The 72,089-nt window shown below is 37.1% G+C and overlaps 3 protein-coding genes across 3 annotated transcripts; all 3 read right to left on the bottom strand.

Moving 5' to 3' along the window:
• Positions 1–23,640: 23,640 nt before the first annotated feature.
• LOC140004831 (uncharacterized) lies at positions 23,641–24,240 on the bottom strand. Its single transcript, XM_072044983.1, has 2 exons — positions 23,872–24,240; positions 23,641–23,781 (listed from the first exon to the last, which is right to left on the bottom strand). Exons 1-2 carry the CDS (start codon positions 24,238–24,240, stop codon positions 23,641–23,643), a joined length of 510 nt encoding a protein of 169 aa, XP_071901084.1.
• Positions 24,241–27,749: 3,509 nt separating this feature from the next.
• On the bottom strand, positions 27,750–28,670 carry LOC113739236 (uncharacterized). The gene is made up of 2 exons (XM_027266467.1): positions 28,380–28,670; positions 27,750–28,292 (listed from the first exon to the last, which is right to left on the bottom strand). The coding sequence occupies exons 1-2, from the start codon at positions 28,668–28,670 to the stop codon at positions 27,750–27,752; spliced, it is 834 nt and encodes a 277-aa protein (XP_027122268.1).
• A 3,181-nt stretch (positions 28,671–31,851) lies between these two features.
• Positions 31,852–33,601, bottom strand: LOC113738369 (GDSL esterase/lipase At5g22810-like). The gene is made up of 5 exons (XM_027265543.2): positions 33,307–33,601; positions 33,068–33,201; positions 32,739–32,972; positions 32,333–32,588; positions 31,852–32,171 (listed from the first exon to the last, which is right to left on the bottom strand). The coding sequence occupies exons 1-5, from the start codon at positions 33,542–33,544 to the stop codon at positions 31,981–31,983; spliced, it is 1,053 nt and encodes a 350-aa protein (XP_027121344.1). The 5' UTR covers positions 33,545–33,601; the 3' UTR covers positions 31,852–31,980.
• Between the last annotated feature and the right edge of the window lie 38,488 nt (positions 33,602–72,089).

Raw genomic sequence — 72,089 nt, forward strand, 5'->3', positions numbered from 1 at the left:
AAATTTAGTGCCATTCCGAGTCCGTTTCGATGTTCAACCAAAGTCCGAATGTTCGTGAATTAAATCTGGAATTTGGCCTAATGGTCTCACTTTTTCAGTAACTTTGAGCCGCCATATCTTGGTGCTCAAAACTCCAATTCTTGTTCTAATTTTTGTGTTAAAAACATTGATTATAACTCTAATTGAGTTCCAAATTTCAGAGGTTAGTTCGCATTGTGTGAATTTTTTCGAATTTCCAAACTTTGCCGAAAATCAACCAAAATCTGTCTTGGCATTCCAAAACAGCCACTTTGAGCCAAATTTTGAATATTTTCCATTTGGAATCATGGAAGTGTCTTCTAGAAACTTTTAGTACTTTGGAAGTAGTTTCCAACGGTACCAAGTTTTCAAAATTTGGACTTGTAGAGAGTGAGATACGATTTTTCAAAATATGTGTAACAAATCTGAAAATTCTTAACTTAAAGGAAATGGAGTTTTTCAAACTCATCTTTTTCCTTCGATATCACTTGATCGTTTTACACTTGATTTCAAAGATGAAAATCAGATTTTGCTTGTGTTTTAAAACCCCTCTTTTGAGTCTTGATTTACGAGTAATTCAGGCTCATTTTTGTGAAATTTTCTTAGATTGTATAAGTGTGCAATCTCCCTTGATAATTGGGGTTTATAAGTGATATTTCATTATCAATTATTCAGGCACCCAAGAGGACCTTCAAGAGGATCCCATGGTGAACGTTTGAACCTTCAAGTGGACACACTAATTTGACATTTTTGTTGCCAATGCATTAGCCTATGAATCTTCTACAATCAAGATTTTGGCTTTGATTCATTTATTGTCCCAATAATGAAGAGTCATTCATGAATTTATTCAATTTAAGGTCCTTTATGCAAAAAATTTACCATTTTGATAAAATGGGCCAAAAAAATGAGTATTAGAGGCTCATATTCTAATGCACAAAAGATCGCTCTATAAAAGTGATTGGATCCTACCTTACCTTGTGCACTATCCCGCCGGATGTTATAAGAATGTAAACGTGCAAGTCTCCTTGGATTACATATCCGAGACACAAGGCGGCTTATTCCTATTGTGGGATTCCCTAAATGGCATTCTCTCTAAGATTTATGCATGATACCAATTTATCAAAATAATTAAATATGCAATTTGAAATAAAAATATGACCTAAAGGAATCCTTTGTATGCCAGAGTGAGTCTAAAATAATGTGCAATTATTGATCTATAAATGCAATTCATTGGAATTTAAACGTGCAATAACCTATCTAGAAAGGTAAGTTCTAAAAGAGTATCATGCCAGATCTCTTATTTCCTAACATTTGTGAATGCAAAAGACAAGAAAACAAGAAAATATTAGTTCAACAATTAATCACATAACATGTTGAACAATTTAGATGATACAAGAAACAAAAAGATAAATAAGGAAAGAGGGGTGAAATCCCTCCCTTTGTGCCTAGTGTTCTTAATTGGGGTAAGATCGACTCTATCTTATGCAATTTCTAACATGGATGCATGAGGTTGGGTTCACTAGTGCACCTAGACTTTAACGAGGTTTTAAGACTTCCAAACTTTCAGAACAAAGGCAAAGGGTCATCAATTCCAATGTCCAAGAGTCGGGGGTTCGGGTGATCCCTCGGACATTGCTACATGTACGTCGTGCCACGGCCACATGTCCAAGTGGATCGATTTAATCCTAATAAGGGAAGAGTGGTATGACAACCACTAAAAGTAAAAAGAAATAAGGGATATAAAATAAAATGTATGCACGTATGAAGTGCCCCTATCGAAGGGAAGGATCAAATACTATCAAACGCGGGTGAAGGTTCTAAGGTGGCTACCCCCCACCCAAAAAAATGCACTCGCGATACAAATAAAAGCAAAGAAACAATCCATTCATCACATGCATATTGTGCAAGGAGTGATTCGATTACGAACTTCGTAAATGCAAAAATCCCTAAAAGGAGAAAAGGAAAAGGAAAAAGGAAAATGCAATCTAAAACCTCCAAGTGTGATATATAAGAAGGTTAGAAAAAGAAAAAGATTGGCTAAATCAAATGCTTGGACTCTCTAAGTCCCCAGTAGAGTCGCCAAGCTGTCGCGCCTCATTTTTAAAAATAAAATCAATTACGAGTTTATTCAGTGAAAAATGAACTTTGATTTAAAAATGAATAACAAAATGGATTTTTGATTGAAAAAAATGAATTCTGATTTTTAGAAAATAAGTAAAGAAAATAGGCCTAAATGGGACTAAAAATGCGATGATTCGGGCCCAGATTATAGTTTAAAAAAGATTTTTGAATAAAACATCGGAGTCGCCACTTGACATTGAGTTAAGGTGTACCAAGGCTAGTTACGTGATTTAGTCAAAGATTTTCTTATTTTAATCTAAAGATTTATCACATTTGGATGTACTATATGAATGCAAACCCTAGACCTAAGAGGGTATCGGGGGGCAAAATATCTCTTCAAAACTTAATTGGTGCCAATCACATTAATTGTAATACCCAATAGCGACTTTTTGAAGAGATCACGAATAACGCAAAAATATGAGACTCTAAGAAAAAAAAAAAGGAAAATAATAATATACAAGTATACATAATCTAAAGGGATGCATCATAATGGATATGGGGAGCTAATGTTCGTGACTTAATTTTTCCTTTCATAGAGGGAATATGAATGTGCTAAAACTAGAAAGCCAAACTCGTCCATATCCCATACTCAAGGGATTTTTCCTATCTAATCATGCAAATGTACTAGCCTAGTTCTAATTCTTAAATGGGAATGCAAGTCTAATGTCATGTTTTCATACAAAGGGGTAAGGAATATACATATAATGGAAAATACAGAATAGGGAATATAAATAGAAGGGAATATGGGATAAAAGATGTACATATAGAAGAAAAGTGTCATGCAACATGGTAAAAATCCTAAAAAGTGAAAAACATGCATGAGATGAAGTGACTTTATCACACAATCATGATCTAACAGGTGAATGATTCCTAAGAATCTAGCATTGGACTAGCCCATATTTATGAATTCTCACTAGCGTTGGACTAGTGAAAAGAGTTAGAGTGAAAGACCACAACTAGCATTGGACTAGTGTGGAGACGGGAAAAGGGGCTACAACTAGCGTTGGACTAGTGTGGTGACGTCACACATTAATTATAACTAAACAAATAATATAAAACATAATAAAACAAGTAAACACATAAGATCACATAAACACATAACACATAATCATGACATCTAGATGCAAGACCCTAAGAACTTAGATCACATAATCATGATATCTAGAAACAAGACTCTAAGAACTTAGAACACATAATGATGTGATAGGGTATCATTTGTTAGTAATTTTATTATTAATTTGCTCTTTTATCCCTGCCAAATATTGTGTTAATTGTTGATATCTATTTATATTTGGTATCTGGAATTAATTTCAGGGAATGAAGCAAAATTTACAAAAAATGAGAGACTTTCTGGAGAAAATGAAGACTTCTAAGGGCTCCAATCCTTGGGCCCTTGAAATTGGCGGGGTCCACAAAGCTAGTGAGAAGCATTTAGTCATCTGGGTTCTTCAAAGGAAGGAACGTACAGAAACTTGAAACAAGAAGTAATTTGGAGGCTTGTTCCAAATTTGTGGGGACCACCGGAGATAGCTTTTAATCATATTTCTTTTGGCTTTTTAAGGAAAAAAAACGTACAGAAGGAGGACGGCTCTAGTTTAGCTTTTAGGATAGTTTTAGTTTTCCTTTCTTCTGACTGGCTTTTAACACACGCCAGGTGTTCGACAATATTTCCCAACGGAAAAAACATCTTTTATTCCATGCTTTCTAGTAAAAATGCAATGCCTTTGCAATCAATTAATTCATGTGGTGATTTAATTATGCGGCGTGGCTAAGCCTTCCATCTAGTCAAGAGTCAACTCGACGGCGCAGTCTCGAAAATCTGTGAGGTCTAATTAGTTTTCATGTGTTCCTCAATTTATTAATATTTGCACGTTGTCTGCTTGAATTTTCATGGGATTATTTTATTATTTGGATGTCAAGGGCCCGATGTTCAATGTGATTTATTAATCTCGTGTCAATTTAGTCAATTAAATCCATAATTGTTTGATTGAATAATATTAGTGGCAACTGGGGTGTTTACACATTAGAGGAACGTGCAATCTAATTTAAATAACCCTTGTAGCGTGTTATTGATTAGGGTTAGGTTTTTCTAATTATTAATGCAATTGAAAAATTAATTCCTACGGTCGTATTTAGGAGTATTTTCTGGTTAGGGATAATCAATGGTCGTATTTTGGTTATCAATAAATTAAGGAAAAATTGGTCGTTAGAATTCATCGGTGACTATAACTAGCCTATTAATAAATTAAGTGAACCTCTCTTGTATTAATGATCGGATAAATGGACTGTGTCTGAGTAGTTGTATCCTTGGCTAGAATTTATCTATTCTTGATTTAATTCCTGCTACATTCATGCTAGTTAATTATTCATTTTTAGTTTAATTGCTTAATTGTTTTTAGTTTCATTCCGACAAAATTCCCCTTTACCAATTGGAATTTAAAAGAGACAAATATCTCCAATCCCTGAGGAGACGACCCTACTTGCTACTGTCTACTATTAATAAATTTGTCAACTAATTAATTCTGATATATCGGATTAAGCAAACTCTTCGGAAATAGGGTGAATCAAGTAACCCATTGCACACCTAAAGTCTCCCTGCTTTAGTACTCAGGATTAATTATTGACTGCTTTTAGTGGTAGTTAGGTTCTAGTTTTATTATTGCACAGGTTTGACGACCTGGCAATTTTTGGCGCCATTGCCAGGGATTGGCGTTAATTATTTGTTTCTTTTCAATTTCAATTTTGTTCTAATTTTCTGATATTTTTTCTAGTTTATGCCTCGTTTTTCTCGTACAGGCGAATTAATTTTCGATTTTGAAGTAGAGAAGATCGCGTGTAGAACGAGGAAAGAAACCAGATAGTTCAGAGAGGCGCACTCCATTGCCGCATCTAAGAGACCTGAGCCAGAAGCTGAACTAGCAGATTTGTTTGGTGACACCTCGAGCAACTCGAATCAAGGGAAAACCACCATGGCAAATGCACAAATACTAAGGGAGTTGGCTGCGTCTAATTTAAATCAGCAACCTTTGTGCATTACTTTTCCAAATTTAAATGATAACACATCTTTTGAGTTGAAATCTGGTCTAATTCACCTCTTACCATCTTTTCATGGTTCACTAGGTGAGGAGCCCTATAAGCACTTGAAGGACTCCGCGAAGGACTGGCTATACTACCTACCACCAGATAGTATCACCACGTGGGACCAGTTAAAAAAGAAATTTTTAGACAAATGTTTCCCTGCGTCTTGAGCTGCAAGTCTAAGGAAAGAGATATGCGGCATCAAACAACACCCAGGCGAGTCCCTCTATGAGTACTGGGAGAGATTTAAGAAGCTGTGTATTAAATGCCCTTGGCATCAAATAAGTGAGCAACTGTTCATCCAATATTTCTATGAGGGGCTACTTTTTAGAGACAGGAGTATAATCGACGCTGCAAATGGAGGGGCGTTAGTGAACAAGACTCCTCGGGCAGCATGGAAGTTGATAGAGAGGATGGCTGAAAATTTGCAGCAGTTTGGCACTAGGGAGGATGTCCTATCACGTAAGGTAAATGAGATGGAAACATCCTCCATCCAACAACAAATTTCTGAATTGACATCCTTCGTGCGGCAGTTAGGTGTGTGGGGTATGTGCTGCTTTGGGTCATTCTACAGAGATGTGCCCACTAGTTCAAGAAGAAAATGCAGAACAGGTGAACATGGTTGGCCACACACCCACGCCAAAAAAACAGTACGACCAGTATTCAAGTACCTACAATCCTAGTTAGAGGGACCACCCTAACCTGAGTTATGGGGGAACAAGCCGTCTAATTTCATACCAAATAGACAGTAACGGCATCAACAACAATACCAGCCTCGCCCGCCACCACCTCCGTCGAACTCAAGTTCGTCTCTAGAAGAGATGATGAAGCAATTACTTGCGAATCAACAGAAGACGGATTCAGACATGAAAAATCAGTGGGGACAAGTGCAATCATTGCAAACTCAGGTAAATCAAATGGCCATCACGTTCAATCGGTTGGAGTCCCAAATGCAAGGAAAGCTGTCATCTCAATCTGAGTTGAACCCGAAGAATGTGAGCGTCATGACCTTGAGAAGCGGCAAAGGAGGTCCAAGGACCCGACCCGTTGATTCCTAAGGACAAGGACGAAGATTGAATTGAGAAAGAGTTGGAAGAGGAGAGCGGAGACAATAAAAATTTAAAGGTAATTCCGGACCCACTCATTCCAGTTAGAACCAACCCACCTCCCTTCCCAAGCAGATTGGAGAAACCAAGGAAGCAGGACAAGGAGAAAGAGGTCCTAGAGATTTTTCGCAAGGTGGAGATCAATATTCCCCTTCTAAATGCGATTAAACAGGTACCCAGATACGCAAAATTTTTGAGGGAGTTGTGTGTCAATCGAAGGTGGTTGAAGGGAGATGAGAGAATGGTAGTGGGGGAAAATGTGTCAGCAATTCTGCAACGAAAGCTTCCATCGAAATGTGGGGACCCAGGTATGTTCACTATTCCTTGTAGAATAGGCAATACCTTGATTGGAAAAGCTATGTTAGATTTAGGAGTCTCAATTAATATCATGTCGAAATCTATATATGCTTCTCTGAAATTAGGATCTCTGAAAGACACTGGAATAATAATCCAACTGGCAGACCGAACCAATGCATACTCTGACGGGTTGATTGAGGATGTTTTAGTGAAAATTAATAAATTAGTTTTTTCTGCTGATTTTTATGTACTTGATATGAATGATGAACACTCCTATGACCCGTCACCTTTATTGTTGGGCAGACCCTTTTTGAGCATAACTCGAACAAAAATTGACGTTAATAAGGGTACCCTGTCCATAGAATTTGATGGCGATATTGTTCATTTTAACATTTTTGAAACCATGAAATATCCATCAGATTCAAATGTTAGCTCCGTTTTCTCTGTAAATGTTATTGACCTTGCGGTACAGGAGGTTTTTGAAATTAAAGGCAGGGATGAGTTGGAAATTACCTTGACCAGGCACCTCGAGTCAGAAATGACCGCTGGGGTAGAATTGAGTGAAGAGTTCAAATGTGTGATTGAAGTGTTGCAAACGTTACCAACCACAAAAATAAGGTATGAGCTCGCACCCATTTTTATACCTGAATCTCATCAAAGGTTACTTCCATCCGTGGTGCAGCCGCCTGTCTTAGAGTTGAAACCGTTGCCGAAACACCTAAAGTATGTACACTTGGGTGAGGGGGAGACACTCCAAATGATCGTCTCCGCGAATTTATCAAAAGTTCAAGAGGACAAGTTGGTCCGAGTTTTGAGGGACCATAAGCAGGCAATAGGATGGACCATCGCCGATATCAAAAGAATTAGTCACGCGATATGTATGCATCGGATTCGACTCGAGAAGGGTGCTAAACCTATTCGGCAGGCTCAAAGGAGACTGAATCCCCTCATGATAGAGGTAGTGAAGAAAGAGATCCTGAAACTGCTGGATGTGGGGATAATCTTTGCTATATCAGATAGCTCTTGGGTGAGTCCGGTTCAAGTGGTCCTGAAAAAGGCAGGGATGACGGTGGAGTCAAATCGAGAGAGTGAGCTTGTACCAGTTCAAAAGCCCACCGGGTAGCGGCAGTGTATAGATTTTAGGAAGTTGAACGCCGTCACGAAAAAGAATCATTTTCCCCTTCCTTTCATTGATCAAATGGTAGAGCGATTAGTAGGTCGAGTTTACTATTATTTTTTGAATGGATTTTCAGGTTATTTCCAGATTACTATTGCACCCGAGGACCAGGAGAAGATAACCTTCACGTGCCCTTTTGGAACATTTGCATATCGAAGGATGCCATTTGGGTTATGCAATGCACCTGCTACCTTCTAACGTTTTATGGTAAGTATCTTTTGAAGTATGTTGAAAAGATTATTGAGGTTTTTATGGATAATTTCAGTGTGTATGGGGAAAGTTTCGATAACTGTCTAGATAACCTGAAATTAATTCTGGCTAGATGTATAGAAACTAATCTTGTGCTCAATTGGAAAAAATGCCATTTTATGGTCGAGCACGGGATAGTTTTGGGTCATGTGGTGTCGTCTAGGGGTATTGAGGTTGATAAAATAAAGATAGATGTTATATCTACTTTACTCTACCCTGCGAGTGTGCGGGAAGTGCGTTCTTTCTTGAGTCACGCAGGTTTCTACAGAAGGTTTATCAAAGATTTCTCGAAAATTGGAGCGCCCATGTTCCAACTTTTGCAGAAAAAGGTGCCCTTCGAGTTCGATGAAACATGTAAAAGAGCGTTCGATAGGTTGAAGGAGCTATTGATCTCTTCACCTATTATCTAACCGCCCGACTGGAACCTGCCATTCGAGATCATGTGTGACGCCAGCGATTATGCAGTGGGCACGGTGCTGGGTTAAAGAGTGGGGAAGGCAGCCCATGCTATCTACTACGCATCTCGAGTCTTGAACGGAGTTCAGTTGAACTATTCGATCACCGAAAAGGAGTTTTTAGCTGTAATTTTTGCTTTAGAGAAATTTCGGTCCTATTTACTTGGTGTTAAAGTTGTTATTTTCTCTGATCATGCAGTTTTACGGTATCTGTTGACCAAGAAAGAGGCAAAATCGCGACTTATAAGGTGGATACTGTTGCTACAGGAGTTTGACTTGGAGATCAGAAATAAGAAAGGGACAGAAAATTTGGTAGCAGATCACTTGAGTCGGGTACAAGTCACCAAGGACGACATTCCGTTGAGAGAAACTTTCCCCGATGAGCATTTATTTTTTGTTAATTTATCTTTGCCTTGGTATGCAGATATTGTTAATTTTTTAGTTACTGACAAGTTTCCTGCAGGATGGCCTAAGGCAAAAATGGACAAGTTAAGGAGTGACGCAAAGTCTTACATCTGAATTGACCCTTACCTCTGGAAGCGTGGTGCCGACCAAATCATTTGTAGATATGTAAGTGAAAATAAATTCTAATCTATTTTAGCTTATTGTCACTCTTTTGCAGTGGAGATCACTTTGGACCAAAAAGGACTGCTCGTAAGATTCTAGAGAGTGGATTCTATTGGCCGACCCTCTTTAAGGATGTCTACTTATTTTGTAAGTTATGTGATAAGTGTCAACGAATAGGTAGTATTTCTCGTAGGGATCAAATGACCCAAATCTCAATGATTTTTGTTGAAATTTTTTACGTTTGGGGTATTGACTTTATGGGCCCTTTTCCTTCGTCTTATGGTTTTCTATATATATATTGCTTGCCGTAAACTATGTTTCGAAATGGGTGGAAACAAAACTCACCCGTACTAATAATTTCAAAGTGGTTGCTGAATTTGTCAAATCTAACATTTTTGTCCGCTTTGGGATGCCGCGAGCAATTGTAAGCGATCGGGGTACCCATTTCTGCAACATAACGATTGCTGCACTTTTTAGGAGATACGGTGTCTTGCACAAAGTCTTCACTTCCTACCATCCTCAGACAAACGGTCAGGCCAAAACATCAAATCGAGAGATCAAGTCGATTTTGGAAAAGATAATTTGACCCGATAGGAAGGATTGGAGTATGAAACTTGAAAATGCCTTATGGGCATATAGAACGGCGTACAAGACGCCAATCGGCATGTCCCCTTATCGTTTGGTATTTGGAAAGTTATGTCACCTCCCCGTCGAGTTCGAGCATAGAGCATTTTGGGCGGTCAAACAATGCAACATGGATATTGAGGAGGACGGAATTCAAAAAAAGTTGCGATTACAAGAATTGGAGGAGATTCGAAACGAAACCTACGAGAATGTTGTGATTTATAAGGAGAAAATAAGATATTTCATGGTCAGCAGGTTTCTAGGAAGACGTTTGAATGTGGGCAGAAAGTTCTACTGTACCACTCGAAATTGAAGTTATTTCTAGGTAAGTTACGTTCTCGGTGGATCGGTCTCTTCTTTGTAACTAATGTCTTTGATTACGGTGCAGTGGAGATTCAGAGCTTAAGGACGGAGAAGAAATTTGTGGTGAATGGTCATCGTCTCAAGCCATATTATGATGGGGCTCCAGTTGAACAGGTGGAGACGATGCATTTGGAGGACCCGATTTGCTTAGTTTAAGCAAATTATGGGCTATGTCTAGCCAAAAACACTAAAGAAAGGCGCTCGTTTGGGAGGCAACCCGAATATTAGTTTTATTATTTTTAGTTGTTCATTTCTTTCGTTTTCTCGTTTTTCCGTTAGGTAGTATCAATATTAATATTTCCCCCACTGTGATCAGGAAGTGAAATCTTGGCATGCCCACACTGTGTTTGTGTCTCCTGAGATCAGAGGACGAAAACCAATCTTGGTGTGTCCACGCAGTGTTTGTGTCTCCTAAGGTCAGAGAATGTTTTGTAATCTTGGCATGCCCACGCGGTGTTTGACGACCCAAACCATGAGTTCAAAATAAAAAATAAAAAAAATTATTTATTATTATTATTACTTTCATTGAAAGAAAAAGAAAAGATTATTTTCTTTCTAAACCTTAAAAGAAAATTTTAAAAAAAGAAATTTCAAATTTGGACAATTTATGTTAGAATAATTTTTGAAAAGACAAAAAAAAAACATAAACAAAAAAAAACTATTTTATATTTTTTTTTCCTTTTCTCCTTTTTCTTTTTTTCTTCTTTCTTTCTTTCTTTCTCTTTTTCTTTCTTTCTTTCTTTCTTTCCTTTCTTTCTTCTTCTCCGCCCCTCCCCCTGTTTTCCCCCTGTTTTCCATTTTTTCTTTCGTTCGTCCGCTGCCCCTCCCCCACTCCGCTTCATTGCCACCCACCACCTCCACCAGCGGTCAACCTCGTGCGCCACCAGTCCTGCCGTCTCTCCCATCGTCCGTGGCCGCTGACCAGTGCACCGCAGCCAATGCGCACTACCCGCGCGCCGGCTAGGGCGGCCGCCATCTCAGCTCGTCGATGAAGGCCACAACCTCCACCAGCTCGCCGCTCTCTCTCTCCCTCTGGCTGTTGTCCGCCGCTCCCAGCCGCGCGACTGTCAATTGCTGAACGCCACCCGCAGCTCCACCCCCCCATGAGCCCACACCCGCTCTGCCTCGCTGCGCCTCCCTCCAGATCCAGCTTCGCCTCGCGGCCAGGAGCTCCCTCGCGCACCACCAAGCGCGATATCCTCACCCGCGAGCCTTTCTGTCCAGCCACGCCGTCACCACCTGTCAATTTCTGATAGGTGGAGGTATTGTAATTTTTTTTTCCCAATTAGCTTAAATTTCTAAAATTTGTGTCTAGGTTTCTTGAGGGATTAAAGAAGGTGGTGTTTTGGGCAATTTCTGAGGTTATTTTTGGGTTGAATTGAGTTAAATTGCGGTTATATTTGGGGGTGCTTTGGACGTGAGTTGCCAATTGCTTCTCGTTTTGATTTCTGCTCATATTTGGCACTACTTGGTGTGTTCTGATCTATCTTGATTCACTGGGTTGGCTCTTTGATTTAATTCTTCCCTGTTCCTGCACTAGTGGTACTGGTTGGAGTGTTTTGAATACATTCATTGATTTTATGTGGTTGCCTGTCTGATTGCTAGCTAATAACCTTGTACTTCTATTGTTGTTCGCATTTTGACCTGTGGTTGCTGAAATTGCCAATTTCTGGGGTCATTTGCTACTTTTCACAGGTTGGATTGGGTAATTGGTTGTCCAATTGGAGACAGTTGTTGAGATTTTGGTTGGAATTGTGTCCAATTGCTGAAATTTGTTATTTTGATTAGCTATAGCACCACTCTTAGTTTGTTCGACTTGTTTTGGTGCATTGTTAGAAGCTGTGCTCTGGTATTGTGGGTCCTTTCTACGTCCATTTGCTGAATTGGGTTATGAATGTGACTTTGCATTTGCTTATTGAAGTGGGTTGCCCCTAATTGCCTTGTGTGGGAGTATTTTGTCTTGTTCATTTCCATTATTTAGTTCATTGGAACACCTGCTGTGATTTTGGGTGCCTGCATTGTGCTTTCTATTGATTGGGTCACCTGCTAGCTACCATGGTAAAATTTCGGTCTTTCTCTTCTAGGTCTAGGATCCCTCAGCCCCCTCCACCCCAGCACTCCATTCCCGCCTCTGACCTCTCGCACGACCCTTCCTTCTCTGGGAGGAGGGCTCACCTTGGGCGACAAAGAGGCGTCCATATCTCTGACCTTGCACATTTTGGGGGTAATTTGGACTTCACCAGGGCAGCCGACAAGCGGCGATATGCTGCGGCTTGTGAACGGCGGATTATCCCATGCCGTTATCGGGACGTCGCCACCTTGGGCCTCCTAAATATTCGAGTTGGTTTTGACGAGTTGATTGAAGCCATTGGGTGGCTTCCCTACTCTCGTATTACTGACCGCCCAGCCTTTGTTGAGTTTGTTAGGGAGTTCTATGCCACATTTGAGTTCGACCTCCCCACGGGTTATACAGTTTCTACCCCTAATGTCATCCGCTTTCGTTTAATGGGTCAGGAGTTCCACCATTCCATAACTGACTTCAATCTGGCCCTTGGTTTTATTGATCCTACCTATGTCGAGTTTCGTGAGTATGCTGAGAGTGCTTGTGATGCTTGTGATTATATCCAGCCTTTTTTTCTTCCGCTATTGCCATATTTGGGAGGAGATGTCCGTAGACAGGGATAACTATGACCCTCGTCTATCTAAGGGTTCTTATCTGAAGGACTCGGTGTCTCGCTATATCCACCGCTTTTTGGCTTATAGTTTCTGGGATAGGCGAGATAGTTCGGGCATTCTATCTAAACCCGAATTTTTCTTTATATGATGCATGCATAACAATATTAAGGTTAACCTTGGGCGCTGGCTCGCTTCTCAGTTCAAGTCTATTTTGTCTAAAAAGAAGTGCTCCTTGATTTTTGGGTCATACATTACGCACATGGCTATTAATTTGCATGTACTTGATATTTTTAACAATGATTTGCATATAGCCTGTCAAATGGAGCCCTTGGATATCCCGTGTTTAGAGAAAATTGGCTTAGTTCAGGAGGGCGATGACGGTTGGGAGGTTGTTCCTCCGGGGCTGCTATGCGCACCCTCTCGGTCATTTTTTGCCCGAGCTTCCACGGATGGCGGCTATCCCGGCCCGTCTACCTCCGCTCCGCCCCCTCCCACCCCAACGGCCGACGATTGGACCCAACTCCGGACCACCGTTGGGAGACTGGAGACTCGCGTGACCCACATTGGCATCAACTTACATAGCATGGCGCAGAATCTGGCAGCATTTATGCAACATGCAGGAATTGCTCCTCCGTTCGCGCCCGATCCACCCCTGTTTTGACGACTTCAGGGAAGTACCGTTGCCCTTCTCCTTCCTTTTTGCTGTTACATTATCACATTGAGGGTAATGTGTGACTTAGGTGTGGGGAGGTCAGTTTTGGGTGCTAGTATTTCCAGTTTTTGATTTTTGGGTGTTTTCCCTTTGTTTTCTATTTAGGTGTTGTTCCTTTGTTCTTTTTGGGTATTTTTTTTCCTTACTATTATCTTGGTGAATATTTTGGCAGCTCACTCTTTTATTGCTAGTTGTAGTTTATTCTATGAATCGAGTTTCGGTGGCAAGTAAGAGCATACTGTCCTGGTGAATATTTTGAATTTAATGACTTGATGCAATTTATGGTTAACTTGTTTAGGCTATGTAAATATTTGGTTGGCACTGTTGTGTGGATTGGTCCCCTGTTGACCTTGATCCTCCATGTTTAGGAGATGACGTGGGCCATGATCTTTAAGTGTTTGTTATTTTGGTACTTTAGTGAGAATAATATTGGCTATACTCCGCTAGTGTCGTCACCCAGTAACTGAGAGTTTTCACCACAAGTGTCGACTCTCACATCAAAAAGTGACGATATCTATGAGTAAGTAGTCCTGGAGTTGTGAAAAGTTGAGTAATTTGGCTCTTTCATCTTAAAATGTCAGAATTCACGTCAAAAGGCTTGAATAGTTTGGGACTAAGCATTATTCGCTCAATCAAAAAAAAAAAAACAACAAACGAAAAAAAAGAAGAGAAAAAAAGAGATTAGATGTGGAAAGTATGTAAGTCTATGATCATGTTGGCCCGCCGATCCTTGGTTCTCAATGTTGAGATTTTGGTTACCAGTTGACTTAATTGCTGACTGTTGCTAGTTAATATTTGGATTTCCTATGTGAGTTAGCCATGAATTGGACGGGTCTATGAACTTAGGAGCTAACTGGAAGAGATATGACTTGACACTTAGCCACTAAATCTTGATTTTGGTATAAGCACAGCTGGCAATGATAATGTGAAAACTAGCCATTGTTGAGTTGAGTTGTCCCCATGCTTGAGGACAAGTATGATTCAGGTGTTGGGGGGATTGATAGGGTATCATTTGTTAGTAATTTTATTATTAATTTTCCCTTTTATCCCTGCCAAATATTGTGTTAATTGTTGATATCTACTTATATTTTGTATCTAGAATTAATTTTAGGGAATGAAGCAGAAATCTACCAAAAGGAGGGACTTTCTGGAGAAAATGAAGACTTCTAAGGGCTCCAATCCTTGGGCCCTTGAAATTGGCGGGGTTCACAAAGCTAGTGAGAAGCATTTAGTCATCTGGGCTCTTCAAAGGAAGGAACGTACAGAGACTTGAAACAAGAAGTAATTTGGAGGCTTGTTCCAAATTTGTGGGGACCACCGGAGATAGCTTTTAGTCATCTTTCTTTTGGCTTTTTAAGGAAAAAAAAACGTATAGAAGGAGGACGGCTCTAGTTTAGCTTTTAGGATAGTTTTAGTTTTCCTTTCTTCTGACTGGCTTTTAACACACGCCAGGTGTTCCATAAGATTCCCCAATGAAAAAAACATCTTTTATTCCTTACTTTCTAGTAAAAACGCAATGTCTTTGCAATCAATTAATTCGTGTGGTGATTTAATTATGCGGCGTGGCTAAACCTTCCATCTAGTCAAGGGTCAACTCGACGGCGCAATCCCGAAAATCTATGAGATCTAATTAGTTTTCACGTGTTCCTCAATTTATTAATATTTGCACGTTGTCTGCTTGAATTTTCATGGGATTATTTTATTATTTGGATGTCAAGGGTCCAATGTTCAATGTGATTTATTAATCTCGTGCCAATTTAGTCAATTAAATCCGTAATTGTTTGATTGAATAATATTAATGGCAACTGGGGTGTTTACACATTAAGGGAACGTGCAATCTAATTGAAATAACCCTTGTAGCGTGTTATTGATTAGGGTTAAGTTTTTCTAGTTATTAATGCAATTGAAAAATTAATTCCTACGGTCGTACGTAGGAGTATTTTCTGGTTAGGGGTAATCAATGGTCGTACCTTGGTTATCAATAAATTAAGAAAAAATTGATCGTTAGAATTCATTGGCGACTATAACTCGCCTATTAATAAATTAAATGAACCTCTCTTGCATCAATAATCGGATAAACAGACTGTGTCTGAATAGTTGTATCCTTGGTTAGAATTTATCTATTCTTGATTTAATTCCTGCTATATTCGTGCTAGTTAATTATTCATTTTTAGTTTAATTGCTTAATTATTTTTAATTTCATTCCGATAAAATCCCCCTTTACCAATTGAAATTTAAAAGAGACAAATATCTCCAGTCCCTGAGGAGACGACCCTACTTGCCACTGTCTACTATTAGTAAGTTTGTCAACTAATTAATTCTGGTATATCGGATTAAACAAACTCTTCGGGAACAGGGTAAATCAAATAACCCATTGCACACCTAGATTCCCTACTCCAGTACCCAAGATTAATTATTGACTGCTTTTAGTAGTAGTTAGGTTCTATTTTCATTATTGCACAGGTTCGACAACCTGCCATCATGATATCTAAATACAAGAGCCTAAAATCACATAAGGGTATTGTTAGAATTTAGACCAAAATCATTTGAAATTGTGGCACTGTTGAAAATAAGTATGAGACTCGAAGTGGAACAAATATTTCGGGATGGACAGAGTAGTTCTTTTTGTATCACCTCATTAAAATAATCATATTAATCTATATTTAATTTGTCATGCCCCATTTTTAAAAATAAAAATCAATTACGAGTTTATTTAGTGAAAAATGAACTTTGATTTAAAAATGAATAACAAAATGGATTTTTGATTTATTTTTTGATTGAAAAAAATGAATTCTGATTTTTAGAAAATAAGTAAAGAAAACGGGCCTAAATAGGACTAAAAATGCCACAATTTGGGCCCAAATTATAGTTTAAAAAGGGTTTTTGAATAAAATATCGGAGTCGCCACTTGGTATTGAGTTAAGGTGTACCAAGTCATCTAAAATATTTTGAAGAAAATATAGAAGAACCCTTTTTAAACGACTCCAAGTCTATGTAAATAAATAAAAAGGTTTGGGAGTCACATTTGAAGAAAGGGAAGGCAAGGATAAAAATTCGAGACACCCTTTCGACCTAGTCAAAGCTAGTTGCATGATTTAGTCAAAGATTTTCTTATTTTAACCTAAAGATTTATCACATTTGGATGTACTATATGAATGCAAACCCTAAACCTAAGAGGGTATCGAGGGGTCAAAATATCTTTTCAAAACTTAATTGGTGCCAATCACATTAATTGTGATGCCCAATAGAGACTCTTTGAAGAGGTCACGAATAATGTAAAAATATGAGACTCTAAGAAAAGAAAAGGAAAATAATAATATACAAGTATACATGACCTAAAGGGATGCATCATAACCAGTATGGGGAGCTAATGTTCGTGACTTAATTTTTCCTTTCATAGAGGGAATATGAACGTGCTAAGGTTAGAAAGCCAAACTCGTTTATATCCCATACTCAAGAGATTTTTCCTATCTAATCATGCAAATGTGCTAGTCTAGTTCTAATTCTTAAATGGGAACGCAAGTCTAATGTCATGTTTTCATACAAAGACGTAAGGAATATACATATAAGGGGAAATACGGAATAGGGAATATAAATAGAAGGGAATATGGGATAAAGGATGTACATATATAAGAAAGGTGTCATGCAACATGGTAAAAATCCTAAAAAGTGAAAAACATGCATGAGATGAAATGACTTTATCACACAATCATGATCTAACAGGTGAATGATTCTTAAAGGTCTAGCATTGGACTACCCCATATCTATGAATTCTCACTAGCGTTGGACTAGTGAGAAGAGTTAGAGCGAAGGACCACAACTAGCATTGGACTAGTGTGGAGACGGGAAAAGGGGCCACAACTAGCGTTGGACTAGTGTGTGACGTCACACATTAATTATAACTAAACAAATAATATAAAACATAATAAAGTAAGTAAACACATAAGATCACATAAACATATAACATATAATCATGATATCTAGATGCAAGACTCTAAGGAAGCGATGAACACGTAACACATAGGCATGCAAAACACACAAAACAAATAAAGCAAATAAAACCCTAACTATTACACTTGGGGCCCTAAATACAATCTAAGGGAGAAAATGAAATAAAATAAACCTAACTATTACAGACTCTATCTAAATACATATCTTGAATCCTCTAACTATTACAATTTAGCATTTAAATGCCTTTCAAATAATCAAAATTGAATTAAAACAAATATACAAAATTAAAACAACTCAATCCTAAATAAATAAATAAATGAAATGAAAACATTCAAAAGGCATGCAATTAAGCACATAAAGTCATATAGGGGCACATAGGGTCAAGTAGAAAATCAAAATAAAGGGGTAGAGTGCACCTCCCTTGAATTGGTGCCCTAATGGGATGCAATTTCTATTTTTACCTTCCAAAACAATAAAATGGTCAAGACATCACTTTAATTAACTAATAATCACAAGAAATAAAGATTAAACATGAAATGAAAATTAAATACGAAGTGAAATCAATTAAAGTATTTACATAAAACAAACCATTCATGTGCAAGAAATTAAAGCCAACAAGAACCTAATTAAAATAATTAAAAAGTTTTAAGGGTCTAAAACAAAATACTAAAATTGATGGCTTAAGATGGGATCTATCACCATCACATGCTAAAACTTCACAAAAAATGAATGGTAACCTATTTATCATAATTAAACGACAAATTATTCGAAGTTCCACTAAAACCCAAATCAAACTATAAATCTATTACCAATTGTTAAACCTTCAAAAATCATCATAAAATTCACTAAAATCAACCCAAAAGAAGTTAGATTAAATCATATCAAAGAGATTAATACTTTAAAGGGTCAAGATTGACTAAATTTCCAATTTTATGAGCCATGGTAGCATTAAAGGAAAATCAAGGGGTTACAGTGCAAAATTTGGAAATATTTCCATGCGTGCTACTTAGAAAGCTGCTGCAACATTGTTCTGCAACCAAAAACCTTTGCAATCTTCTTCTAGGTTCAAGATACAAACTTCCACTCGCATAAAGTCTCAACCAAACATCAAAAACCTTAATCTAAGCAACAAAATCACAGGACTTCAATCGTCCAAACAAGCAACAAAATATAGAAAGAAATGATGCAAATTCTTGGAAAACTTTCATGCAAAAATGGTTCGACAACCTATTATTCGACCATCTGCAACTTCGCAAAAGCTTGTGGCATAACTTTCATGGTTTCTTATCAAAGAAAATCAGCACTATCCATTTTTGTGATGACCAAATAATTCATGCATCAAATCCAATCATTCTAATGGGGTTGATGACCGAATTCAGATCACAAACCAAAAGCATGCATCTTCAACTTGAATAAAAAATAAACCCCAACCCGAAAGCATAACACAATACAAGGACAGAAAAATAAGGAAAACATCAAAACCCCCAAGACATGATTCTCATCCTTTTTAGCTTCACACATGAAAGCTAACAGCTTTGATAACAAACATGTTCATGGCACCCCAGTTAAACAACAAACAAAACAATAACGTCAAACATAGCCACAACTTCAGCAACCCAAGAAAGAAAAGGAAAAACTGATGCAACAAGCCGAAATATTCAAGCTTGTTGCAGCAAAACCCCTCAATCTAGCTCTAAGGATCCTAACAGACTTAACTCATTATCATGATGGATCTAGGGACAAGGGCAAGAGGCCATACTCACAAGAGCGACATCAACGTTAACCACAGCAAATAATACATGAGCCATCAACGATCAAAACAAAAGAAAAGTGTGAAAGATACACGAGGAAAAAAAATGCACTGGGTTTGTATTTCTGATAAGACCGATAGTGGCATCATCAGGAACCAAAAGAAATTTTCCAGTTACATCATCAAACATCCAAAATGACAGCCATAACATAGATCCACCCTTCAACCGTGTCTAATATTCTTTTAGTAAAACTTTTAGTCATTAAAAAACATATCTTTGAATAAAAAACAAACAAAAAAGGAACTAACAGATGAAATATGTATTAACCAAGAAGAACTCATGCGATGGTTCACCAAACTTCATAAAATGGACTGGGTTGGCTAAATCAAGATGCATGTGTTACCTGCAAGTAGTTACAAACCGAATCAATATAGGGGAAGCCGAGAACTTGCGTCTGAAGCGATGTAGTAAAAAATTTTCCATAGTTTCGTAAACTGGTGAAACAAACAGGCAAGGTCTTGTCCCAAGTTCCTTCCAGATTTCCAAGCCTTGAGCTTTTCTCCCTCTCAGTCTGTCTTTCTCGATATCTCCGTTGAAGTCTTCTTTTCTTAGTTAGTTTTTTTTTTTACTTCCTGCCCTTCACTTTTAGCTCTCTCTCTCTCTCGCTTTTTCCTCAGTTTTTCTTCTCAATCTGGTTTCCTCTTTTCCCTTTAGTTTTTCTCTCTAACTCAGCCGCCACCCCTTTTCCTATCTCATTTTTTTTCTTTTTCCGCCGTCACTCCTCTCTCAACCCTTGCTGCCTGATGCGACTGCCAGAAATGTGATCCGAGCTGAGATGCTGCGAGCTAGGTGAACAGAGGAAGGCCGAGCTGATAGGAGGAGATCAAACGAACTGTCCTGCAAAAAGTAAGAAACGGGGGGACTAGTTCTCCGGAATTGCTTCGACGATCAAGTCAGTAGAGCTTATAAGTAGGGAATCAACATAGAGTACTGTTGAAGGCGTACCTTGTGTCGTCTTATGGTGCTATATTTATAGGCTTGAGGGTATAAGACTACGAATCCTAGTCAAGGGGAAATCTTTCTAGGGTTTCGCCTGCTAATTCCGAAAGGCGCGAGAGGCGTGGCCCACTGCACCCGCACTGCTGAATGGCGCTGGAAACGGCCGAACTGGTGCCCATTATGTCCGAACTAATCTGCCCGAGCTGCTGCGTACGGGCTGATACATGGCGTATGTAGATTGGCCCCACTACACTAGCCCCCCTTTGAGTCTAGGGTCATCGAAAAGTCGCATGAATCTGGACCAAATTTCGAGGCAGGTCGGTTCCTTGTGGGGCCCACAATCTCATGATAGCTGCTTTTCTTCGGGTAGCTGTCACGTCTGCTGACTCAGCCATCACTTCAAGCGTCACGTCTCTCATAATGGCAGTTACCAGCTCAACCGTCATGCAACACAGCAATTTTTCGGTAATAAATTCAAATTTCAAGTTGGGACAATTCGTCTTCCCGCCCTGGTGGCCTATAAATAGGCCCCACCAGACGTCACTTTCACATTTCCTCCTCTCTCCAATTTTTAGCAGCTCGCACATCTCTCCCCTTCCAAGTTTGTCCGATCGCTTAGTGAGTTCGGCTAAGAGTCAGTTCGTGCCACCTTCTAAGCACCTCTTAGCTTTCCTTCCCTATTCGGTAGTAAGTCCTCTCTCTCTTTTATGTCTTCTTCTTCTATACTTTCCAATATAACCAGTTCGGCCCCTAGGCGTAGAGTATCCCGGCCTATTCCCATAGAAATCATTTCTTCCTCTCCCTCTTCTTCTAGTTCTTTGTTCCAAGTTCATCCGAGTCAGAGTATATTTCTTCCTCCATTCCTTCTCTTGTCCGAGCAATAGCTCAACCCAACTAGCCTGCTCAGCCTGCAGCTGGAACTGCTGACGAAGTAATTCCGCTCGAGGCAGCTCCACTCCGAATCAGGGAGGGACTCTCCAGGGGTCTTGACATTGATTTTGGAGAGGTAGACCTCATCCCCCCTATCCTAGATCAGGGGGATGTGGACAAGTTGGTGGAGAAATATGGCATTCCCTATCATTTTGAAGTCCAAGCTGCCCAATCTGGGGAGGTTGCCTGCCGACCTCCTCCTATGTTTGTGGCAATCTACAAGGACCAGTTCATAGCAGGTTTCCGCCTTCCTATTCCTCAGTTTCTCTTTCAAATTCTGATCTTTTAGGGGATCCGGGTGACCCAACTTGCTCCTAATGCAGTTCGGTCAATCTCAGGTTTCTTCATGCTCTGTAGGATCCTGGAGATTTCCTACTCCTTGGAGCTATTTAGATCCTTCTTCTAAATAAAGGTTATCGGTCAAATTCACGGTTGGTTCTACTTCGCTCGTAGGAGCGGAGCGGAGCTCCCAACCCGTGAGCTGTTCTTTGGCGCTCCTTCCTCCATCAAGGGCTGGAAGGCCCAGTTCTTCTTCGTGAAAAACACCGATTTTCCTCCCCCGACCTGGAGGGAGGATGTCCAAGTGTCCAACCCACTCCCTTCATCTCTTCCTGTTGCCGAGCTAGACCGTTTGGTCAGTTCGAACATGCGTTTAATGTGAAGGAATTTAGCAACGCCCAACTCTGGTCTGCGGGGCTGATTCGGACAGAAGTGACCGACCCTACTCCTTATCTCTGGCCACTCACTCCAAAAGAGTTGGCTGCTCGTAAATTTACTTCTTTTTTCTCTCTGTTCCTGTTTCGAGCTTCTTTTATGCCGTCTGAACTGACTTCTCTCCGCCCTTTTGCAGTGAAGAGATTCTCCCAACAGCTGAACCTTGGAGGGACCTGTAGTTCGAGCACGCCAGCTACCGTGCCCTCCTCTGCTCCAGTCGGTCCAGCTCTTCCTCCTTCCGTGTCGGCTCCCCAAGCACCAGCTTAGTTTTCACTTGCTAAGAAGCCCTGCAAGAAAAAAAGGAGGAAGTCAATAGTCAAGAGGACACGGATTGAGGTCACGTCTGCTGTCCAGGTGGAACTATCTGCTGCCACTACTACCCAACTCGGGCACTACGGGTGAACTCTGCAAAGTAGTAGGCCTCGTTAGAGTCGCCACCAACCATGTGGCGCTAGGGAAATGTGGTTCCCCTGAAGTTGCCATCCGAGCAGAGCTCCCATCCCCACATGCACTTCTGCCCGAATTGGGGGTTGTCAGTGAATGATTGGGCACAATTTTCGGAGGTAGCTCGGGAGCTCCTGAGAGGCACGGTCCTTCTCCGAGATCATCATTTTATCAAGATGGCCTCGAGTCCCGACCTGCTCGGACATTAATACCTCAGCGCGGCTCAGGTGAATCCCCAATGCTGGCCGCTAGATTCTATTCCTTCCACCTGTCCTGCTTGTCTAACTTTATGTTTGAATGTAGCTCAACGTGACGGGCACAGAGCTGATGCAGAGATACGAGAACATGGGGGTGAATCTGTCCCAAGTCAGGTTGCTAGGGACAAGCTAGCGAACCAGCTTGAAGCGGTCGACGCTAAGCTGGAAACCGTCAAGAAGCAGCTCACGGATGCCCAGTTCACCTGCGAGCTAGAGAAGAAGAGGGTGGCTGAGCTGACCTCCCAGCTGGAAATCGAGCAGAAGAAGTCCTCCGAGCTCCCCGGTCAGATCGAAGCGGCTAGAGAGAAGGGCGGTCAGCTAGGCGTCCAAGAGTTCAAGACATCAGAAGGCTTCACGAACGATCTGGCCATTCTAAATGGCCCAATCCTACAGTTCGGATATACCAAGGCCATAAACAATGTGTAGGCCATGAACTTGCCTGGTTTCGAGCAGGGAGTGTGGTCGGACTACAATTCGAGCGTAGTTGACCAGATAGATAGGCTGGTAGCAGGCTACGCATACGGTCACAAGCTTACCGACCTCGTGGCTAATCCCTCTCTACCCCCAACCTCCCCCGAGTCCGAACAGGAAAACCAATGGGAGAATTAAATAGTACTTAGTGTAGGCCTAGTCAGAGTAGGGTAGGGACCCGAACTGGCCAGTTCATTTTTGTATGGCTCTCGTTTTGTACCCTTACTTGAAAATGAATGAATTTTTCTTTGTTCAACACTTAGTCAAAATTTTATTTCATGTCTTAATATCTCAATACATATATGTGCAGATAACCCTACCAAAAATTGCGCTTAACATGTGTAAAAACAGGTCATCCAGCTCCCCGAGCTGACTTTTAACTTATCCAGACCCACGCGAATTAATCCCAGGTCACGCACTTGAATACTAGCGAAAAATCCTTAGATTGGTCCCTCCTCATTGGGGCGAGCTAACTTACAATAGCCAGATCGGTCCGCCTCTTTCACCATGTAGGGGTCTTCCCAGTTCGGGTTTAGTTTGCTCGTTCCCCCAACTCGACTTACCGAGTTCTTTCATATCACCGGATTTCCTAGTTTGAAGGAGAGGTGTCTTACCCTAATGTTGTAGTACTGTGCGACCTGCTCTTTGTACTTTGCCATTCTTATGGTTGCTTCCTCCCTCTACTGTTCTAATAGGTTTAGGTTGAGTCGTATTTTCTCCTCATTATCCTGGGCCACAAAATGCTGGACCCTGCCCAAGGGTATTCCAATTTCTGCTGGGATTACAGCCTCTGCTTCATAAGTTAAGACAAACAGAGTTTCCTGTGTAGCAGTTCGGGGCATGGTTTGATAAGCCTATAGTATGGTTTACAGCTCGTCTATCAACCTAGTTCGAGCAGATTCGATTCGCACCTTCATGCCATGCAGGATGGTCCTATTGGCATTCTCGACCTGGCTGTTAGCTCGTGGATGCCCTACGGAAGTGAAGTGTTGCTGTATTCCGAGCTCGGAACACCAGTCTTGGAGGGAACTGTCGGTGAACTGTCTGCCATTGTTTGAGATCAGGGCCCGTGGTATGCCGAACCGACAAACTATATTCTTCCAGAGGAATTTTTGAACCGACCTACTGCTGATGGTGTTGAGGGGCTCAGCTTCTACCCACTTAGTGAAGTAATCTATTATCACAACCAGATGCTCATATCCTCCAGGAGCTCGGAGTAAAGGACCAAGCAGGTCAATTCGCCACTGAAAGAATGGCCATGGGTTTTGAAGATGGACCATCTCTTGAGTCGGGGCATGATGGACCGGCGCGTGCAGTTGGCATGACTTGCATTTTGCCACCAGCTCGACCGAGTCCCGGAAGATGGTCGGCCAGTAGTATCCGAATAACATGCCCTTTTAGGCTAGAACTAGTTGATCGACATGATTTTCACATATGCCTTTATGTAGTTCGCGCAGAATGTAGCTCTCCTCCTCAGGTGTCATGCATTTCAACCATGGACGTAGATACAACTTCTTATAAAGCACTCCGTCCGCGAAAGCATACCTCTGTGACTTGAGAAGGGCCTTGCGAGCCTCTATCTTGCTCAGGGGAAGTTCTCTCTTAGTTAGGTATTGTACGATGGGATCCATCTAAGAACTCATCACTCGTACTACTACCGTGTCTAGTTGCTCATATGCATGATTTTTTACGACCTCTACCAATACTTTCCGGTTCAGCTTGCCAAAAGAAGTGGAAGCTAGTTTAGACAAAGCATCTGTTCTCTTATTGCGGCTCCTCGGGGCTCGTTCAAGGGTGAACTGCTTAAACTGGCTCCTTAGCTCAAGTATTTTAGCAACGTACTTCTTCAATGGCTCTTCTCTGACCTTGTAGTTTCTCAAGACTTGGTTTACTATCAATTGAGAGTTGTTATGGACCCTTATTAATTCAGCTCCCAATTTCCAAGTCATCTCCATCCCTGCAATTAGGGCCTCATATTCAGATTCGTTATTGGAGGTTCTGAAGTCGAATTTCAAGGCGTAAGCCAGCTCTTCCCCGGTAGAGCTGATCAGAAGGAGTCTGGCCCCGCACCATTTTTTGCTGGAGGAGCCGTCAACATATAGTGCCCAGACTGGAACAGCCTGTCCGGCAATCTCCTCAGTTTCATCGATGTCAGCCCGTACAGGGGCTTGTTCGGCCTCAGCTGATTGGATGCCAACTTCTCCGGTCGGCTTGGCCTTAGCTCGCATGGGAGCTTCTCTGGCCCGAATAGCCTCAGCTCGCATAAGAGCCTCTCCGGCATGCATGGCCTTATCTCTGGCCTGTATGGTTTCAACTCGTCCGGGAGTCTCTCCGACCTGTATGGTCTCAACTCGCAAAGGAACCTCTCCGGCCTATATGGCCTCGGCTCGCTAGAGAGTTTCTCCGGCCTGTTTGGCTTTAGCTCGCAAAGGAGCCTTTCTGGTCTGTTTGGTCTCAACTCGTAAAGGAGTCTCTCTGGCCTATATGGCCTCAGCTCGTATAGGAACTTCTCCAACCTATTTGGCCTCAACTCGGGAGAGAGTTTCTTCGGCCTATTTACCCTCAACTGGTTTGATGCCAGCCTCTTTGACCCATTCGAACTCTGGTTGCCCAAAGGAAACACCATCCGCTATGAAATCCGTCAATACTTGGGCTTTGATGGCCGTCCGGGGCTGGTACCCGAAGTCGTGCTCGGATAATTCGACAGCCCACTTGACCATCTTCCCTGACACGTCTGGTCTAGACATGATCTGTTTCAAGGGTTGGTCAGTCACTACCATAATGGGATGAGTCTAGAAGTATGGTCTGAAATTTCGCGCCGGGTGAACTAATGCCAGGAAGTAGTGGTTAATCGGCGAATACCTAGCCTCCGCCCCCTATAGAGCACGGCTGACATAGTACACCTGTCTCTGGACCTTGTTTTCTTCTCTTACTAGCACTGCGCTAACGGCCTCCTCCCCCGGCGCTAGGTAGATGAACAGAGTTTCACCTTGTACTGGAGAAGTCAAGGCAGACAGCGTGGCAAGGTGACTCTTCAGTTGATCGAATGCTTTCTGGCATTCTGAGGTCTATTCAAACTGGGGACCTTTCTTTACAGCCTTGAAGAAATTCAAGCCCCGGACTGCCAATTTGATTCAAGACTACCATCCTACCAGTTAGGCACTGCATCTCCTTAATATTTCTGGAAGAAGCCATATCCATGATAACTTTTACCTTATCCGGGTTAGCCCGTACCCTGTTTTTGGATATCATATACCCTAAGAATTTGTCCAACTTGACCCCGAAAGTGCATTTCTTGGGGTTCAGTTGCATGCGTGAGCTTCGAAGAACGTTGAAAACCTCTCTGAGGTATGTAATGAACTGCTCCTCAGTTTGACTTTTCACCAACATGTTGTCCACGTAGACCTCCATATTCCGGCCTATCTGATCTTTGAACAGTTTGTTCACCAATCTTTGGTACGTCGCGCTCGGATTTTTTAGTCCAAACAGCATGGTGACATAACAGTAGGTAGCATACTCAGTGATGAACGAGGTCTTCTCCTGATCTTTCTCGTCCATAACTATTTGGTGGTATCCCTTGAAAGCATCCAAGAAACAGAAGATTTCATACCCAGTGGTCGATTTCACAAGCAGGTCGATTCGAGAAAGAGGATAGCAGTCCTTCGAGCAAGCTTTGTTCAAATCGGTGAAGTCCACACACATTCTCCAAACTCTATCGTCTTTCTTGACCAACACAGGGTTGGCCAACTAGGTCGGATAGAAGACCTCCTTCACAATTTTGGCCTTTAGCAGCTTGCCTACCTCATCTTTGACGACCTCATTCCGCTCAGACGCAAAATTTTGCTTTTTCTACTTCACAAGTCAGATATTGGGGTCTACGTGTAACTTGTGAATTGCCAGCTCGGACGAAATTCCAGGCATGTCATCTGCACTCTAGGAGAAGATCTCCGCATATTCCTCAAGAAGAGCTTCGAGTGCCCTCTGTGTCTGCTCTCCCAGGTCTGAGCTGGTTTTGACCACATGATCGGGTCTCTCCCTACTGACTAGCAGTTCGAGTAGTCTCTCGTCCGTCTCCAACCCCTCTTTCTTCTCCATTGGCTCCTATGGCTCTAAGCGAGTTGTCTGAGTCACCAGTTTTTCCTTATTCTTGAGAGTCGCAATGTAACAGGCCCTAACTACTTTTGGATCCCCTTGCACCTCAGCCACCTCCGCCGGTGTAGAAAATTTCATGCTAAGGTGCAGGGTAGAGCAAACGGCTCAAAACACGTTTAGGGTAGACCGTCCCAAAATCATGTTGTACGACGAGGGCTCTTTTACCACCGTAAAATTCACCGAAACAGTTTGACATTTTGGTGACATCCCCACCGTGACCATGAGGTTATCATCTCCTCCGATCTCACCGGTGGGCCTACAAAGCTTATCAGGGGAGTTCTGACTGGTATGAGCTGCTTGTCCTCCAATTGCAGTTCTTTAAAGGTCTTGTAATATAACACGTCAATGGCACTCCCATTGTCTATATATACCGTTTTGACTTTGTAGTTGTATGTGATGACTTCTATCACAATGGCCCCATGATTATTAGAAGCCAAGGGTATTGCGTCTTCAGGTCCATAGATGATCTCCTCGTATATTTTCAATCGCTTACTTGGGTTTTCTTTGTTAGGAGGGGGCGGTTATTTCGCTGAGCTGTGTGGCTATCTCTACCAACAGGTCCTCCTGCAATTGTGTTAATTACCCCTGTTAGGTTCTGTACGTCTAGCACGGGAGTTCAGTCACGGGGACCCTGAGATCAATCGCGTGGGTAGCTCGCGTGCTCCCGCTTATTGCCCCCTTGCCTCTGGTCGGCCCTTCCCTCCTGTATGAACTGCTTCAAGTGTCCTCGTTTGATTAGCTCTTCGATGTCCCTTTTTAGATGATAACAATTCTCGGTATCATGACTTGCGTCGCGATGGTATGCGCAATATAAAATCCGATCTCGTCTGCTCCTATCACCAAGCAGCTGCGGAGGATTTCGAGAGAGGCCCTCCCGTTCCATTACCGCCAGGACCTGAGCTCTGGGCGCTGTGAGGGAGGTCCAGGCCCTCTCCTTCTCGAAGGGCCGGCTCGTTCCTGACCAGGGGCCACTCCTAGGTTGGCGGTCGAGAGTGATCTTCCGGGCATGGCTAGATTGTGCTTCACCCAAACTGGCACTCTTTCTGCGCCTAGCGTCCCTTAGTCTCTCCTGCGCACTTTTCAGTCGATTGACTTCCTCAGCATTAGCCTTCTCATGAGCTTGGTCCAGCATCTCCCGAACTGATTTAGGAGATTTCTCCACAAACTCGGTATACAGCTTCTATTTGTGCAGCCCATTGATGAAGGCAGTCATGATAACCTTATCATTCCGATCTTGGATTTGGAGGGACTCATTGTTGAATCCAACCATATATTCGCGTAAGGACTTCTCAGGGCTCTGATGGATCGTCATCAAATGAGCGGTGTTCTTGGAGAAGGCTCGCGATGAGACGAACTGTGCTGAAAATAGCCGCGCAAGCTGTGTGAATGACTGAATTGACCTAGGAGGCAACCCCTGGAACCACTTATGCGCCTTCCCTTCCAAGAACATTGGGAAGATCTTGCATCGAACCGCGTTCGCGGCTGTTTGCAGGCGCATGTATGTCAGGAAGGCAAACAGTTGATCCTCTAGGTCCGTGGTCGCATCATAAGATTTCATACTTGGTATTTTGAACTTCACGGGCAGCGGGTAATGGCAGCGGGTAATCCTCGATGTCCGGCACAAAGAGGTAGGCAATATATTTATCCGCCTTCGGATCTAGCAAAAGATCCAATTCATCCTGTACCCGGTATTTATCTCTCCTAGGAAAGGGCTCCCTCTGTGGAAACCCTTGGAAGGGCTCCGGGTGCTCAGTTCGGGAGTTCTTGTGGGAGGGTTCCATGACCTTGACCTGTTCGCAGGTGTGCTCTTTTCGCGCCCGCTTTGGGCGAGGGTTAGGGCTCCCCGTCCTTGACTCTGTCGGTCCGACTCCATCCGCCTTCCGTGCCGTGTGTTCCTAGTCATGATAGCCTTCGGACTGCCCCTTTACGTAGTTCACAATAGCCTCAAAGGTGGGCAAATTGCTAGCCACCACCTGCACTAGTTGTTTAGGCGGGACTCGCGGAGCTCCGCCTCTTCGTTCCCTAGTGGGGGATTCTGATGGGAATTTCGGGGGTTGCTCCGTTCGTCCTCCTTGGACCTATCAGCGTTTCTTTGGAATCTAGTCCTTGGCATGATTCGCAGAAAAAGAGAATTACTTTCCCACAGACGGCGCCAATTGATGCGACTGCCAGAAACGTGATCCGAGCCGAGATGCTGTGAGCTAGGTGAACAGAGAAAGGCCGAGTTGATGGGAGGAGATCAAACGAACTGTCCTGCAAAAAGTAGGAAACGAGGGGACTAGTTCCCCGGAGTAGTTCCAACGATTAAGTCAGTAGAGCTTATAAGTAGGGAATCAGCATAGAGTACTGTTGAAGGCGTACCTTGTGTCATCTTGTGGTGCTATATTTATAGGCTTGAGGGTGAGAGTTTCCTTATAGGACTACGAGTCTTAGTCAAGGGGGAGTCTTTCTAAGGTTTCGCCTGCTAATTCCAAAAGGCGCGGGAGGCACGGCCCACTAAGCCCACACAGCTGAATGGCGGTGGAAATGGCCGAACTGGTGCCCGCTATGTCCGAACTGATTTGCCCGAGCTGCTGCAAATGAGCTGATACGTGGCGCATGTAGATTGGCCCCACTACACTGCTTTTCCCTTTTAAACTCTCTAAACCCTTGGCTGGACGATGGGATGAAGCTGCCTTTTTTTTTTTTATCTCATTTTGGAGCTGTTTGATGGTTCTTGTTGGACAAGACAATTGAGGTTTCTAGATTAAGGCCAAATGGCCTGTACTAAAGCAATCCAACAGAGCTAGAACAACCAAAAAAGAGTGAGGAAAGAGCAGCTACGCTGCTGCATTTTATATACTGTAGCATCGCTGGCATGAAGAAATAGCGCGTGCATTGCACACGCGCGTGGGTTCCCCCTTTTTTTTTTTTTTTTTTTCTTTTTTTAACAACAATAAACAAATAATGAAATAATTTTAACAACAAAAAATAGAAATAAAACAAGATTAACCAAATTAAATGAAACGCTAAATTTTTTTTTTGATTAATGATTTTTCCTTTTTATTTTACTAATTTTCACTTAATTTAGGTAAACAAACAACAAATTTTCATAAATTGAATCTAAAAGAATTAAAGCCTATTTTTGTGAACAATTTTCTTTTTTCGATAAATTTTAATGCTAAAAATGTCTTAAAAATAAAAATTAAGAGACTAAATAATAATTATCATTTAATGAAAATAATAATAAATAACGCTAGATTAAAAATTTGATATCTAAAATGCTTAAAAAATGTCTAAAAACAAATCATGAGATTAATAAGTAAAAATAGATAATGATTATCAATAAAATAAAATAAAAATAAAGATAAATTAAAATTTGGTGTCTACATAATTTAATAAGGGAAATAGAACAAAGTAGGAATTCTTAGAACAGAATTCCATTTTAAACTTCTTTTTTTCCAACATGGAAATTTTTAGACAACTATAGATGAGATAGAGACAAAAAATGATTTCAAATAATTGAAATCAAGCCTTTGAAAAATAATCAAAGCATCTAGTATCTACGCCAAAAGAGACACCAAGGGAATTTACCTTCTGCTCGCTTTGAAGTATTTTTTTTCTTTTTCTTTGTGGACTTACTATTGCAAACTAGGAGAGAAACATATTGCAATGCAAGTGAAAATATACCTACTGCCCAATCATGCCTTGCAATATTGTAAATTGGTGTGATGGTAGATGTTGAATTATTTGAGGTGGTGTAATTAGGAGGCATATAATTACTGAAAAATTGTTGATTAAAAGAGTTTAGTGAAAGTTGGACAAAATTAGGAGCTCCATAATTGGCCCATATACACTATATTATATGATATACGAGAACAAAAGATATCCACTCTACAAAATGCAAACGGTACATATTGTCTGAATCCACAAACAAAGCAGATTAATTTTCATTATAAATCCACATACATACAACAGATTGAAATTACTCCGTCTTGAATCTCGGAAAGATGCCAAAACAGCATTCCAATCATGATCATGCAAGGAAAAAAACAGTAGGCCTGCCTCCTTTCTCTCGATCTTTTTCCCATTGGTAAGCTAGAAAGTGGGAAATAATCAGTGACTCACTTTGAATATTTTTTTGATTTGGTAACTAATGTCTTTTTTTTTTTTGAGCCGCAATGACTTATTCAGCTAATTAAAATGTACATTTTAAATCCTTATTTCTTCAGTGACAAAATATGCTTTTAATTGTTGAGTGCCCAAAAATGTCCGCTTTCATTAGAGGTGACCTTTTGACTGAAATAAAAATTTAGTGATCGAAATATTAAAAAAAAAATTTAATTAGTTGGTTTAATTTCGAATATTGATTAGTTAACAAGCTTTCATATGAGATTTCAAATTGAGCGCAAGCATTGCTGTTAATTGAAGGCATTTTGTTTTACATGTTGCTTTAAATTTTATTGATGAGGTGACAAACTACAGAGTGCTTTTCTAAGTTAGTGAGATGAAAAACCATAAGAAAAAATTAAAACTATTTGATTGGTCACTAAATTTTGTGGCATCTCTAATTACATGTTCCAAATGTTAGGTTTGTGTCGGTTAGTGAGAGGATTTTGCTCAACATTCACCATTAAATGGATTGAAAGAACTGATAACACTAACATAAACAGCAAGAGGATTGGCTAATAAAATTACTCATTTGTCTAATGCTTGTTTTATAATCAAATATATTAAGTGCTCTGTAATAAAACTGTTGATGGATGCACGCACAATTCATAAATTTCATTACGATAAAGGGAAATACTCAATTACAATTGCAACAAACTTGACCTGGGGAATACATCAAATTATTACTCTTATGCATTGTCTTTAATTAGTGGAAGACATTAGATAAGGTTGAGGCCGCTGACTAGCAAGTCACTAGATAAAACTTTGTTTGCAGCTTCTGTTGGGTGGAATCCATCCCAAAACACATACTCTGATGCATTTGCACATGTTCCTGGAGACTTGGCATTGCACAGAAAAGATGTCTCTATCAGCCCCGAACCACAACATGCCTTTCTTGCTTCAAAAAATCCTGCAAAATAATTGATTTCAGTATATGTATAATCTTGCCTCAATTCAACCTTTGGCCTCACTCTTTCCACTCTTGAATGAATAACAAACGAGAGAAAAATAATTTAATCAGGATTAGTAGTTTTCTGCATTCAATTAGAGAATGAGGAAGTTGAGAAGTACCATTATCTATAGGTTTGGTGACAAGGTCTAAAAGTGGCTGATAGATATCCAAGACAAGAAGATTGAGATTGGGGAGCTTTTGTTTTAAGCTTTGCGATGTCATGTTAAGCTTATTGTTGAATGAAACAGCTGCTGCATTCATCTTCTCAACGCATTTGTTGGTATCCTCGCTAAACAGAGTTATGGATGCTGGAAGACATCCAATTGGTGGCAATGTTGTGACTCCAATCTTTCTTGCTCCCAACTTGTACAGTGCCTATTGCAGAATTTGCAAGAATTTAACTTTAGAGCAGATGGATTATATAAAATTCACCTAACTTATGTGCTGCATCAAGATTATTACTCCTGGAATTGCAGTTGCAGATATGCAATCAGAGAGCAATAGTGTTCGTGGAGAAAACATTACCTGTACAAAATTTACATAGGATTGGATGAGGATGTCTGAGAACTGATCAGGTGTGTATTTCTTGTAGAGCAGAGGATTGATGTAGTAGTTCTGAACAAAGTCACTGCTTCCATCACTCAGAAAGTGGATTGAACCATTTATGGTGGCTGAAGCATTGACTTTCCCCAGAATCACAACTAGCCTATTCTGGTAGTCCTTGTAAAGTGCCAGCTGCTTGCTTAGTGAAAGGGTATTCTAAACCATATAAAATATACAGTTAATATTATCATCTGATCAGCATTACACTCGTATATAGAATGTCTGTACATAGTAAAAGATTTTGTACTTACATATATTTTTGCAGTAGCTTCATAATAACCAGAACCTGCTGAAGCAAAGTTGGCCCCAAGCAACATGTTTTTCGTTGTTTTCGCCTTATTGCTCAGATAAGGCTTTGGATAATCAGTGAAGCCTAGATTCTCACCTGCATTAGCTAAAATTCGTTAGATAACTGTAAAAATCATACATTTGCATTGAGAAAACAAAGGGAGGAGAAAATGATAGGAGGGTTGAGATTGAAGAGAAGTACCAGTAAAATCTGTGGCAAGCTTCCCATTGCAGAACCTCCCTGTTGCTTCATGGTTAATGAAGTCTCTTCCATAAGGGGGGAAGTTGGCTTTGATTAGAGTCTCTAAATAGTTATTGTTTCCCACATCAACAATAGAATCCCCAAACAAGTATAGTGCAGGAACTAGAGGCTGTCCATTGACAACATTGAGGCCCAAAACTAGTAGGAAGCATGTCAATAGAAAAACTGAAGCGGCCATTGTTTTCAAGCAGTTAATCAGTGATGTAACTCAGAAAAAGAGAGGAATGATGATTGCAATGCAGCAATTGGATGATGCATTTATATAATTCCATTGATGTAGTATTCATTAGCCCAATTGGTTGAAAGGCCTACATCTCAAGAGATTTGATATGCAATTTTAAAACTCAACCCTCTTAACGTGGTAGATTGTGGGAAGTAGAGTACTCTTCTGGTAGAGTATCTAGATAAGAACAGCATTCAAACAGTTGAATGTTATGCCATATGTATGTTCACCAACTTGGTTAATTACAGCTACAAGTTTCAGAGCACATCAAACTTTTAAAAAAAAAAAAAAAGAAATAGAAAATTCCAGTTGGTCAATTAATATATTTGTGGGAGGGGGGGGGGGAAGAGGTCTAGGTAAACTTGGTGTGGTTAATACTGTCTTCGGGGAAACATATTTAACATGTTCATTCCATAGTGGAAGCTATTCTCTTGGTGTAATAGCTGCTAAGACAGATTTTCGTTTACTGAACATTTGATGCTAGACTAGCCAATTTTTGAAAAAATGATAAATGAATTGACTATAGTTTATGGTTGTCCTCCAGATTTGCCTAAATTTTGGACTCCAATTAACATTCGCTAGTTATCTGATCTAGTATTTTGCAACTCCTTTCTAGATGCAAGTAAGGTTGTCAGTGAATAGTTCTGACATCCATGAGGTTAGTTGTCGTTTAATTTAACTAGAGCAACATTTAGCTGGCAATAGTTCAAATTAAGTTTATTTGGCGTGTCTTGCTAGAAGTGTTATTTGAGCTGTATTGGTTTCTAATGCACCTTTACTTATGCATAGATTGTCCAAAGCCACAAGATTTCTCAACTTGAATTGATCAACAAAGGCAATGGCACAACAAAGATCAGATACAATGGCTCAAAGTCGGTTGATTTTTTCAACTATTTAACTTTCTTGTATGTGTCTTAAATTCTTACTACCACCAAATGAGTCTTTACAAACATCAGTAGCCTTGCAATCAACATCTAAAATCGAAAGCTTCATGAATAAAGTCACGGCAGTTTAGCAAGGGTAACATTCAGTGGAAAGCTGTTTTTTTTAAAAAAAAAAAAAAAAAATCTTTTCACCTATGAAGATGTAAATTTTAAAAGGAAAATGTATAATAAAGAAAATCCAACAGAGAAAAGTTATATTAGGGAGATGATTAAAATTGGGGCTACTTTTTCTTTTCTTGAAATTTTCTCGCAAATGATTTTGTTAGCATTGCAGATTAGTGCTTAAGGCTCTATGTATCTTAAACTTCATGCTGCTGTAAAGCATGAAATGGATAAAGCAGAAGAAATATCATTATCTGCTTGTAAGAAGTATTGGTGAAAAGAAAAGGGAAAGTTAATTAAATTGCCTCTTGTCGGACGGTGGAAATTATGATAAACTATTATGAGCTTGATAAACAAGCCTCTCAATTGCTGCCCGTGGAGACACACACTTTGCAAATAAATCATTCACTTAGCATAACTTTCGAAAACTAATTAGGAGCACAATCACGAATATTCCTTTAATGGTGATTATCATATTCGGGCAATATCAAATTACGTTTTTTTTTTATTTTTTTATGTTTTGCAATACGAAGAGATGTAGAGTAATACCAAGTAATTTTTTATGTTCGTAAATTCGAAATATTGAAAAATAAACATAGCTAAAAAGTTGTAAAAGAAAACGTTACTCTGAATGCTTGCTTGCTAATTTGCCGTATGGATTGCAAAATTCTTTTGTTCGCATGCAATTCTGACTTATAAACTTTTATATGGCAGGGGAAAAGAAACGTCAAAAAGAAAAAGAAAATAAAGTTGCACTTTAGTCGTTACTCTATCAAAAGTTTAGAATTCATACCCCAGCCATGGAAACTTTGCGAACAGATTGGTGAAAGATGGCCCAAACGCTACACTCCTATTTTCTGTTGTGAAACTATACAAATTGATTTCTTGCCATAAATCAATGGATACCCATACTTGAATCTGGTTATCACTGATGAAACAAGTAAAGTTTGTCTTGTTGATCCAATTATCCTAATCATCTATTGAAATTGAAGAACATTAGAGGCACTTGCATAAGAGGAAATCAAATCTGTCATCAGACTTGCCTTGTTCAAATTGTCCTGATAAATGATTTTTTTTTTTTTAAAAAGTGTACATTCAATTATATAAGTGAAAGTCACAAGTTTGATATTTCATCAGTGTTGTTTGTGCATTTACTTGACCCCATGGCCTGGAATTTTTTTTTCTTAATAGACGCTTTTCTTTTAGACTAAAAGTGCTTACTATTGAGCATAGACAAAAAAAAAGTAGCTGTTAAGTGCTTAAACACGTAAGCTTTCTGATAATCATCGCCATAATGCTTTTAATGATAAATGATGGAGAACCCATCAAAACCGATGGGTGATAGTCATTGGCATAATGCTTTAAGTCATAATCAATTCTATGTGCACAAGCACAAAATTGTGGATTATCTTAGTATAGGATTAAAAATCAATGATTGTTTATCACATATGTACTAATATACTAGCATCGTTATCTTATCTAAAGAAAGAAACAAGCAAATTCAAAAGTATTTTGTTGTTAATTTGATACAATTAGATTAGCCATCACTTAATTAAAGTGGAAGCATTTTTCTGAATACTTGATGCTAAAGCAGGAGTAAAGAGATTGCTCCCAAAGAGAAAATGTTATTAAAGAAAATCCTTTCGGATGGTGAAAATTGTTGTAAACTATTATGAGCGTGAAAGTTAAACCTCCCACCGCCGCACGGGAAGATTTTTTCTTGCATTTTAATTATTTTTTGACTTTTTATTAAGGATTAATTTTATATATGTGATAGTGTATACATTATCATCATTGTATACTTGACAATTAATCTGAATTTTAAATTAAAATTAAAATTTTATATTGTTGTCAAGCATCCAATCATAATAATGTATATATTATCAGTATATGTGTGATTAATTCTTTTTTTAACCCTTTCACCCGTATCCACATGCTTCCTACCCCCAATTTGTGAAGTTACAGATCCGAACCTTGAACTTGAAATCTAGGTAATTAGTTACTTACTAAACTTTTAAGAAATAACTGGAGGCAATTCATGGATTGTTCTTTCTGTGACACTCCTACTTCTCTTTAAAGCGAACCAAAGGGTATCCGCGGAACGCCAATCTAACTCTCGCCAGGACTCAAGGCAACAATTCATGCTTAACGATACATAATGATTAATACAAGCCAAATAAAAGAAAAGTCGCTTCTATAATCGAATATCCAAGTCTTACACCACGAGTTCAAGATACATCAGTTATTCAATTCTTACACTAGGTTCCCAAAAGATACATCAATTCCCAAAATATACAACATCCACAATGTCTAGTCAATTATATTTAAAACCCTAATATAAAAGTACATCCAAAGGGTTTTTCCGAGTTTCGCTCCAAGTCCATACCTATTAAGGAAAACAAATCTACGGGGTGAGCAATTACTCGTGGGCCAAGAACACGCATGCAAGCACGTTGTCCAAGTAACAATCCCAATTAACGAGTAGAACAATAATATTCAAGTAAATGACAATTCAAGCGAGAACAGTAAGCAAAAACAATTTAAGGATATAGGAGCTCTCAAGAGCTATTATCCACTTGCATGATTAAGAACCTCCACGAGTTGACACTCCATCAATCGGGTAGGTTATAGTCCGTAGAACTTCACCTATCCTGTCCCCTTTCACCATTACATACCCCTGTACCGGGCCCGCCTTTCATTTGTTTGAGGTAATGCCAAGCAAGACCTCTCAATAGGTCAAGTTTTTGTTTTCTCATGGTTCACCAAGGAGCCCGACCAAACCCATACTGGCTCAAGTCCAAGGTTGGCTAGTGAGAATTGGGTGTCCCTCACACTTACCATTAAGAGTCGAGGAGATTCACTCCAATCGACTTATGCAACCATAGCATAAATAGTCACTTAAACACTTCACTTAATTCACTTAACAAGTCACTTCAAGCAATTCAAGCATTTTATGTCAAGTAATTCAAATACACTTTGTTTAAATGAGAACGAGTGCAATAAAGTATACACTCGACTCAGCATTTTCAAAATCTCCAATCACTAATAGCAATTAAGCACGTATCAAGTTCACATACAGTTGACACTCACCAAGTAATTCAAGAAGTAAAGCACACTTGAGGGTTCAGGAGTTCACCATGGGATTCTCTTGAAGGTGCTCTTGAGTGCCTGACCAATTGATAATGAACTACCACTTAGAACTCCAATTATCACGGAAGATTGCACACTTGTACAAGCTAGAAAAATATCATGAAGATGAACCTTAATTACTCGTAAGTCGAGACTCAAAAGTGGGGTTTTAAAACACAAGAGAAATATGATTTCCATCTTTGAAATCAAGTGCAAAATGATCAAGCAATATTGAAGGAAAAATGTGAGTTCTAAAAACTCAATTTCCTTTAAATTCGAAAATTTTAGATTTGACAAGCAATCTTTGGAAACTCGTATCTCACTCTCTGTGGATCCAAAATTGGAAAACTTGGTACCGTTGGAAACTAATTCCAAAGTACTAAAATTTCCTAGGAAACATTTTTCCATGATTCCAAATGGATGACATTCAAAATCCGGCTCAAAATTGTTGTTTTGGGCTACCAAGACAGTCGGGGTTGGTTTTTGGCCAAATTTGAAAATTCGGCAAAATTCACAGAATATGAACTAGCCTCTCAAATTTGAAACTCATTTAGAGTTACAATCAAAGTTTAAAACACAACAAAGAGAACAAGAATCGGAGTTTTTAGCTCCAAGATATAGCAGCTCAAAATTGGTTCAAAATGAAGACCATTGAGCAATTTTCCAGGTTTGAAACATGAATTTTGAGACTTTGGTTGGGCATCGAAATGAACTCAAAATGGCACCAAATTTAGTAGTATTACCATACCATATAAGGGTTATTCCTCTGTCGAATTTCCTATAAAAATTTGTACAGGAAGTTAGTTAACAAAGCCATTAAATTTTCAAGAATTTCCAAGGTAAATCTGCCTTGTACTTCAATTTTCCTTTTCCTAACTTTTGGGTCAATGAAATCATCTCAAACATGGTTCATTTATGAATAAAAGGACTAGGAAACATCCAAAATGTGTTTGGTAGGTGATTAATACCAAGAGTTTCAAAATACCAAGTCCCAAACAAGATTGGCCATTGATCAGTCCAAAAATGAGGGTTTTCAAGCAATGATGCAGGTCTGCAATTTGGCCATAATTCACTCAATTCAACTTGGAATTGAACGTGGTTAGTGGCGTTGGAAAATACATTCATAGGGTTACAATTTCTCAGAAGTAATCATTTTGAAATTCTGTCCACAACTAGTTCAAATTCGAGCATCAAGTTGCAGCTCATAACAGATTTTCCAACACAGAGGAGAAACAGGACAGGTGACTTTGAAAGGCTGGTACAGTTCATTCAAGTGGAATCAGGGGATACATTTTATACCGTTAGAAAACTGGAAGTTTTTAGTTTCTAATGGTGCAAACGACACTCAATTTTAACATCGGAGCAAAGAGTTATGGTCATTTCAAAATCGCTGCCAGAACAACTCTGGACACGTTTTCCAGTTGTAAAGAAATTTTGAAATCTCAACTTTTGGCCAACCAAATCAAGTGATTTTTGGTGGAAACTTTCCACACAACCTATACAACATATCTACATCAAAATCAAGTCAATTGGACCACAAAAATATGCACCAACAAGTGCGGCAAAGCAGGGGCAGAACCGGCACTTTTCTTCCTTTTGTTTCCTTTGAGTTTTCTTTCCACTTTTCAACTTATAATCACTAGTTCAACCAATAATTCAACATAAACAACACCCAATATCTTCACCTCAGTTCAGAAAGTCCATTGTGAGATTTCATAGAGCCCACTTACAAGATCTACAAGAATCCAAGACTACCCACATGAAGTTACAAGCTTCTAAGTGCAATATAACTTACAAAAACTAAGATTCAAAGGTTTGATCGTCATTACCTCCTAGATGTTGCTAGAGTAGAAATTTTCGGTCCTTTGAAGCTCAAGAAAGCCGTGAGGTTGAAGTTTCTTTCCTAACTTAAGTTGATCACCAAGTTATTTGCAAGGTGTAGTGTGAATTTGAGGTGATTTGGTGCAAGAAAATGAGGTGAAATGAAGGAAAATTTTTGGTCTTCTTCTCTAAGGTGATGCATGGCTGTTTGAGTGAGAAAGAGAGAGTTGTTGCAGCTGCAAAAGCTTCTTGAGGAAGCTTAAGAATGTGTGGCCAACAATACTCCAAAAGTCAACTAGGAATAGTGCGCATACGCGCATTTCGTGCTCGTTTCCTCTCGGGTTTATTTCACTTGTGCACTAAACCTCTAATGCACTTCCATTGATACTATTATTATTCACTCTTAATAGTCTAAAAATAAAGGTCTAAAGTCCCTCGATTAATCGCGCACGCGAAAATCCGTACTTCCGATTTATGCGCGATAGAACTAAATTTCTAAGAAATTCTTGTAACGATAGTATTTCTAACTAATACTTGAGTAGTTAAACATAAAAATTTCTATTTTAAAACTAATGTATGAATCCTCAATCTCCAAACTCACTGTACCCTCAAATCGATTATTGCCTTCAAACGCGTGTTCACTATTCTCACTAGTCGAGTTTTCAAAAATTAAATTTTGTAAGAAATCATTTTAAAAATATATACAAGTCATAGTTCCATGTAATTGGGTCTAAAAAGGGTAGAATAAAATATTCGGAGCAAACGGACAATTAGATATTAAAATAAGCTAGTAATAAGAGTTTAAAATAAGTAAATTTGCGAGTTCTCACACGAGTCTAGTATTAATTTTTCAAGTCTCCAATTTGTCGTGCGGTACGACTTTCGAGAAATTATCGACGTACGCATAATAAAAACTTTATTTAACTTAATTACATCTAATCTCTCAATTAACTCTTCTTAGTCCCCTATTGATCATCCTTAATTCTCCAAAATCATTGTACTCTCAGATCGACTATCATCTCGAAGGTGTGTATTTGTTATTCTTCAATAAACGAGCCTTCGAAAAATTTAAATTTGTTAGCGAGACGTTTCAAAAGTATAAATAAGACATGGTTCCATAAAAATGAATTTAAAAGGGTTGAAATAAATTGTTCGGAGAAAACAGGTGAATAAACATTTAGATAAACCAGTAATATGAGATAAAATGAGAAAATTTTCGGATCCTCACACTTTCACGCCCATGAATATATTTTGACGTTATCAAATTGTGATCACGCAATTTTGAATTATGCCGAAAATTAGACTAATAGAAAGGTAACAAAGCAAGTCGTTTGAAATCTAAAGTAGGTAACAAACCAAGGTTTTGTTTGTAAGTCTGAAGCATCGGAAATTAAATAGAGCAAATGTTGACTTTGGTCCCTAACTTTTGATGTTTACAAAGCAATGGATAATACTAATATCTCTTCAAGAAATATTTTCAGTTATGAAACAAATTAGATTCAAAAATCAAGTGCAATTAAAAGGGACAAAGGCTGCTGAAAGCTGTCGAATGCTTGTGAAGTCAGGATCGAACGTCCGATACTCATTGTGCAACTTCGGACGCATGAAGAACTCCATCACCGGACATCCGAAAGAATTAAGACATTCCACCTAGCTCACTGACCTCTTTCGGATGCAAGCATCGGACGTCTGAAAGAATTGAAGAAAATCTCTTAAGTTCACTGCCTGCTGTCGGACGCAAAAAACAGGACTATCGGACGTCCGACACTCCCAACAGGTAGTTGACTGTTTAGTTACTTTCTATCCATTGGAAGTATTAATAAAGCACTTTCTTGGTCTCCTATAAATAGAGTGTGGTCAGATATTTCAAACAACTTTTGCATACTGAAGATACAAAAGATCTAGAATAGTTTTAGTAAGAAAACACTCTCCAAAGAAGATTTTTAGTCTTAGTAGTGTGAGGTTCATTGTAAGCTTTTCATTTGTGAGTGAATACTTTATGAGTGTAGCTCTGTGAGGGTTGTCCTGAGGGATAGTAAAACTTCCTAACTTGACCGAGTGGAGTTCGGGACAAAGAGGAGGTAAACCTTCCTTTGTACACCAGAGTGATTGTAATTCATCAACTTGAAAAAACTTATTTGAATTAATCTACAAACTCAAGAGGAGTTGAGTAGTTAATTGGTTTGCAATTCTTTTCTTTTTATTTACTTACTGTTACATTTGTGATCTTTACATTGTTTATCTCTTCCACTTGGTTGTCTTCGATCCTAACAATTGGTATCAGATCTTGGTCTCCTAATGATTAAATTCAAGCGATTTAGAAGTAAAAATGACGACCAATAATGTCAAATTTTTTGAAAGACATTCTGTCATTAGACCACCTATGTTTAATGGGTCAAATTATGTGAGTTAGAAAGAAAGAACGGTTATCTTTTTGCAATCAATTGATATTGAATTGTGATTTATTATTAATGAAGGTCCATATGATGCCTCTCTTATAGATGAAAATACTCATAAATCTAGACCAAAAACAAGAAGTGAACTGACTGCTATGGATAGAACTCATCTCACCTTAAATGCAAAAGCTATGAATGTGTTATATTGTGCTTTAGACTCAAATGAATATATTAGAGTCAAGGGTTGCAAGTCAACTAAAGAAATTTAGGACAAATTGAAAGAAATTTATGAAGGTAGTGAGAATGTTAGAGAACAAAAGAAATCTATCTTAGTTACTAAATATGAGTCGTTTAAGATGGAGTCTCATGAAAATATTGATCAAATGTATTGTTGATTCAATGATCTCATTAAAGATTTAGAAGTGTTGGAAAAAAAATATTCTCTAGGTGAGAAAAATAGAAAAATCTTGAATGTCTTGTCCAAAGATTAGGAAAGTAAAGTGATTGCTATTGAAGAGGATAAAGATTTGAATACTCTGCCTATTGAATCACTTATCAATTCTCTGACCTCTTATGAGTTGAAACTTAAGACTAAGGTACAAGAGCAAGAAGATGCAAAGGTAAGAAGGAGTATTGCTCTAAAAGCATCCCAAGATGAAGATGATTCGACCTCCTTGGATGGAGAAGATGTGAAAGTTGATGACAGTGATCTTGCTCTCATCACAAGAAGTTTCAAGAGGATTCTCAACAAAAGAAGATTTAGAAGAGGAGGACCTAACAATTCAAATTCTAATCAATTCAACAATGCAAAAAACAAGGGAAGATATGAGACTAACAAAAAACAAGGTGACAATTGCTATGAATGTGACCAACTTGGACATTACATGAGTGAGTGTCCAATGAAGAAAAGGAAAGGTGAAAGAAAACCCAAATTCAACAATTTTCAATTCACATGGAATGAATGCAACCCCGATGGTGAAATTGAAGATGAAGAAGAATTTGGTCAATTGGCTCTTATGACCATTGGAGATTATGAGGTAACAAGTTGTAACTCTCAATTTGATAGTGATGATGAAACTGATGATGATATTGAATCTTTCATTAAAAAATTGCATGATAGTTTGAAAGAATCTTATGTTAAAAACAAGGGTAAAATACATAAAACCCCCTTGTGCTTAAGGAAATTGACACGAAACTTTCTCATTGTTTAAAAACACCCATTTAACCCCCCCGGTGCTTTGGACTTCTTAGGATTTTACCTGCTAATCGGCTGAGAAGCTAGCGAGTGATATTAACGCGACCTAATGGTCACTTGTGACTAGAAGAAACTCGTTTTCATTTCAATTTTGCCCTCCGTGTCTCTTACAAATGAAATCCACCATAGTTATAGTTTTACAAATGAAAAAAATGGACAAAGAAATACAAAACTAAGACAAAATAATGTCAGAGTTTGAAAAAAACACAAGGCTGAATTGGCAAATTTTGAGCACACCAAATTTGGACTTTGCACAAAAAAAAAGAAACAAAGAAATGGTATTAGCAAGCTCCAGATTGAAGTAGTGATTGCTAGAATGGCGGCAGCAACTGTAAGGAAAGAACAACAACTAGCTAACTACTTTACCTGCCTCTTAAAAAAAAAAGGAGTATTCCTCCTTTCTTCATCCAAATGGTGGTAATGTTGTACTAACCAGAATTACTATCGGTGAAGTAGATTAACAAAATCTCCCGGATACAAGTGGAGACCAATCAGTGGCCAGCTGATTTATAAAATGAATGAACAAAGCAAGACGAAGAAGAAACAAACTTAAGAGGAAATTTACAGTAGTTGTGGTATCAAAGGAGGAAGAAAAGAGAAAAAAAAAACTAGAGAGCCCTCTCCTCTGTCCGTACCCAAGAGAGTCCCAGTGGCCACTGCAGTGGCCCCCCACCACTACCAAAACAAGAGTAAAGAGACAGACCAATCAGTAGCCCAGCAGGCGGCAGCAAAGAAAGGCGAAAGGGTTGCAGACAAATAGCAATCAGGTTGCTCCGATAGTTGCTCCGATAGTCCCTCTTGCCTCTCACCCATGGCTGGAAGAAGAAGCAGCGGCAGCGGCAATGAATCATCATCATCATCATCAGGTGCAGTAGCAGCGACAGTGTGCAGAATACCGGATGACCACATCTTCTCCATCTTGTTCCGTCTTCCAATAGACTCAATCCTCTGCTTTGGTATGCCTCGCAGAAGATTGAGGTCTCTTACTCACTCCGACGCTCTCTGGGAATCCATCTGCAGGTGCGACTGGGGTTCAAAATATCCCAGTTTTCTTCAAATAATACTTTTTTTACCAAGTTTCAAAATATCCCCAACAATTTAGTACCAAAACACCTGCCATCAAACAAATCAACTCCTCAGAAATTTAGGGTTCAAATATGAGATTGCCTAGTTAATAGCTATGCTCGATTCGTTGCAACCCTCAACCGATCTGTACAGAAACGCTGACCGATCTTCACTATAATTCAGACCTATCTGCATAGAAACACCTCTTTCTTGGTTGTAGATTTAGGGTTTCTCTTTCTACACATTACACATGAAGTACTCTCAAGATTTACTAATTGCATCTGTACCTTTTCAAATATTATAAATGAGGGTATCTTTGGTATTTCATATTGTTACTGGCTTCCCAACTGGTTAGCAGGTAAAATCCTAAGAAATCCAAAGCACAGGGGGGTTAAGTGGATGTTTCTAAATAATGAGGAAGTTTCGTGTCAATTTCCTTAACCATAGGGGGATTTTATGTATTTTACCATAAAAATAAGGAATTGAAACACAAAATTAGTTTTTTTCTTCAAGACAATGTAAATCTTTTTCAACAAAACAAAAAGTTGAAAATTGAAAATGATTACTTCAAAAAGAGTGAGACTGTTTTACACTTTGAACTTGATAGAAAAATAAATCTTTGTGAATTGTTCAAAAAGGAACAAGGTGATTTGAAAAAAAGAATGGATGGTCTAAATGAATTGCTTAAATACAAGAAACAAGTCTGTTGTCAAAAGAATAAGTTGAATTCTAAATTTAACGAATTTGCTATTTATAAGAGAAGACAAGTAAAATTTATTAAACCTGTTCATATAAATAACTCTTTGATTATGTGTAATTTTTGTTGTCAAAAAGGTCACATGAAAGTGATTGTTATGTGAGAAAAAACATGAGAAGAGGCATGAAATGCATGTGGATAGTTAGGCATAATACTAGCTCTAACAAATAGGAGATATTGGTAAGATTGATGAGATTCTTGTTCATAATGCTTTTTTGTAATTCTCTTTTGATGTTACTGATGCTTTGAACTAAGTTTTTCTTGATATTTTTTACTGAATTTGTATGATGTCAAAAAGGGAGAGAAAAGAACAATTCTGATATAATGATGATTTGCTTTGTTAAACTCTTTGTGCATGTTGATATTTCTTCTGGTATCAAGTCTTTGTGATATGTTGGTATGTTGGTGATTGTTGAATTTTGGTATCATTTCTCTGTTTTTATTTGGAATATTGGATTCTCTTTTATTGTTGCTAGATTACGGTATGAGATTTTTACTCTCATCTTATGATGACAAAAAGGGGGAGAAATGGATGCTATATGTAAGGAGGGTTATTCTGAAATTATAAGTTTGGATGCAATGATTGAGGAGGAGTTTATACTCACATGCTCAATCTTTTTTTCTTCCATCCATTGTTTTGTCATCATAAAAAGGGGGGAGAATGTTGACCTTGGTCCCTAACTTTTGATGTTTACAAAACAATAGAAAATACTAACATATCTTCAAGAAATATTTTCAGTTGTGAAGCAAATCAGATTCAAAAATCAAATGCAATTGAAAGGGATAAATGCTGCTAAAAGCTGTCGGACGCTTATGAAGTCAGGATCGGACGTCCGATACTCATTGCGCAACTTTGGACGCATGAAGAACTCCATCACCGGACGTCCGAAATAATTAAGACATTTCACCTAACTCACTGACCTCTTTCGGACGCAAGCATCAGACATCCGAAAGAATTGAAAAAAATCTCTTAAGTTCATTGCCTGCTGTCAGACGCAAAAAATAAGACTATCGGATGTCCGACACTCCCAATGGCTAGTTGACTGTTCAACTGCTTTCTATTCGTTGGAAGCATTAATGAAGCATTTTCTTGGTCTCCTATAAATAGAGTATGGTCAGATATTTCAAACAACTTTTGCACACTGAAGATACAAAAGATCTAGAGTAGTTTTAGTGAGAAAACACTCTCCAAAAAATATTTGTAGTCTTACTGGTGTGAGATTCATTGTAAGCTTTTCATTTGTGAGTGAATACTTCATGAGTGTAACTCTGTGAGGGTTGTCCTAAGGAATAGTAAAACTTCCTAACTTGACTGAGTGGAGTTCGGGGCAAGGAGGAGGTGAACCTTCTTTTGTACACAAGAGTGATTGTAATTCATCAACTTGAAAAAACTTGTTTGAATTAATCTACAAGCTTAAGAGGAGTTGGATAGTTAATTGGTTTGCAATTCTTTCCTTTTTATTTACTTACTGTTACATTTGTGATCTTTACATTGTTTATCTCTTCCACTTGATTGTCTTCGATCCTAACAGCAAAAAGGTCATTTGAAAAATTTGTACCCTTTTATTTATTAAAGTAAATTTCATTTACTAAATTGTTAAAAATTATCCAGCACAATTTGATTTAGATTAGAAAAATCTACAGTAATTATAAGTTAAACATGCACTAGAAATAACATATCTATACTAGGAAAAAAGTTACTCTTGATAATACATGATTACCAATTTACAGCTAGCACTTGTGCAGTTATATGGATTGCAAACTTTTCTTCTTTGAATGCAATACATATAATTGATTTTCAAAATCGTAACTTCCAGATTCCCAACTAATCAGTCTAATTTATTCATATACAAGGGCAAAAGAAAAGTCAAAAAAGAAAAAGTGGGAGAAAAAAACAAAAATAGATAGACATACAGCCTGAGACAGGGACACTGGAAATAGATGTGAAAATATGCAAATTACAGAAAATAAATTTGTACTTTTGTCCTTACATTCTCAAAAATTTTATGATTCTTAACCCTAGAAATTTTGCGAACTATTGTAAAAGGTCCATGGATTAAAATTCCATATTTGGGATAATAAGCAAATTGCTTTCTTCCATTAAATGGCTGAAGGCATTACTGCATTTTGGTTCTCAGTTCTCAGAGTCATTAATTAAGAAGGAAAAGTTTGTGTTGTTGGTAGTAAGCATCCTATGAAATTGAATGATACTTAGGGATGGCAACGGGTGGGTGGTTGCTAGCAGGGTGAGAGCGGGTCTACGGGGAGTTTTTCTCACCTGGGCTTTTAAACAAGGGTGCGTTCCCCGTCCTGGCCCGTGCTTAATTTTTTAATATTATATATATAAATATATAATATATAATTAGATATAATTGTATACATATAATATAAAATTGATAATGTGATATTTTCTTATAACAAATAATGTAATCCTTCTTGTTAATTTTTTGTGGTTATAAAATGATAAACATATTATGTTAGTTTACCTTTTTTTTGGTTATGGTATATAGTTTAAAAAAATAACAATAATTGTTTTAGATTTTATGTAATATCAAATATAAAGAAACAAATTCACAAGATCAAAATAACTTTTAAACTTTGTTTCATATTAAGTTTTTTCTTTTGCAAAAGATACAAAGGAATGATTAGTATACAAAAATAAAGTTAAATATGAAATAAAATTAGTAACTAGATGGGATAGGGGTAAGGGCAATGAGGGACAAGACAGGGATGAGGGGAGCTTTTGGATGACTGGATAAGAGCAAGGAATCTCATCTCACCCCTGTTTCATTGTCATTTCTAAGGATATTGAAGGTATTTGCGAGTTGTCATGATTAATCAAAACAGAATAGAATTTGTAAGTCAACTATATTTATTAGGAGTTAATAGCATGGTACCTGATTTCGTTTAGAGTAACTTTTTTGTGTGACATAAAATTAAAGAACCCTTGACCTGGAGCACTTTTCCCAAAAGATGCTTTCTTTCTGTCTTCAAGTGCTTACCAAATTAGCAATGCCATTCGGAAGCGGACAACTCCAAAATATAAACCGTCTCATTATAATGGTTCCCAAAAAAAAACCGATGGCTAAGACTTTGTTAATCATCTTTTGTGGCCATATGGTTCCAATTATTCCTACACATATAAAAAGGATTCTATGGTTTACTGTTGATAAGTTTTCATCCATCTCTTATAGAGTTAATTTAGTAGTTTAAGTCACTATCATAAAATAGCTAAAGTAAATTGTACATGAATGTAATGCACTTTTAACCTTTATGTGCTCATCCAACATATAATGCATGTGGAGATGTATTATTAAATGTTAGTATTGGGGTGGATTTACCTATTTATCTTCAAATGTGGTTTTTAAGTTTTGCATTTGTCTAAATTAAACGGTTTTTGCGGAAATTCATACTAAGTAATCATTTAGAATAATTAAGATTACATTTAATATCTATGAGAAAAGTAATTTAATTGTAGTCCATTACAATCATAACTCTTGCTTACTTACAATTCTTGCTTTTACTTCCATTTCACTGGAATGCAGCCTTCTTTATTAATTTCTTTCTTTACCCCTTTTAAGTCAAATAAATTGATCTAATAGCCAATGTTCTTCTTTATCTTCTTTCCTTTTGCTTCTACGATCTTTTGCTTACCCTTTCTAAGTTTGTGTTGCTATCTATTTCTTTTTTCTTTTTATAGGATTTGTAGGTATTTTAAGCTAGAATTTTTGGAGAGACAAATTTCATCTTGTTATTAAGGTAATGAAATTAGTTATTTTAAATTATTCTTTGCTTGAAAGCAAATTTGTTTGTTCTTTTATTCAAAATTTTTGGTGCAAAATTTCTTCTTTTCTATCTATTTTCAAAATTCATGTTGTTTTGTTAGTTTAATTTGTGAAATTTCATTTAATTATATGCTAATGAATAATTCGAGTCTTCATATGACTTAGACCCTATTTGATAACCCTATTCAATACTTAAATTTAATGAATTTAGATCTTAACATGTTCAAACGCGTTTGACCACAAAAAATTAACATCTGAATTAATTAAGTAACACTAAATTTTATAGGCAAAACTTGCTCTAAAAAATAAGTGATAAGCTATTCACCTATCTCTGAATATGGTATATATTCAAATGTATTAGATTTAATACTTAACAATTCAATAACTTAATGGATTTAGACTTCAAATTTTAGATTTCAGACTTCATTTCACTTTTATCAAACACATTCTTAGTCTCTTAGTTTTTTCTAAATTGGTAAAATTACTTTTCTGCATGTTGTTAACTAAGAGTTTTCCTCAAATAGGTTGAAGTGTTGCTTTGAATTCTTTGATTACCATTCTTCTAATTAAGGTACATATCCTTGGAATTGTTTCAATGATTAAATTTATTTGCTTACAACTTCTTTTTAATACGTGGTTTTGTATTTCGGATTAAGTTTCTCAATATGTTAGATTTCTTATTTTTAAAATTACTTGGTTTAGATGACATGTTAATTGTGTATGTCAATCAATGGTCTAACTAAATGATCTACAATGCGCTATAATTGTATATATCTTTGGATGAATATTTTTCATGCTTGCTTTTGTGTGTATACCTTTCTGCTTATACGTGGGTTGATGATTGTATATTAATTAGCTATTGAAACCAAATAAAAGAAGAGAACAATAGCTAAGACCCAAATGAACCTAACATCATCCCACTGCTTCCTTCATTTTCATATACTTTCACTTTTGTTTGTTTTACGCATTACTAAGAGAGTTTAGATGGATGTGGCTAATTATGTTTGGCTTAAAGTGTACAAGGAAGATTTTAGCCAATTGTTCATGCAGGCAAACCCTCTTCATAAGTTTCTATGCACGGTATGAACACCACTATTTAGTTATTATTATGTTCTAAACTTGAAGGGCTAATTGTTTATTCAGTTTTTATGACATTAATATTTGATGAACCAATTATTCAAGTTGCTAAAGAGGATGGTGAGAAGTGAAAGTCTGAATAAGATCGAGCTTACACAGATTTGCCGGAGTGTTAGTACAAATCTTCAAGACTTGTCTTGAAGCTTTCCTAACACTAAGATTGTTTAGAGAGAAGGAAAAGAGAATTCTTCAAGTCTAGAGAGAGAGAGAGAGAGCTTGAAGTGAGTTGTAATATATTCAAACACTCCATCTATGTTCCATTCATAGATGTTGTTTGCATTGTATGAATTTTCGTGGATGTTGGGTTTTTCCTCAAGGCGAACGTCCCGAGTAGGTAGCTCGGATATAGTATAGTTTTTGGGGATTAAACCAGTTGGGAGTATGATTTTGTGAAAGGAGGTTTGTAGTTTATTTAAAGTAGGAGACTCTTGGAGATCTTCTTTGGTTATGGTGCAAGCTGATTGGCTAACAATTGCAGATCTTTGGTTATTTGATCCTTGTTTGGATATTGGGGTAAAAAAGGATTATTCGATTTTGGCTATTCATTTTTCTAATTGGTCTAGAGGCTTGATTTGGAGGTCCTTATGAAATTTGATTGGTATTTCATCAGGTTCGAAAAGTGAGTTTGAGGAAGAGGTGTTTGTGAAGGAGTTTTAGGGATAGGTCTAGTAAGGAGTTATTCTCCAAGTGTTTGTAAATACTTGTTGGTGTAATCATGCTATTCATAGATTCCTTGGATGTCCTTGGCATTGATTGCTTCCTCATCTTGGGTAGTTTTGAACTGGAATGGCTTGGCATTAATTTCTTTTGATTTATATGAAAAGGTTATTGATTTTGGTGGCAGAAGTTCTACTTTGGATTTCTCCCTCAGTTGTCTGCCATATTTTAACTATTTTTGTTGCTTGAGAGAAAGGATAATCAATTTTGCTTCTTTGAGAATATACGTCAAACCATTCAAAGAACTGGATGTGTTGCCTTATTCTTATCAAAAAGTTGTAGAATGCTTCTTGTATTTCTTGTCGGGATTTTCCTTTGTATTTGTTGAAGAACCATGTTCTTTCCGCATAATTATGTTATGCATAAAACTCTATCTTGAGGCTCTATTTGTCGACCTGGTACTCGAATGTAAGTACCCTTAACTCATCAAGTTGAGGTCGATTGTCAGTCATGAAGGAATATGTAGGAGACTTGAGAAGTTATTTCTGATCAGTGTCTTCAAAGGATCCATCTTGGATTTTTGAGGGGGTAGGTTTGCTAGTTGCATATATTGCTTGTGGAATTTTAGAAAAGAGATCCAAATCTTGGAGCCGAATTGAGATAGAGGAGGTTGAAGTTCTTTCTTAGATTGATCTTCTTCTTGATACTGAGTGTCTAGGCATATCTATACTGGTTGTTGATGAGGATGATACTTTAAAAGATCTATTGAATTTGATTTGGATAGCTCCTGAAGCAAACTGTCAGATGCTTGAAACTATCGTATTTTGTATTGCTTCTGCTGGTGCTACTTCAGGAAGTATCCAACCTTTTGGAAGTGTGACCTAGTTCTAGGTGATAGATCTTGGAACAGTGATCTGAGATCTAGCCAGTTTCGTTTGGAATAAAACTTTTATCCTTTTCGTAGCATTTTTAGGGCTCATATCCTAAAAGCTGAATTCATAACCTTGTATTAGTTCCTATAAATGATAACTACTGGAAGAGTTCCAGTCTTGACTCTATAGTTAGCAGTTTTGATATTTAATGTTAAAGTATCTAGAATATTTTTATCTATTAAAGAGATTGTAAAGTTTGAAAAGCAATCAAAATATATTGGTCCTCACAAAGGCTGGTTTCTGCCATTTCTAGAAGGGAATCATTGAATTCTAAGAGTCTATTATCTCTAAGGCAGAGGAATAAAAATGTGTCTAATTCTTCTCTTGTTAATGGTTTGGCTGCAATTTGTGCTAATCCAAAATCAAGATAATTATATTTTTCTTTATATTTTTTTCTATTGTTCTTTTGGATAATAGTTTGATTTCTTCATGGTCTACATCTTTTTTTTTTCCAACAAACAGTAACAAGCTTTATATTAACACTTGAAAATACAAGAGTAAATTACAAAAGGGGCAACTGCCCACAAATCATTTCGAGCTAAGTCGGTTAGCCACACTGGGGAATGATTTTCCCAATCCAAGTCATTAACTAGTTTTACTACATGTTAAGCTAGCATATGACAACATTGGTTTCCCGTTCTATGGACAAAAGAAAAACTGCACAGTTCAAGGTCTTTCCTTAATTCTACAATGTCTTCCAAGATAGTTGCTAGGTGTCCCTCCTGTGTTTTGCTTGCATCTATCTGATCCACCACTGCTTTACAGTCTATCTGGACATCTATGTTAGTCCAACCTGCATTTTTGGCCATCATTAACATTGCTCTTACAACTAAAGCTTCTGCAATGCTTGCTTCTCCTCTTTTGTGTTCTACTAGCCCCATTGCCCTAAGAATCTTCCTTGTCCTGTTCCTTGCAATAATACCTTTGCCTGTTCTAATCATTTGAGCCGAGATAGCAACGTCTATGTTGATCCTAATGACACCTACCTTTGGTGGCTCCTATTTCCTTTGGTGTTGCTGGATTGTGTGAGTGCTGCTGCACGTTTCTCCTTCTTTTGCATTTGCTTTGTCGAATTCCATCCATTCCCTTCGCGCTTTTTGCATAGTCTTTAGAGCATCTCTTGTTTCCTCTTCAAAGATCCTTTTGTTTCTTGCTTTCCACAGCTGCCACAATATGATTATAGTGAGGTTTATATGATCCATACCTTGTTCCTTTTTTCCCGTCATTACTGCTTGCCAACATTTCCAATTGTTGTGCAGTAGGTTTTCGAATCCTTCCCATCTGATAGGAGCTAGTTTCCATACCTTCTGCGCTTCAAGACAGTAGAATAGCATATGTTTCAATGTTTCAATATCTTCACCATAACCGTTACAGATGTTGTCTACTTTTCCTGTTCTCATGTAAATTAGCTCTTTGAAGGGAAGGCAGTTATTTAAGCACTTCCACATGCAATGTTTGTGTTTAAGTTTGATGTTGAGGCCCCGCATCTTTTTCCAAACATTTTGTTTGCTTCTTTCCCAGCTTGTTTATGCTCTTTCAGCTTCTCTCGAACTTTATTGTTCGGCTTCCTCTTTGGCCAACATGTAACTAGATTTAATAGTATAGCTTCCTGACACAAAGTGTTTCCAAAAAAATCTGTCCTTTCTTTTAAAGCACCTGATGGGAATACTTGCTATCATAGTTTCCTCATGGTCTACGTCTAAGACTATAGTTTGTTCTATTGTTTTGATTGTATAGTCTGTAGCATAAAACATTCATTTTTATCTTTTTCATAAATATCAGTTTGAGTATATTTAGGAATCTCTCAATTGTCTATGTCTTGATTAATATATGATATATTAATTTCTTCTTTTAGTTTGGTGTTTGAGAAGGAACTAGAGGAGCTAGAATTCGTTCTGAAAAAGGAATCCATGAGAAATAGAACTAAAAAACAAACAAGTAATATTATAATCCTCTTCCCTTTGGCACGGAATCCTTCCGGATCCATGGAGAATAGCTGTGTTTCTAGGCTGATTATAATAAAATAATATAGATCTATAAGGTTTAAATCTAAACTTTTGAAACTAGTTATCTATGAGTGACTACTATATTTCCAAACAAATTATAATAAAAGTAGTCTAGATCCAGAAAGTTGGATCTAATCTTTTGAACACTTCACCGCCCTGGATCTTGGACCATAGGCACCTTAACAGTCTTACAAGTTTTAATAGCCTCTAGCTCTTACTGCCTGGACCGGCGGTTGGCAATTATAGGTTTCATATTTATTTAACAGATCTAAATTTATAAATCAATACTAACAATATTATAATATGTTTAGAAAAATAGTAACCACTAAACTAACCAGTTCATTATAGATCTACACTAACAATATCATAATAAGCAAAGAAAAATAGCCATTACCCAATTTCCTTCTCTAACTCTGATACCAGACGGGACAAAGGGTTAGCCCTTAAACCAAAAAAATAATGAACAAGAAGAGTAAGGCAGTGAGTTGTAGTCGGACTACAACTAATAGATCGGGGGGTATAACTAGCCATGAACAAAATATATAAACAAAATACGTAAAACAAATAAATGAATAAATGAATTTGATCAAACTCATTGATCTATTGAATTTGATCTATATATACATACACTGTACACAATTCTGTCTGGTTGAATATTAAACATATATATATAAACCCCGTTGTCCAATAGGAAAATATTTTTTCTTTTCCTCCTTTGAGAAATCCGAAAGAGAAGAATTGAATTAGGGAAATGATCAAGAGAGGGGCTAATTTTTCTTTTCTTGAATTTGTTTCCATAAATTTTTGGTTAGCATTACAGATTAATAATTTAAGACTCCATGTATCTTAAAGTTGATATTGTTGTCATCCTATTCTTCTAGAAACACCACAACTGAAATTAGTAAAGCAGATGAAATATTATATGCTTGTAAGAAGTATTGGTTAGAAGAAAAAGGTTAATTAAATTGCATCATATCAGATTGTGAAAATTAAATTGTGGTAAACTCTATAATTAGCTTTACAATTAATCCTTTAACTTCTGCGCAATGTGACTCATTCACTTGGCAAACTTTCAAAAATTACTTTGCAGCAAATCCTAAATTGTCCTTTAATGGCGGTCATCATATGCTAGCTATACCAAATTAGGTTTTTTTTTCAATACACAACAAATAAGTAAATCTTTTGTTTGTAAATTTGAACGTATAAAAAATAAATAGAGCTAAAAAAAATTGCAAAAGAAAATGTTACTTGAATGCTTGTTTTGACTCACCTCTATACACTAGTGAAAAAGAAAGCCACAATGAAAAAGAAACAAAGTTGCACTTTAGGCCTTGCTCTATCAAAAGTTTAGAATTCATACCCCATTCAGTTTTATTTTTACCCATGGAAACTTTGCCAGCACACTGGTAAAACATGTTCCGATGCTGCACTTCCATTTTCTATCGTGAAGCTGCGCAAATTGCTTTATACCCATAAATCAATAGATACCTATAAATCATTCTGGTTCTCACTAATCATCAAACAAGAAAAGTTTGCCTTGCGAAACCCCAAATTTTTTTACTTTCTTTCAGGCTTTTGAGTATTTATAATTAAGTTCATAAATTTAATCAGTAGTTCAATAAGTTTGTTTAAGCCTTCAAAACATTTTACTGATGTTACCTTTTTGTCTCCACCACTAATGGGTAATGGAGTAACTAAATAGTATCCCACTTTACCTCAGCTACTAATGGATAGTGAGAATCAACTATTTCTAGAGTAGCTGGCCACCACATATCTTGTGGAGTGGGAGAGGCAAGGCTTGAACTCTTGATCTCCCATTAAAGTTGCCACTTAATATGGCTTTACTTAGATTCATATGAGTGCGTAATGCATCCGTATGGTCCGATGATAGTTCAGTCTCCATCATTCTCCGTGACCCAAGAGTAGGTGTAGATAAAAAAAAAAAACTAATGGATAGTGGGAGTGGATAACTGAATTCACGTGCTAAAAAAATTAAACTGAATTCACGTGCTAAAAAAAATTAAACTAACCAACTTAGTATAAGTATCCCTTACTTGACAGCATAACTCCATCTACTATGTTCATATGGTCCAACAGTGGTTCGGTCTCCATCGTTCTCCATGATCCAAATAGGTTAGAGTAAGAGTTGGAGTAGATGAAAAAAAAAACTAATGGATAGTGGGAGTGGATAACTGAATTCATGTACTAAAAAAAAAAATTAAACTAACCAACTTTGTATAAGTATCCCTTACCTGACAACATGACTCCATTTACTATCTGATAAACAAACATATAGAAACTTTTGATAAACTTGCAATCATCCAAGTGGGAAGGGAAGAACATAGAGGAAGAAATAAGGGCAATCTTCAAAGGGAATTTGGCTTCAAACTTTGACCAAGTTTTTGATTACATATTTCAATAACCTAGTTATCATATATAATTTGCTTCGGTGCTTACTTTTACGGAAATGAATAACTTATACTATAATTATTGCTTATATTACTCACTTGTCATGAAGCAGAGATTTAAATTGAAGAATTAAACTGAAGGCGTGTTTTCCATGGACAAGTCGTGAAATGTAATGGAGAGGCACATCAGAAGGCATGGATTCAGAACAACGCTTTCATTGGAAATTAGCTCAAGAAACGTGAGTTCAACAGCAATGGTCCTGCAACAGAATTTGGCACAAGAAGGCCACGTGTCCAAGCTAGATCTGTAGTGTGGAGGAGTTAGTTATTAGTCCTAACTTTATATAGGGAGATTTAGTGATGGCATAGATAGAGACTATTTTGTAATTAAATAAATTTGGGATCATTCCTAGTCCATTTTCCCCTTCCCCATGTTTTCCTTCTTTCTTATGCATCTTCTTTCCTATTTACGCCATTTTTCTGTAACTACATTTGCTCATATCAATATAATATCATTGAGTTGGTTTCTGGCCATTGACTTGTCTTCTTGTTAATTTTTGTGAAATGTTTACATTGCCATTTTAACTATTTATTGTTCCATTCTCCTTAGCCTAGCTTGGTACTATCACAGTGGTATCAGAGCCCAACTACAAGCCATTGAGATGACTAAGACTTAGGAAGAGATGCTGAGAAAGGATCTAACGGAGCTGGAGAGTGTAGTTAGAACTTTTGCCAATAGAAATGATGGAATAGAATAGGCTGCGAGGACAATGGAACATAGATAGGAGAGCACTGAGAGGGAAATCAAGAATCTGCATCAAAAGTATGAGGGGATGATGAATATGATGGCACAGATTATGTCCAAACTGAATGATAGGGGAAAGAAGTAGAGGAATGCAACTCTGGGAACGACCAGAAGATCGAGGTGGTCAAAGGGAAGTATGAAAATCCAGAGGGAAAGGGGGGAGCAAAATTGCCTAGGATAGACTTTCCTTTGTTTGATGGGGAAAATCCCAGAGAATGGGTCAGAAGAGCCAACAAATACTTCCAGATCCATGGAGTAGAAGAAGAGTTGAAATTTGACATTACTCAACTCTACTTTAAAGACAAGGTAGACATCTGATTCCATGGAATGTACCATGAGAGAGGAGCAGTTCCATGGAATGAGTTGGCAATGGCTGTATGCGAGAGGTTTGGACAAGGAGATCTAGAGAAGGCTATAAAGGAGTTTAACAAACTGGTGCAGACTGGGAGTATAGCAAAATACTTGGAGAGATTTAAGTTGCTGATATCTCTGGTAATGTCTTCCCTTCCTGGACAACATGATTCTTATTATAAATCCTGTTTCCTTGTGGCTTGAAGAGCGAAATTGTTAATATGGTTAGGATAACCAAACCCCTTACCTTAGCAGATGCTATTGAATCTGCTAAACTATAGGAGAAAAATCTAGAAGCCATAAGGAAAACACAAAGGAAAATAATGCAGAAATAGCCCTTCTTATCTCATTTACAAAACTCTACAAATGAAGTGGCCTAACACATAATACAAGAAACCAGAACTTACTCTCAGTAAGAACAATAAGAAAGGGGCACACTCAGATAATCAATTCAAAGGAATTACTAATTCTGAGTTCAGTTGCCGGAGAGAAAAAGGGTTGTGTTTTAAATGTGTTGAGCCCTATACCTTGGGGCATATCTGGAAACAAGCTCATATGCACTTCATGTTGTTAGATGAGCCTATTGAATCTAGTGACACACTTGAGAGGCAAGGGGGTGATGCTGAAGAATTTTATGACTATCCTGACGGGGAACTAAGTAATGAGAACATAGAAGTTTCCATTCATGCACTAGTTGGAGGAAATGAACACAAGAGTATTAAAATGAGGGGTAAACTAGTAGTGAGAGAGATATTGAATCTTATTGACAATGGCAGTATTCATTGCTTCATAGATGAAAAATTAACAGAAACTTTATGACTGCAAACTACTGGGCACCTTTAACAGTCAATGTAGCAAATGGGAAAAAATTAGAATCCAGGCAACTACAAAAGATATTGCAATAGAATATACAAGGACATGATTTCCAACATCAATTTATTAACACCCTAAAGTTGGGAAGCTATGATATGGTGCGAGGAGTTGATTGGCTAGCCAAATATAGTCCTATTGAATTTGACTTCAAACAATTGACCATGAAATTCCATAAGGGAAAAAAGCCAGTAGAGTTAAAAGGAGAAGTAGGGAAGCTAAAGTTGAAACTTATCAAGGGAAGTAAACTAGATAAATGGAAAAGGAAGCAGTCATATGGGATCACTGCCCAACTATATGTAGTAGAGGAGGGTGAGGAAACTCCTGAGAGGATGCCAACAGAAATGAAGGTATTACTGAACCAATTTGGGGAAATGTTTGCTGAGTCACAAGGCATGCCTCCAGTCAGAAGTCATGACCATGGCATTCCACTGAAAAAATGGGCAACTTCATTTCAAATCAGACCATACAGGTGTCCTTATGTGCAGAAGGCTGAAATAGAGAAACTGGCCAAGGAAATGTTACAAATGGGGATCATACAACCTAGCAATAGCTCATTTGCATCTCTAGTACTATTTGTAAAGAAAAAGGATGAAATCTGGAGGTTCTGTGTTGACAATAGACAGCTCAGTGAACTGATAGTAAAATTTCCTATGTCATTGATAGATAAGTTGATTGATGAATTACATGGCTCTAAGTTCTTCACTAAGATAGACTTAAGGGCTGGCTATCATCAAATCAGAGTTAAGGTGGAAGACAGACACAAGATAGCATTAAGAACCCATAAGGATTTTACAAATTCAAGGTCCTGCTGTACTTTCCAGAGTCTTATGAACCATAGTTTTAGAGAACAGTTGAGGAAGTATGTTTTGGTATTCTTTGATGACATTCTAGTGTATACCCGTTCTTGGAGAGCCACCTAAATCATGTATTAGAAATACTGACTATCTTGAAGGATCATCAATTATATGCTAAAAGAAGCAAATGCTCATTTACTCAATCAAAAGTGGAGTATTTAGGCCACATCATTTTTGATCAAGGGGTAATGGCTAACCCTAAGAAGGTGGAGAGCATGATGAACTAGTGAAAACCAACTATAGTAAAGCAATTGAAGGGATTTCTGGAATTGACAGGATGCTACAGGAAATTTGTGAAAAGGTATGGAACTATAGCAAAGCCTCTCAACTTGTTGTTGAAGAAAGATGGCTTCCATTGTAGTGTAGAAGTTGATAATGCATTTTAGAAACTAAAATTAGCAATGTGTAGCATCTATGTATTAGCACTGGTTGACTTTACTAAGCCATTTATAATTGAGATTGATGCTTGCTGTGGAGGCGTGGGAGTAGTACTGATGCAAGACAAGAGGCCTGTAGCATTCCTGAGCTAGAGCCTAGGACCAAGGAACTTGGGATTATCCATCTATGAAAAGGAATTGCTAGCCTTGGTGATTACTATAACTAAGTGGAGACACTACTTGGAAGGATACCACTTCATAATAAGAACTAATAACCAGAGTTTGAAGTACTTATTCGAACAAAGAGTCACTACTACACTTCAGCAAAAATGGCTAACCAAGCTGCTGGGACTAAGTTATGAGATTCAATACAGGAAAGGGAAAGAAAATATGGCTATAGATGCACTGTCTAGAGAGCCAACAATGAAGAAGAGACTGTACTGCAATGGTTTGTCATTCCTGAATAGATGAAAGAAGTAATTGAAAGCTATAATGGGGATGGAAAAGTACAAGACCTTATCAAGCAGCTACTACTCACCCCTAGTTACCTACCAAATTACACTTATCAAGATGGTGTGCTTACATATAATGGAAGGGTTGTGATTGGCACAGAGGAAGGAATAAGGAAGAAGATCTTTACTGCGATTCATGATTCATAATTGGGGAGACATTCTGGGGTACAATCAAGTTATCTGAGGGCCAAACAACTATTTCACTGGTCAAGCATGTACAAGGACATTAAGGATACTATGTTGCAATGTGACACACTGCTTACCCTGGACTTCTACAACCATTTCCTACCTCTCAGTACTCATGGAGCCACGTCACTGTGGATTTTATAGAAGGTTTACCAATGTCAGAGATGAAGGATACTATCATGGTGTTAGTAGATAGATTCGCTAAGTCAGCATACTTTATCAGCTTGACTTATCATTTTGATGCACCGACAGTGGCCAGGATCTTCTTAAATCAAGTCTGCAAATTACATGGAATACCTCTGAGCATGTTTTCTAGAAGGACAAGTTATTCACTAGTAAATTCTGGACAGAGTTGTTTACTTTGTTGGGGAGTAAACTGAATTTGAGTACTGCATATCATGCCCAGATAGATGGCCAATCTAAGAGGGTAAATCAGGTGCTGGAAATGTACTTAAGAAGTAGACTCACTTAGAACCTAAGAGATGAAATGCATGGCTCTTCCTTGCTAAATGGTGTTATAACACCACCTATCATATAGTTATACATATGAGTCCATTTGAAGCTTTGTATGGAATGGCTCCTCCACAATTGGCACTTGGTCATTATACTCAATCCAAAGTAGCTAGAGTAGAAGATCATCTTAAGGACAGATAGCAGCTTGATGAACTACTAAGGAAAAACTTGTAGGGAGCTCAAGATAGGATGAAATTATATGCTGATCAGAAGAGGAGCGAGAGAGAATTCAAAGTGGGGGATTGGGTCTACTTGAGATTACAACCATATAGGCAGACATCAGTGGAGTTGAGAAGTAACACTAAGCTATCTGCTAATTATTATGGTCCCTATCAGGTAATGCAGAAGATAGGAAATGTGGCTTATAGGTGGAAACTACTAGAGGCTTCTAAGATACATCTTGTATTCCATGTGTTTTTGCTGAAAAGAAAAATAAGACATCAAGTAGTTCCATTGCTTCAGCTACCCAACCGGATGAAAAAGGGCATTTAAGGGTAGAACCAATAGCCATCTTGGATCGAAGGATGGTCAAGAAGAAAAATGCTGCAGCTGTTCAATGGCTCATACACTGGTAGAGAACCTCTCCCACTGAAGCCACATGGGAAGATGCGAAAAAGATTGAGAGGGAATTTCCTGAATTTCAATCTTGAGGACAAGATTGATTGAAGGGGGAGCAATTGCCATGAAGCAAAGATTTAAATTGAAGAATTAAGCTGAAGGCATATTTTCCATGGAAGAGTCGTGAAATGTAATGGAGAGCCGCATTAGAAGGCGTGGAGTTAGAACCACGCTTTCACTGGAATCAGTTCAAGAAATGTGAGTTTAGCAGCAGTGGTCCTGCAATAGAATTTGGCACAAGAAAGCCACATGTGCAAGCTAAATTGGCACTGTGGAGGAGTTAGCTATTAGTCCTAGCTTTATATAAAGAGATTTGGTGATGGCATAGGCAGAGAATATTTTGTAATCAAACAGATTTGGGAACATTCCTATTCCATTTTCCCTTTCCCCAAGTTTTCCTTCTTTCTTATTCATCTTCTTTCCTATTCCCGCCATATTCTGTACTACATTTGCTCATATCAATATAAGATCATTGAGTTGGTTTCTAGACATTTACTTGTCTTCTTGTTAATTTTTGTGGAAGTTTATCTTGCCATTTTAGTTGTTTGTTGTTCCATTCTCCTTAGTCCAGCTTGGTACCATCACATCACTTGAATTTTTTGAGAAGAACAAAGAGAATTTTTATTTTGCTTTTGTGAGTTTTGGGGTGAAATTTAGAAAGAATGATAGTTGAAGCAAAAGAAACATTCCTGCTACTACGGACCCTCCTCTATCCTCAAAGTCACTAGCCTCAGCTGGCAACTCAAACACTGTCAGTTGCAGCAGCAGTGAGTAGCAGCACCGCTCAAGCAACTACAGCTGCTGTGATTCCTTCAAGCAGGCCGGCGGCGGTGGTGGCATTGATGGGGATGATGATAGTGGTGATGGTGTTAGGATTTGGTAAATTAGGGTTTTTTTTTAGAAGGATGATCCATTTCAATAATGCATCGGGTTGTTTGGCATAAACAGGTCAAACTTAAGTAATGGGTCAAAACCCTTTTAAAGAGTAGGCCAAGTAGTGTTGGGCTCATACATTAGATTGTGGGTTAACGTTGATTATTAATAATGGTTTAATTAAAAAGAGAATTGCGCTTTAATTAAAAAGTATCACTTCTTTTAGATAAAATGAATAATGGGCTAGATAATTGATTTAACGGATGACTTGTTGGACTTATTAAACTTTCCCAAATAAATATAATGAACAGATCTTGTAAAACTTATAAACAAGATTGTGTTATTTTTTATACAAGTCTCACCTTTGATTATAGAATTCTAAGGCCCAATCCTTTGCACATATTCTTAAGCAAGCTTTGAAAACCCAAATTCAATTATGATAATTTAAGTTTTGACAAATACACGTAATAACAATACCAAAAATTCTAGGTTTTCTTTTAAGTTCAATTTGAGTAAAATATAATTTTATGCTTGGACTCAACTTTTGGTCCAAAACCAAATTTAAATTGAATTTAACTATTGTGGGCCATTTCTTCAAAAAAGTTAATAAATAAATAAATAAATGAGTACATTAAATAAATAAATAAGTATTTTATGGATAACCAAATTGTGGCAACTTCTAAAAAGGAGAAACTTTCTAAATAAGGAAACTTATCAAATACTTTCTATAAAAGGTTCAGACATGCTCGCTAGGTTATTCAAGATGGAAATAGGCACTTTAAAAATAGGACATATAAATTAATTAAGGTATATATGTCACTAGCTGTAGGTGTGAAGTGAATCCAAGAACACGTTTATAATCTCTCCAACTAAGCAATTTGAGGTAGATGGTGCTTATCTCTCTGTGTTTTTTAAAATGTTAAATATGATTTTTCTCATATGAAAATTTTACTTTTTTTATATGTGAATGGACCATAGCTTATTTAAAGCTCTTTGCTATGCTGTGAAATATGAAAAGAGTGGCATGTTTTTATGAAATAAAATAATATGCATGTAGAAATGAGTTTTTGTTATTGAACCATCATGAAATGAATGGTACGAGCTATAGTTCTGATATATATGGTTATGGTAGCCGTTATGCTTGGCCAATTGACAGTTATGGTAGCCGTTGTGCCCTACCGATTGACTTACATTATGTTATGTGGTTAAACGTTAATTGGTAGAGCTCCTAAAAGAGATTTAATCTCTAAACTGAGTATTCTGAGACTGGATATTGCATGTATTTTGTTTATAAGCTATGTTTTATGAAATGAGATAACATGATTGACATGTTATGTTGTTTATAAGAATTTTCTATAAATATGATCATGCCATATTACATGTTTCTATGCCACGTTCGATAGAGGCCACCTCTAGAATCTAGAGGACTAAGTGCCATGTCGGATGGAGGTCACTTATGTGTGTAATATATGAAAAGATGCCAAATGTTTTCATTTGAGATATGTAAGTGATATTATGTGACTAAAAATTTGATAACATATAGTGATGCAGTATTCAGCCAGCAATGAAGTAGTTCAAGTTGTTTTGGACTGAGTTTGTGATCATCAAGTCACTAGTCGTTTCTTTTAGTTGTTAGTTCGGGTTAGCGATAAATTGTTAGTGTCATATTTTAGCTAATTTCCAGATTAATCTGCGATTAGTTTGGGGATTAGTGAGTCGTTAATAAACGGCTAAAAGTCATGTAGACCACAATGAGCGGTGTCAGTGTTAGTAGGACCGAACTAGGGTTAATTCTTAGGGTTAAAGTTTAGTTTCAGATTTCCGAGATTGATTCTGAGTTTTGGTCATGTAAAAGGCTATAAAAGCCTTAGTTTTACGTTTTTCATTCAGTGAATAAGAACTTGAGAAAATTTCCAGATTTCTTTCTTGAGAGAAAGAGTTCTTTTGGCTTGTGAAACCACCCTTGAACATCTTAGAGTAAGCCTAAGGTGATTCTTCGACTTATCAATCAAGTACACACCTTGATTATGGCGTCGTTCTACCCATTTTTAATTTTTCTTGAGTATTCAGAAACTAGATATTGCATGTATTTTGTTTATAAGCTATGTTTTATGAAATGAGATAACATGATTGACATGTTATGTTGTTTATTCATGCCATATTATGTGTTTCTATGCCACATTCAATAGAGGCCACGTTTAGAATCTGGAAGACTAAGTGCCATGTCAGATGGAGGTCACTTATGTGTGTGCCACTCATTCTCAATGAGATATGTATATGTAATATATGGAAAGATGCCAAATGTTTTCATTTGATTTATGTAAATGATATTATGTGACAAAAAATTTGATAACATATAGTGATGCAGTATTCAGCTAGCACTGAAGTAGTTCAAGTTGTTTTGGACTGAGTTTGTGATCATCAAGTCGTTTCTTTTAGTTGTTAGTTTGGGTTAGCTATAAATTGTTAGTGTCATATTTTAGCTAATTTCCAGATTAATCTGTGATTAGTTTGGGGATTAGCAGTCATCAATAAACAGCTAAAGGTCATGTAGACCATAGTGAGCCGTGTCAGTGTTACTAGGACCGAACTAGGGTTAATTCTTAGGGTTAAAGTTTAGTTTCGCATTTCCTAGTTTGATTCGGAGTTTTGGTCATGTAAAAGGCTATAAAAGCCTTAGTCTTACGTTTTTCATTCAGTGGATAAGAACTTGAGAAATTTTCCAGATTTCTTTCTTGAGAGAAAATGCTCTTTTGGCTTGTGAAACCACCCTTGAACATCTTAGAGTAAGCCTAAGGTGATTTTTTGATTTATCAATCAAGTACACATCTTGATTATGGTGTCGTTCTACCCATTTTTAATTTTTCTTGAGCCCTCCAAGATAGATTAAGGCATCCATCACTCAAATGTTGACCCTAAATCAGGATCCAGGGCTTGTGGAATGTTATTTGATTCGTCTTGGCACATCGAGTTTCGTATCATATAGTATGTATACTGCTGTATGATTTAGCAAGGGAGTAAGTACTATCTATTGGGTATATGTCGCTCAACCCACATTTCTTTATTTTTCTTGCATATCAAGAAAATAAGATCATGTACATCTAGAAGATAAGAGAAAGGTATTTAGATGTACATTTTCACTCTGGCAGTACAGAGTAAGGTGTTTAGACACGTGTTAAGCGAATTGTATGTATTCTTTTAGTAATTGTAAGTTTTAAATTTTAGTAAATTTTTGTAAGTTATGATCATAATACCTTGTATTCATAGGAGTAAGATCTCACAGGTACGGTATGCTACATTACAAATCCGGTCTAGGAACTTTGATTTGGGGCGTGACATGCCTTGTTGATCTTAAATACATATCTTATGAAATTGAAGAATATTTGAGGCATTTGCATAAGAAGAAATGAAATCAATCGCTAGACTTGCCATGGCCAAGTTGTCCCAATAAATACAACATGAAACAAACTTTGCAATCAATTATATCTACTCGAAGTCAAATTTTTAATATCTCATTTTTAGTGTTATTTTTGTTTATGTTTTTACTTAAGAAGACACATTGACCTGGAAATTTATTTCTCAGTAGACGTTTCCTTTCAGTTTGAAAGTGCTTTCCAATGACTCAATGAGCACAGGCGAAGAGCAAAGTGCTCAAACATATAAACCTTCTGATGGTCATCTGTATAATGCTTTTAATGATAAGTGATGGAGAATCCATTACCGCCGATGGCTAAGATTTTCTTAGTATGAGATAGCTCTAAGAGCATAAACACAAAATTGTGGATTTATTTTAGTGTAGGAGTAAAACTCAACCACTTTTTACACATACATAATTACATAGCACCATTATATCATCGTCAATTTATCTAAAGAAAGAAACAAGCAAATTAGACAGTATATTGTTATTAATTTGATACTATTTCATAAGTTATCACCTAATTAAAGAAGTATCATTTCTGATTATGCTTGATGCCATAGTCATTTTATTCTTTTGGAGTTACTAGTGCTGTGGTAAAGCCGAATTAAAGATATTGGTCCCAAATAAAAAGGATTAATTTTATGCACACTGTGTGTATACACTATTACCATTAGATATATGACACATGCATAAAATTTGAATTTGAAATTCAAAATTTACTCATGTATCATCCATCCAATCATGATAGTGTATGTACTGACAGTACATATAAAATTTACTCAAATGCTATTTTTGCCAGATGGTAAAAATTGTTGTAAATTATTATGAGCATGATAAACAAGCTCCTAACTGCTGCACCACGAGACTCATTCTTCGCATTTAATTATTTACTTAGCAAAGCTTTAATGATATAACAGAGGCAAATTTGTGAATTGCCCTTTTTTTTACCCTCCTCGCAACTGTAAGTCTAGGATTCGAATTTCAAATCTGATAGTAGAGAGAACTCTAAAAACTCCTCCCCTGACAACTAGGCCAACCTCAATGGTTAAATTCGTCCTTCAATGCCCTTTGAAAATATTCTGACATTATCAAATTGAAATAGCATTAGTTTGAATTACGCAGAAAAATATATTAGTACAAAGTAATGTTTTGTTTGTAAGTTTGAAGCTTTGGAAATTAAATGATGCTAAAGGTGATAAAAGAAAATAAATTTTAAAATGCATGGATGCAAATTTGCAGTTAACACTTCTGAAGCTGTATGGATTGCAGACTTCTTTTGTTCCATTCAATTAGCACAATTAATGATTTACATTACCACAACTTCCAGATTCTAAACCAACATTTATATTGAAAGGCAAGAAAAAATATAAACAAAAAGAAAAAAAAAGAAGAAAAAGGAAAGAAAACAAAGGTAGGACACAAGATTGAAGGACAAATAGACACTCGAAACAGACGTGAAAATATGTTTGCGAGTGAAAAACAAAATAAATTTGTACTTTAGTCCTTACATTTCAAAAATTTTATAATCTATATCTTATTAACAATTTAACACTAGAAACTTTGCGACCAGTTCTAATACGTGCGTGCATTAATATTCCCCCTTTTTTTCTCCGGGTAGGTACATTACTGTTCCTTTTTGGTTGTGGTAGTATGCAAATTGCTTTGTTCCCTTAAACCAGTAAATTACTTCGTTTTGTTGTGATACTAACTACAAAGGAAAAGTTTGCCTTGTTTATCTTAAGCACATTATGAAACTAAAGAATATTGGAGCCATTTGCTTCAAAAGAAATGAAATGAATCAATCGTCCAAGTAGCGATGGCCAAGTCGCCCTGAATCCTGATAACTAATCAAATCTATTTGAGAATCGATACTTTTATTCGAGGTTATAGTTGTGTTGTCTTAATTTTTGTATTTACTTTCTTTTGTGATGTAAACTAAAAATACCCCTTGCCCTGGAATTTTATTGCTTTTTGCTTTTTAATGAATAGGCACTCTCTTTCTGTAGTGCCAAAGATATTTAGGAGAGGGGTGGGCAGTGGCGGAACAAGGACCTTTATTTAGGAGGTACAATAATATTAGGTTAAACTGATAAGGTGTTGGTTTGTAGATCTCTAGAATAACTAAGTATTTGTTATAATAAACATGCAACATGAGATTCATTATTTTTCAACTCATTCGATGGTATAAAATTATGCATAAGAATACAACATGTATATTATAATTAACATATAGAATTCAAACTGTCAAGTGAATGTTTGATTGGCTTGTAATTCATATGAAGTGGACATGTAAGAAAAGTTAAATATTTAAAAACATTGGCTTACAATAAAAAAATTATATTTAATATAAAGGAAAAAATAACATCATGTAATAAATATTAGTTGAAGGTTCACCATTGTGGAAATGCAAAGAGCAATTGTAAAATATTTCAAAAATTTTGGGTGGCAATTAAGAGGTTAGAGGAAATACTATCAAAATTTAAGGGGCCAAGAGTGAGGCAACACTATAATTTTTAAAACTTTTATAGGCTATTTTAAAGTTTATAATAGTTGCACCCCTTGGCTCAACATTGCTTCGCCACTAACGGGGTGTAAATGCAGTAAAGCCCCCAAAAGTTTGAATTGTTTCAGTTGTGGCTAAGATGCAACTTTAACGCTTTTGTTAGTCAAACCTTAACCTTGTGAATTGTGACGGCTAAATGGTGTCAAAATGAAAATTCTAGAATGCTCCAAATTTCTACCATTGAAAATATTGGATGGAAGTTATTCCAAAGTTATTTCTCTTTGTTACATTTCTCTTTGAAAATATTGTAAGTGATGTATTTCTTTTAAAAGAAATTTAATCTGAATTTCAATAGATTTTGGAAGAAAATTTCCTAGTTGTTCATATTATAGTGCATATTTTGTTGGTAAGCTATAATATATTCTATTTGGTTCTTTGCGCATGAATTAATGTTCTTTAACAAACTCAGATGCTTATGTAGTTTTCTCTTTTTTCTTTTTTCTAGTTGTTGCGAGATAAGCACGAACTTATAGTCCCATTTCATAGGTTTTTTTTGTTAAAAAATTGAAATTTATTTCATGCTATACATCTGTCTAATCCATGCTAAACACACACACACACACAATACACTTGACTAATTAACCCATCTTACCTCTAAACTATAGACAGTAACCACTGGGCCAGCTTAGTGATCAGAATGGGAGAATCTTTCATACTATCAAGTTCGAGATATGAATTCTGTGTTTGACAGTTGGAGATGAAAATGGTGTAGAAAGGAATAGAAAGGTCAAAAAGAAAAAAAAATATATACATATTGACTATTAATCAAGAGAAAAAGGGACAAAAAAATAACTTGCTAGGCTGTTAGGCCCAAACTCCTGTGTACCAGAGTTTCTCTTTCATAAATGTCCTTTGTCTAGAAAGTCAATGACTCGGATAAGAAGCTTTCTCCGAGGACAAAGCCTGCCTGTTTTCATAGGTTGCACTTGGACTCGTTAGAGGATATTACCCAATTTGACAACTGATTCACTTTTAGGCATCAATAGTTTAGTGGTGTTTGTGAAAAATGGCTAGCATCTCACCTTTTATCTAGGGATGCATTTGAGTGGAGTCGAATAGCACTATACTCAAGTTCGAACTCGAATAGCACCATACTTGAGTTCAAACTCACACTCGAATGAGCAGAAAACTTTAAGCTTGAGTTTCACTCATGGAGTGGTACATGAGTTCAATCTTGACTCGAATGAAAAAGGGTATTTAAAAAAAGGGTAAAATACAATAATGCCTCCTGTGATTAAGTTAACTTACTGAAAAGCCCCTTATTATTTCAAATCAGATATTTCAACCCCTGATAGTTTGAACTAATTTGAAACAACAGCTAAAATCGTCAAAACTAACGAAAGCAGATGAAATGACACAATTACCCTAATATATAAGTAATAAAAAACCTTCTAGTAACGATCCTATTAAATAGGCTCACGGAAAAAACTCTTGTGGTTAAACCAACCTACGGAAAAGCCTCCTATGGTTACAGGTTGCTTTTATTTATTTATTTTTATATAGGAATAAGGTAAGTTGTATTTGGAAGTTTTTATTTATTTATTTTGTGTATAGAAATAAGATGAGTTTTATTTAAAATTTTTATTTATTTATTTTATGTACAGAAATAAGGAGAGTTGTATTTAGGAGTTTTGGGTTGTTTTTGAAAATTTCATGATTTCCAAGGAGCTTAATAGGTGCATCAACCTAAAATTTTGATTTAAAAAATTATTTTCCATGTCAAGCAACCTCAAACTCATTAATTTAAATGATTTTTGTCAAATTTCATATTAGTTCAAACCATAAGGTACTAGATTGTATGATATGAAACCATAAAAGACTTTTCTATAGGTTTGTTTAATCATAGGGTTTTTTTTTGTATTACAACTCTAAGGGTATAATAGATATATCAACTAAAAATTTATTTGTTTTCAGTACAAATACTTTTCAAAAAAGTGCGTGTATTTCAAATCTATTAATTCAGACGATTTTCATCGCTTTTTAAATAAGTTCAAACAATGAGATAATGGGGTATATGTTCTGAAACTATATGGGACTTTTTGTATGTTCATTTAACCTTAATGGACTTTTCTATATTTTTCCCTTAAAAAAATGGGCTTTTCATTTAAGAAAATAAGTGACAAAGGGCCTAAAATGGAAGTAAAAAAAATGCGACAGTTTGGATGCAAAATTTAGTCTAAAAAGGGTTTTACAAAAGGGAGTCGTCATTTGGTATTGAATTTAGACGTACCAAATCACCTAAAAATGTTTTTGACAAAAAATAAAATAAAATGAAATAAAGCCCTTTTTGACAACTCTAAATCTTTAAAAACAAAAGAAAATGAGTTCAAGAATTACGGTTAAAGAAAGAGAAGGCGAATATTCGACCAATTCAAATCTAAGACACCTTTTCAACCTAGTCTAAACTAGTTATGAGATTTAGTCAAAATTTTCCTAATCTAACTGTTAAATATATCATATTTGGATATTTTCATATGAATGCAAAAACCTAAACCTAAAGGAGATATCGAAAGGGGCAAAATATCCCTTCAACGTCTATTTGGCACCAATCGCATTAATTGCAAGACCCAGGAATAATCTCTTGAAGGAGTCACAAGTATACAAAATGTGACTCAAATCAATAAAAATGGTAATATATATATACAAGTATACATGATTGAAGAGATGGGAATGCAATATAATTAGTGTGGAGGATGAAAACTCGTGATATAGTTTTCCTTCTTATAGATGGGTTAATGGGGTGTTAAAACTAAAGTTATAATCGCACATTTCTCATATTCGAATGGTGACTCTTCTAATTTAGATAAGTAAATGAATTAACTTATTTCTTCTAATTTTCCAAGTAAAATGCAAATCTAAGTGCAATAGTTCATGCATATAGAGGATAAGGGAATAATATAAGAAGAGATATCATATAAATGAGAAAATTACCCAAAATAGGAAAAGTGCATGAAAATGTATTGGATGATACACAAAAGATGAATCTAATGCATGGACGAGACCTAAATATCATGCATTGGACTTGTAAGAAAATGGAGGGAGAATTCACAACTAGTGTAGTGACATCATGCATTCATCATTTAAAATAAAGTATATAAAATATACATTAAAACAAATCAATACATAGGATCATATAGAGCACATAGCACATAGACATAATAACGTGATGTAAAATTTTAAGAAAAGTGGGTAAAACACATAAGCACATAAAACACATAAACGCACAAAACCTATCCATTACAGTAGGGGACCTAACTACAATCTAAAAGCAAAGTATGAGAAAATAAATTTATCTAATCTATCTATTTAATTTATCTAAAGGGGAAGTATGAGAAAATAAATTTATCTAACTTATCTATTTCATTTAGAAATTTAACTACAATCTAAAATAGAAAAATAAAATAAAATAAACCTATCTACCCTATCTATTGCATTTGCCTATCTAATTACAATTTTTATAAAAGGAAAGAAAAAAAATTATCTATCTATTACATCTTGAGCATTCAAATCTGCAAATAATCACAAAACATAAATTAAATAAACTTAAAATATTAATATAAACTTAAAATAAATAAATAAATAATAGAGAGCACATAAAAACAAATAAACACATAGAATCACATAAGATCACATAATTAAAATTCAAAAGATAACAAGGGTATCTCCCTTTTGAAATAGTGATTAAATGAGCAAATATTGTCCTATTGATGCTCAAAAATCAACAAAAAGATTAAGGCACAAATTTAATTGAAAAATACTTTAAAATAGAATATAAAAGTATACTAAATTCACATTAGGATTAATCTTTTCTACACTGACAGCGTTGGATGAATGACAACTATACAAAATTTGAATTTGAAATTCAACATTTGCATACATGTCATGAATCCAACGGTAATAGTTTATATACTGTCAGTGTATATAAGATTTACTCTTCATATTATTACATAAAAAAAAGTAAATAAGTTCAAAGCACTCAAAAATTACAATTAAATGCATACAAGAGAAATATAATTAATAATTAAAGAAAGGAAACAATTATAATTAAGAAATCAAAAAACTATTAGGTACTAAATTGTAAACAAAATTAAATTAAATAAGATAAAATTTATGGGCCAAATATAATTTTAAAAAAGACTAGAAATAAAATTAAATAAAGACAA

The sequence above is a fragment of the Coffea arabica genome, chromosome 4c (assembly GCF_036785885.1).
Source record: "Coffea arabica cultivar ET-39 chromosome 4c, Coffea Arabica ET-39 HiFi, whole genome shotgun sequence".
NCBI lineage: Eukaryota > Viridiplantae > Streptophyta > Magnoliopsida > Gentianales > Rubiaceae > Coffea > Coffea arabica.

Bases quoted from the DNA above. Each gene is read 5' to 3' on its own strand.
- LOC140004831 (XM_072044983.1), bottom strand. From the start codon at position 24,240: ATGGTCCATCTTCAAAACCCATGGCCATTCTTTCAGTGGCGAATTGAC. The intron at 23,782-23,871 runs GTGCGAATCGAA...ACTGCTACACAG, and splicing joins CCATCCTGCATGGCATGAAG to GAAACTCTGTTTGTCTTAAC.
- LOC113738369 (XM_027265543.2), bottom strand. From the start codon at position 33,544: ATGGCCGCTTCAGTTTTTCTATTGACATGCTTCCTACTAGTTTTGGGC. The intron at 33,202-33,306 runs GTACTTCTCTTC...TAGCTAATGCAG, and splicing joins GCTTGCCACAGATTTTACTG to GTGAGAATCTAGGCTTCACT. The intron at 32,973-33,067 runs GTAAGTACAAAA...TATATGGTTTAG, and splicing joins AAGCTACTGCAAAAATATAT to AATACCCTTTCACTAAGCAA.
- LOC113739236 (XM_027266467.1), bottom strand. From the start codon at position 28,670: ATGAAATCTTATGATGCGACCACGGACCTAGAGGATCAACTGTTTGCC. The intron at 28,293-28,379 runs GTTGGATTCAAC...CTGCACAAATAG, and splicing joins AGTCCTTACGCGAATATATG to AAGCTGTATACCGAGTTTGT.